This window comes from Mytilus galloprovincialis, chromosome 5 (assembly GCF_965363235.1).
Source record: "Mytilus galloprovincialis chromosome 5, xbMytGall1.hap1.1, whole genome shotgun sequence".
NCBI lineage: Eukaryota > Metazoa > Mollusca > Bivalvia > Mytilida > Mytilidae > Mytilus > Mytilus galloprovincialis.
In genome coordinates, this window is record NC_134842.1 from 34848899 (window position 1) to 34909846 (window position 60948).

General features: G+C 32.2%; 2 protein-coding genes across 3 annotated transcripts in view; one reads left to right on the plus strand and one right to left on the minus strand.

The window, feature by feature from the left end:
- LOC143075688 (uncharacterized) overlaps nt 1-6797 on the plus strand; it is a 16806-nt gene extending 10009 nt beyond the window's left edge. The window contains exons 2-9 of the mRNA XM_076251229.1: nt 1-768; nt 1338-1529; nt 1910-2110; nt 2492-2656; nt 3722-4071; nt 4755-4845; nt 5310-5392; nt 6237-6797. The exon at nt 1-768 is cut by the window's left edge and continues 5283 nt beyond it. Of these exons, the coding sequence (XP_076107344.1) occupies nt 1-768; nt 1338-1529; nt 1910-2110; nt 2492-2656; nt 3722-4071; nt 4755-4845; nt 5310-5392; nt 6237-6296 (1910 nt within the window). The 3' untranslated portion in view covers nt 6297-6797. The remainder of the gene's footprint in view (nt 769-1337; nt 1530-1909; nt 2111-2491; nt 2657-3721; nt 4072-4754; nt 4846-5309; nt 5393-6236) is intronic.
- Nucleotides 6798-18859: 12062 nt separating this feature from the next.
- On the minus strand, nt 18860-49259 carry LOC143075689 (uncharacterized). Of its 2 annotated transcripts, XM_076251230.1 has the most exons (12): nt 49125-49259; nt 47736-47823; nt 33403-33963; nt 32390-33205; nt 32049-32078; nt 27213-27404; nt 26764-26967; nt 25597-25749; nt 24901-25262; nt 23885-23975; nt 21841-21920; nt 18860-19613 (listed from the first exon to the last, which is right to left on the minus strand). In XM_076251230.1, exons 2-12 carry the CDS (start codon nt 47815-47817, stop codon nt 19575-19577), a joined length of 2610 nt encoding a protein of 869 aa, XP_076107345.1. In that variant the 5' UTR covers nt 47818-47823; nt 49125-49259; the 3' UTR covers nt 18860-19574. The 2 variants fall into 2 exon arrangements, with proteins under 2 accessions (XP_076107345.1, XP_076107346.1); XM_076251231.1 differs by lacking the exon at nt 32049-32078.
- Between the last annotated feature and the right edge of the window lie 11689 nt (nt 49260-60948).

The window sequence follows — 60948 nt, forward strand, 5'->3', positions numbered from 1 at the left end:
TATCACCATTTATTGGTGGTGAATCTCCAACGGTGCCAAAATTTGATGAACAAAATGTACAAACAGAATCAGTTAAAATAGCAGACACTATAGTACTTGATATAAAAACTACCGTATCACCATTCATTGGTAGTGAATCACCATCTGTACCAATAAAGGATGAACAAAATGTTAAAACTGAATCAGCTAAAATAGCACCAGAAAGTATATTAGTTGAGCAGAAACAGGAAGTTGTTGATTCAACGGTTACTGAACCAATACATATCAACACAGTACCACAAACTGAAGGAACTGAGAAAGCAAATATTGAACCTGTCTATACAACAATCGAAAACCCCGATTTACTTGTAAAAAACAATATACATGACAAAGCAACAGAACAACAAATGACAATTAAAGATCAGGCAGTAATTGTTACAGAGATAAAACAGACAGAAAAACAAACACTTGAACCTCGTGGCAAACAAACTATTGAAGAAACACAGAAAACTGCATTACCAGAAACATACGTCACTGATACAGGACCCGAAAAATCTCAACTTAAACGAAGACTTGAAACAACCGACGTCAGAGTGACCGCATTAAAACCTGGAAAAACATCAAGAGTAGCGACGAGGACAATGGAAACAACGAACGAACTTTCAAGGGACTTATATGACAGAAGTATGCAGATACATCAAAGACAAGAACAGATGAATAATAAATTTGACAGAAAACATAATCTAGTTGAACAGTATGAACCAGAAATGACGTCTCCAGCTTTAGAAAGTAAGTAGTTTTATTATGTGTCAGTAATTTGAATAGATACAATCTCGGATACTTTGTTACAACAAAAAGCCGAAGCATCCTTATCAAAGGTCCTATACACATATATGCGGAGTACAAACCAATGATACAACAAGCTAACTTCACTTTCAACCAAAAATACATTCAAATTCATGTCAGTTTGGAGGTCAATAACTTGAAAACCAAAATGTCAAAACAAAACCATATCAATTCGTAACTAAGGTCAAGATAAGGAATTCACTTGTCATGAACGCATGATCTTTTCAAAAACGAAATGTTAACACATTCTATGTATATGTTACAATATTTAACATGTTTAACATATGAAAAATAAGAAACATCTAAATGAAAACGAAAACACAGATCTCAAAATATTGATAAAAACAAAATAAGATTTGTTCACAAAATTTTATCATTTCAAAACACTTTTCATTATTTCAAGAGATTTCAGTGAGACCATAAATCGTTCTAATAAGCTTTTATTTAAGTCCAACATATGCATCGTAAAAACCTTATCGTCACGACAACTGTTATTTATTCTTTTATTGTAGCTTTATGTGGCAATAGCATGTTTATTGATGGAATTGGTTATGCTGAGTACCCTGGGTATTGCGATAAATTAGTTCAATGTTACCAATATCAACAAAGAGTTGTTGCTGTGCAAAGAGAATGTCCTTATGGATATTTCTGGCATCAGGACCAAGTATTATGTCGACCACCAGCAGAGGTTCCTTGTTATGATGGTAAATATTACAAGTAACAGTCAAATAGTTAAAAGTCGTGTCAAGTAACTTGTTACTATGATTAAACTTACAAATGAAAATTACACTTTAGAGATTGTTTATGACTCCAAAACTCTTTATTTGCCTTACTCAAATCGTTGAGAGCCACATATTTGGAAGCCGCGGATGTATACGTACCGAAACACTTATTGAGCTAAAAAAAATGCTATGAATGGGGTTTATGAAAGGAACAAAAATATTGTTTTAATATTATATAATATAACATCCAAACAAGTACCATTATTTATAAAAAAAAACTTTGTATAGATTTTATTTTCTGTATAAGTGGATTTAACCACTTGTTATGCCTTTGAATGTAATATGTTGTGCTTGACTTTCAGATCCATGTTTGGATATAGATATGGTACAATACAACAGAACAGGTGGATGTCGTTCTTACTTTCGCTGTGACTATGGAATATCTGTTCCTATGTGTTGCGAGAAAGGCTACCGTTATAACAACTATGGATGTGTACCAGACCCAACATGCAGGGACCCCTGTTTGACCCCTTATGATATTGAAAATAGAATGCGATTTCAAGGTTAGATTTTATTAATATTCAATAGAACAAAATGTAGCTGTTATATTTAATTCAGTTATCTCACCCTTTTCTGAAAAATAATGTACTATGCATTTTGTATTCAAGCATAACCGACTAAACACTTATTGTCGAAATGTGAATAAAACTAGTACTGTATATGTTATTTCAAGGATGACGTCCATCTTAGTATTATTAAAATCTCTTTATATGTTTTCCAAATAACTTCCAAGTGCTTCTGATGAAGTTTCTACGCCTATTTAATCAATCAGGCTTGGAACATGGGTCAATATTTTGGAAAATTGTAGCATACAATAAATGGTTTGACATACTTATTTAATTGCTATGTTTTTGTCACTGAAATAAGGCATTGTCTTCTTACAGCATGCAAGTTCTTACCTGATGAATACAATCCTCATGGTTATCTTACTTTGGAACATAATGGATTAAGAATTCGAGCTTGTCCAGAAGGAACTATATTCAGTGCAAGACAGTGTGGATGTAGAAGAGGATCAGGACCAATGCGTAATGGTAGACGTAGAATGAGAGGTTAGCATCATTAAAATTACTGTTCAATTTTTGAGGGTTTGAATTGGGTTCTCAGAATACAGAGTAATAATTAAAATTAAAAGGCAAAAAAACAATATAACAATTAAGGAAAGTAATAAAAAGAAAGAATACACAATAATGAGGTGCTAAATGTAATATAAGAAATAGAGGACATGCTCTTAAAATGAAGACATGCAGTATTGGAGGACACCGTTTCCCATCCACAATTTGATAATAATTTTAAAAAAGTTGTTCTGCTTTCTAAATACAAAAAAAACTGAATCACCATGGGGAATGCTTATTTCAAGTGTAGAGTCAGTATGGCGTAAAATATGCGTGCTAAGTAATAAGTCTAATTTATCAGTTACATTTTATTTTTGAGAATTTTACTATCGATGAAAAAAATCTATGAGTTTGACTGTCCCTTTTGGTATCTTTCGTCCCTCTTCCAAACGTGTATAAGTATATTACATGTATGTTTCATTATAAACTTTAATTTTGATTGGCTGCTAATAACCGTTTGGCACTACTATTCAATATTATTTCCGTTTAGAACACAAAAACTATGACTGCACGCGGTATTCATGACAATGTAATGCTCGACTTATCTCGATGTTGGGAAGCATGTATTAATTTAGGCAATTGCAAACGGGGAAATATTGGTCTCATATATAATACCTCAATACCTGTTGAGCTTGACTTTAGAAATTAATTATCAATATATTGTGACGTAATCAGTTGTCCATGATTTTCTATGCAAATAAGGCAGCAACCATTTGATTTTCTAGGGGGGGTGGGAGGGGGGCTATGGATTTTTTTGGAAAAAACAGTTTGTTTCCAGTTTTGGGAGAAACAATAATTTCTTTCTCATCCTGAGAAAAAAAATGTTTGTTTCAACCTCAGCTGCCACTATATGTAATGCTAAAATTGAAAGAAAATTTTTTTTTTCGACTTCTCGCCAAAGGCGGAAAAAAATTTGTCCAGAAACAACACCACCACCACCCCGAAAATCAAATGGTTGCTGCCTAAGCGTCAGTGATTCTCAAACATTAGTTTCTTATTCAGAATGTCAGCCAGATTTCTACATGAATTTCAATTACGGATTCAAGGAGTTGTCAGGTTCCAACATGGCGTTTGACGTAAACAATGTCGTCATTAATGATGGCGCTGCACAATTTAACGGAAATGGGCGCATAACTCTGTGGGGATTTATGAATAAAGAACTAGGAACTAAATTTGCCATTAGATTACGATTCAAACCAGATCCAAAGGCAACAGAAAAAGGAAATTTGATTTCAAACTGCGGCATGACGGGTATTGCAACAGTTGCAATAGGATTAGAAAATCATAGAGTGAAATTAGTAGCCAAAAGTACCAGTTTTAGTAGAAGAACTATAATCAATAGTCATTTCGATGTAAGTATCGCATAAATACATAATTAAGTACACGTGGTGTGTGCAATCGGTACCATACCATTTTCTTTCAAAAAAATACTTATTTTTTTGCATGAAATCGGATGATTTCTCTTCAATTTGTATTTGAAAGGAGCATTTATTGCTAGGGGAATATTTAGGACATTATGTACTGAAATCAAAAACCAAATATGTTTGTTTATACGTTTCTAGATTAAACACGTGTATTCCAAATGTCATAGACGGTCCTAAAGCCTTGCTATTAATGACGTTTGTGAATTTGTTTATATAAAGGGTTGAACCTGTCAACTTTTAATAACATAAGCAACACGACGGGTGCCAGATGTGGAGCAGGATATGCTAACCCTTTTGGAGCAACTGAGATCACCCCCAGTTTTTCGTAAGGGTTCGTGGATGCCTATCTCAGTTATCTATGTTGTGTTTTCTGTACTATTATTTGTTTGTTTGTCTGTTTTATTTTTAGCCATGGCGTTCTCAGTTTTTTTGTTTTCTATCTATGAAGTTTGACTGTCTCTCTGGTATCTTTCGCCACTCCTTTACACCGCATTTTATATATTGATGCCCTTTTTATGGGACTGTGTCCCTCTGTCTTCAGTTTAAAGCTTAAACACTTATATATGTATTTAGTGGTTAAGTTGTAATGCAATAATTATTTATTTTTATAGCCATACTCTTGGAATGACATCACATATGTGTATGATGGTAACAGTTTCGTTGCTGCAATAGATGGCTATAGATCTAGAAAGCCGTTGGGAGGTACGTTGATTTAGTTTGAAATCGTTTTAGTGTTGAATTGTCTTCAATTAACAGTCCAATTATGAATATGATTTACTTTTAATTTATTGGTATTTTAGTTTAGTAAGTTGGAAGACTTGAAATGATAATATGATTGAAATCAAAATATTTACAAACTGTTTATAAATATATAAAAAAAAGACTGATATTTTCAAATTAATTTGAAAAAAATATGCAAACAGAGAGTAAAAAAATGAAAAATACATAGGATCAGGTTAAATCATTGAGACTTTGGAATGATATATATACCCGGGAATGGTTCTAACTGATGACTAATTGGGTTTTGTGTCCTTGGTTTATGAATAATGGAAAATAACTTTTCTTACATGTTTAAAACTTATTCTTTTTAAATTTCGATCATTACTTGTGAAAGTGTTACTTTGTTTACGAACAAGACGTTATTTAATACCATATTTATTTTTCAGGTTTACTAGAAACAAGATCAAATGCTATTGTAATAGGTGGTTGTCCTAAACCTGGTTCGGGATACAAAGGTTTGATAGATAGTGTAAGTTGAATGTTATTTTCATCTTTATCTCTTTACAAATAGAAAGGGAATGAGTATAACAGTTTCTGCACTTAACTGTACTCAATTTACCCGACTATTGACTATTTGATTCGCCTTGAGTTGTGCCGGAATTGAACATACGGAATCAAAATCAAAGCCACAATTTTACAAGTTTTGAACGAAATGTACACGGCCAAGTTCTCAATTGGATCTAAAACGTACCCAATCTATTCTACACAATAAAATATCTTTGATTCAAAGAAGCCATGTACAGTTCCGGCTTGAAATGCATTACAAGAACAGACATATCATATCATATTCCAGTACATATTTTTATTTTAGACATTATTAATGTCTTCGATTTAAGAGCGCAAGCGATTTGAATGATTGTCATTATATAAGTTTAATTGGGGGAATAGTTTGGGAAGACAAAAAGCATAAAATGTTTACGAGCATCGGTTACGAGTTAGATTTTTACTAGCTTGGTCAATGCAGCTAACACAGTCGTATTTCTACACTAAGCACGTGACATTTTGGAGTAAGAAAAAGACGACTTCTCGAAGTCAGAAAAATGTCGTCGTATAAACTAGTACGCTACAAACTGACATGGACTTGTCGGTCATATTAAATTATATAAAAAGGAAGATGTGGTAGGATTGCCAATGAAACTAATAATAAACATAAGCATGGTTTTTGCACTGATATACATGTAAAATTTGCGTGACAGAATTATTTATAGCTATGTTTACGAAATGCATTTGTTTCTTTCTAAATTCAAAACTTTGTTATACACTGTTTTACATAACCCATGCTGAATGACCTTTGTATTAATTTTATTTTCCAGATTGAAGTATTTAGTGGTTGTATTCCAAGACATATTTACAAACCTCGTAAACAACGGTGAAATCCTTAAAACATTTTAACGGAGCTGGTTCTTTGTTAATTTATGTGATAGAATAATAGTCTTAGGACCAACAGTTGAGCAGTTTTACGTAGAATGACATTTGATTGAATTTCATACGACAAGAACGAGTGAATTTGTATTTTCTTGTTTTCTGAATTTAAGAGATTTTAACAACAACTTATTTCTGAGAAAAATTGTCCCATTCAGAATTAAGTTTAGCATTTTCGCGAGTAGTAATAGTCTGCAGGTAGATTATCATATTATCATATATGCACCTTTCGATATTTTATATTAATCACATCACTATATATGTCCACGGAAACTCTGTTTGGTGTATGCCCATCAAACATTTTACCCGGTATACTACATATATCCGAAAGACCGCACTTTATATCGTGAACAAGCAATTTTTTTTTATATTGTTATTTTTTAATTATATTGTTGTTACTTCATTCTCATTTTTTATCATTTTTATGCAAATAAAACAGTATTACATGCCTATTTTGAATTTAACATGTTTTTTATTGTTTAATTAATGTAAACTTGTGGTTTTTAATTAAAATTCCACTTGTATACATTAAAAACTCACGATATAATGTTAATCAGTGTAGAAAAGTCGACAAAATTACTTAATTTGCTGTCCCATCTTATATAGCTGTCACACAAATAACACGGTCAGAACATTTCGTCTGATGAATCTTATTTATAGAAATTGTCATTTTCTGTTTTCCGTATATAAATGTCACTTTTTTAACTCTATGAATATATCAGACACAGAATAATTTGGTGAAAATGAAATATTAAGTATTGTTTTGTTGCACACTAGTGTTTGTGTTGTTTCGTTGTTTTCCTCTTATGTGTTTCACTCGGTTTTAGTTTGTAACCTGGATATATTTTCTCCAATCGATTAATGACTTTCGAACAGCGGTATACTGCTGTTGCCTTTATTTAATAAATGCTTATAAATTGACACTGTATTGTGCTTAGTGTGCTATGTAATTCGTGAAAAAAATGTAGGAATTATTACATAGACTTTACCAATGACAAACTTTCATGAAAATAATTCATAAAAGTTCTCTATTTTTCATCACGTGATAATAACATTACTTACTTCCTGTAAAACTTTATGAAAAAAGAGACATTTTTGACTTCCCCATTGTGATTTTTCATTTCTATGTATATGTAGCAATATTCCAGCGGCGACTGCATATGGAATATTTATCTTTCAGTTGATATCCTGAGGTTGTACTCCTTAAATTTCTGAAGATTTCCTTGATAGATGGTTGCTTCTAACAAAGAAGCTATTAAACCCATAGTTACAAGTGCCATTTAGAGTACTACCTTCGACTTATTTAACGAACGCCAACACAAATTGGTTGACCATTATCAAATATCTGTTTAAACACCTCCATCCTTCCTCTTTTAATAAAATGTGATCACCGAATTAGATTAATCTCCGGATATGTACTTACATATACAACACGACGGTTGACACATGTGATCAATAAAGGCAGCAGTAGTATACCGCTGTTCAAAACTCGTAAATCTATGGACAAAAAAACAAAATCGGGGTAACAAACCAAAACTGAGGGAAACACATTAAATATATGAGGAAAACAACGACACAACATTAAAATGCAACACACACAGAAACGGACTAAGCATTAGACAAAATCCGATGAGAATAACAAATATAACATCAAAACCAAATACATGAATTTGGGATAGAAAAGAACCGTGACACGTCTTATAGTAATGTAAATTCACACTAAAATATAAGAGAAAACAAACGACACAACGGAAACACAACGTTAAAATGTTACACACACAGATCATGTCATCAAAAGATCTAATTACCTTTCCGGATCATCTGATTAAGATTATTCCTAGGAATTGGTGAGATTTGGATAGTTCAGTCTTTAACTTTCTACGTTTTGTTTTGCTTACAGTAATTTGTCGGTTGGTAGTTTTTCTTGGCATTTTAGTTGGTTTTTGACATGTGAGTTTGACTATGCTGTTGGTACCTTCCGCCTCTGTGTTGCTAGTTTTACCCAAGGTTATAGTAATTGACGTTTTTTAATGCTTGCTTTCAATTTATAAAATAAATGAAGGAAGATGTGGGGTAAAAGTTAATGAGACAACGACTCAACGACATAATTTTCAATATATATCCAGACAAACACACCTTGTCTTCAACAATAGACATGTGTCTATCCAATGTATCAACCTCTAAATTATGAAACTTATGTAAAAACAACGTCTTTTTAGATTGGCGTTTTGCATTTGCGCCGATCTGCATTTCATTTGCGCCATTTTTTTCTTTCATTTGCGCCGATTTGTCTTTCCATTTCCGTCGATTTTTATTTACAGGTATATTACAGGTAAATGACAAGAAAATGCTATTTTTATTGTGTGCAAATGTTATAAATTGTCAATCAAACGAGATAGTCATTTACCAATGTCACTAAATTTGTCATTATACTCTGTGCTCAGCCCAACATCCTGGATTTTCTTCCACCAGTTCTGAGCACGATGAAAACGACAACAATATATTCTACATTATGGAAAAGCATCCATAAACGCGTTATGCATTGCTTGTTCAAAGCCAATATGCATAATATCGTCCACAAAGGAAAGTTGTTTTTGACAGCAGAGATCGCAAATAATTTTCCACATAACTTCACAACACTGTTCATCTTTCGCTAGTAAGAGGGCGTAAATTGAAGTTATGTACATGTAGTTTCCATTTTTACATTCGTGTAAAGTATAGCAAACAGCACTTAAAATATGCATAGATAAATATTGCAGACTTATCATTGCAAAGACATTCAAGATTGAGGTGTGTAGAAAAATTAAGTATTCCTTTCTCGCGATCATTTGCACTGACCTTCCGATTTGTTTGATCTTTATTTGCTCACCTGTGTTAAACTGTAAATGCAATTAGTAGGAAATATAAAATCGGCGCAAATGAAAAAATGAAATCGGCGCAATTGAAAGAATGAACATTTCAAAAATCGGCGCAAATGTCATACGCCCATTTAGTTGAATTGTGTTTCGGGCTATGAGTAATCGTCTGACGTCAAGCAACAACTACTTTAGATAATGACATCATTTTTATTGTAGCTTTTGATACATTTTTTGCGAGAACTTGTGTGCATCAATTAATCAAGATCCGTAGATAAATAAAGGAACATATGATAAATAACCAGTACGTAATATGATTTATGGTGTAATATATAACAAAACACACACAAAATAACAAGTTATCAAATATATGAAAAATAAGGGTAAATACCTGCAAAACTGCTGCTACGACATCATGCCGCCCATGCCGTGAATGCATTTTTACTGCTTCATATACTGACTTAGGTATAGATATTGACTATCAGGGTCAGTTTGGACTAAGTCTTCTCGTTAACAGATTAGATTTCAATTTCTAAATTATGAACTCTCGTAATTTTCTACAAATATTTTGTCATGCATATAATATATGTCAATAGCTAGACCTACATTTGTTATTTAAAATATAAAGCAGTAATAATACATCCGCGGTTTTCTTTATTACATTTACCCCCCAGGGGTGACTAGGGAAACGCAATATGGTCACTTTGTCTTCTCCCGACCGTCAGTAAAACGCTTGTCACAGTGGGGCATCCGTTTGGCTGTGTGGGATGTATCAAGTTCGCAGTCTCGTCCGGTCAGAATGGGGACGTTAAATCAGATGTCTCGTGTAAAGAGAGTGCCACGCTATTTGCAAGTTAAGAACCCTGGCAACAACTCTTTGAGGGGTCCGTAGGTGACCTGTTGCAAGGCAAAATTTCTGTCCCCACCCAATATACCCTCATTTTTCAGTGGCAGTCCTAATTTCCCATACTATCATCCCGAATTGCCTCTATTATGAAAAGACCTACCCATTGTATTTATTGTGAACTTGTTCTCGTCCTGAATATGCATGAAATATTTGCCACTGGACGTTAAGCAACCAACAATCAATCAATCTTTATTAAATTTCAATGAGAATGACATTACCAACCCAGTTATAGTTGATTATTTTCGTTGAAGGACATTACATAGTGGAACATGTAGTTAAAAGCATTGTGCCAGTTTTTATTTTCACCCTTTTGTGACCTTTAAAAGTCTTTATATCAAAGTATAAATTGTTACCTCCAAATACATGCTATTTGTAACATTTAGCTCTTTTCTGAGTCTAAAAATAACTTTGGAATAAATTTATTACAGAGTATCAAAGATTTAAAAAAAAATATTTAGCAACAATCGTCCTGCTTTTTCTAGATGACTTTGAGATGAAGAATAGGAATAAAAGCGCTGTTTTCTATCTTTTTCAACTTTTATTTGCTCTGTATGTTCTGATTTTGTATCAAGGAGTGATCTCTTGCTTTTAAATATTAATCATTATGAGGTCTGCGATTTTTAGGACATTTTTCTTGGTTGTTCATTTTCAAACATACTAGTAGTAAACGACTAAAGGCAAATTATAACAATTAAAGTTTAAACAAGTTTGATGTTGCATATGTACAACACCAAACGCAGTTACGTGTCCTTATCTATTATTGGTACACTCATTTTCATCACTACGAGTTAATTATTTTGTTCAGCTGAATTAATCAATGAATGATATGCCATTGAATAAACACCGCTGAGAAAAAAAAGCAATAGTACTAATACAATGGGACACGTAGACATACAAAAGTGTATACATCTTTACTAAACGAAAGTGATTCTGTGGAAATATTTAATTTTTTTTGGGCAATGACATGTCACATTGATGTACATGGTGTCGCTCATTTTGACGTTCATACAATTCCCGCATTTTTTTTCTTTTTTTAGATTTCAAAATCGGTAAAATACCAAATCTGTTACAATACTCTAAATCCTTTTTTCTGTTCGTTTTTATTCGTTTGGTGTGTTTGAGCTTTTGAATTTGTCATTTGTTAAGGGACTTCCCGTTTTGAATTTTCCTCAGAAATCAGTATTTTTGTAATATTATCTGTCAACATTTATAAATCCAGAAAAGGAAAATTAAACTGGTGGTCGTACGATACATAATATATATATATATATATATCTGTACTATTGTTCTCAGGGGCGTAGCTAGGTATTCAGTCAACTGTAGGCACCAGGTCTGTAGGGCTGTAGTCAACTGCAGGGGGTCTGGGGGCGCTCAAGGACCCCAGTAGGTCCAGGGCAGAGCCCTGATAGGGGGTTCAGGGGCGAAGCCCCCCCCCCCCCCCCGACGGAAAATGGTTTTCAGCATTTTAGCTGCAAAATTTAATGTACAAAAATATTAAATTTACTGGTTATTTAATCATGGTAATTATAATAAACATGACTAAAAGTTCGACGAATTATGAATAATTCACCATAACATCTGACTGGTGAATTATATAACGCAACTGCAGTTATTTTACTGTAAAAGTTTTGTGAAGGCAAGAAAGTTTAACTCGGACATTACCGCAAGACATTGCAAACCTATTGTTTTGAATTGAATATGTAGCTCAATTCATTCATAAATTTGAACTTTTGTAGCTTACACTTAGTACAAAACGATCGTGCTTACAATTTAATAAATTATATGTCTAAATTTTATTCTTTTAACTGAAATGTTTCAAGTTTTCAAACTAAATTTTCCCTGGGACAGTCATTTATACATATTCCTTTCAAAGTATCTATGCTAATTTTATAATGAGATGGCCATGTAAACCAGTACTGAAATATATCACGTCATATATATAGAACATTCCTGCAAAATTTCGAAGAGTTGCGTGAACATTTCGCGAATTGTTCGAGTTTAATGTTTCGAGTTTGTTACATGGGACAACGCCAAGTGAACGTTTTTTCTGATAATCTGTGCCTTCCGAAGCCTACGAATATAATATTTTTATTCTTTCTCTATCATAATGTGAAAATTTAAGAAACAATCTTTATCTTCATATATAATTTGAAATGTTCATTTCAGCATTTCTAAGAAAATTTCCTTATCAAATATTTATTTAGCGCTATCTTTCGTGGTAGTAGCAATATCTAACGTTGCGTCAGTACAATCGGAAATATGAAAAAAAATATATTTACAATATGCATTGCCCAGCGTAGATCAGTGCTGGGAACCGTATACCTAACAATATATATGTTCCTGATCAGCGTATCTCTTCAATTAAGCAGTACACTCTGTTTGGTCTTTTCATACTTATTCCGTTCTGATTGATATATACGTTTAACTTATTTAACAGTACATTTTGTGACAATCATTTATTTAAAAAAAAAAATAGGCACATAAACACTGATATTACTATAAAATAAAACTATCCTTTTGGCAAAAAACATCAATCTTTTGATTCTTAAACCTTCACCCTAGCCACACAAACACATACACACATAGTCCATGCCTAATGCAAAAGTTCTGTTCTGTTCATACTATCGTATCAAAATTCAAGAAATTCGTGTTTCTTTATAATTTTTTTATCCTCTACTGTAAAATCCCTACCTGCTTAGATATTTGAACAATTGTGGTCATTACACGCAGATCTGAGTACTCAAAATTACTAGAAGCTAGTTGATTGATTTTTAAACATCCACTGACCAGTGTCAAATATTTATGCAAGTTAAGGACAAAAAAAAACCCAAAATTTACAATAAATACAACAGGGAGCTAGGTCCTGTCCAGGACGAAGGTCTAGAAATTTGAAAATGCCATGCATTGGAAAATGAGGGATTATTGGATAGGAGCAGAAATTTTGCCTTTCAGTAAACCAGCTACAAACTCCTCAAAGACTGGCATTCTCTCTACTACTAGGCATCGGCTTTAATGTCCCCGTTCTAACCAGACGAGACAGCGTATTTATACATCCTGGACAGCCAAATGAACGACCAACATTGGCAAGTCGGATGAAGACAAAGTGGAAAGCTAGTTGAAAACTAACAACAACTAATTAAAAACTCATGTGTCTAAGTTGAGGTTTATTCAAGTTTCTGTTGATAGAAGTGAAATGATCTGAACCAAAGTTCTAGTTTACAGTTTCTATATGAGGTAAAATCATAAAAACATTCAATTCTATCCAATATTCTATTCACTAAGACCGAGAGACTAGTGTACAGATGACATTCGATAATCAAAGAGTTTTGACAACTTCACTGGCGTTCATTTACACAGATAACGTTGTTTATTATTTAAAAAAAAAAAAAAAAAAATATTTGTGAAAAAATTATGTGTAGGCACGTGCCTAAAGTGCCTAACGGCAGCTACGCCCCTGGTTCTAACAAAAAAGTCTAACTGTAGAAAGAAGTTTGTATTTCTAACTTCGGACACAAAATTGTTGTAACTAGATATAATAATGTATTGTAACTAGTATATTTCATCTTGAAATTAAATGGTTGGTATAGACGTCGGTACGATACTATATTGAGCTAAATATAGATGGACGGAGAGTAGGAGGAATTCAGGGATGGATGGACAATGGATGGGTGGAGAGAGAGATATGTATTTTTATTTATACTTTTTCAATTGTTTTATCAATTTATGAATTTTGTGACTAGTGTGAAATACATACCCGAACAAATATTTAAAAGTAACTTACTTTTCATTTTATGAAAAGAATGTGTTTATTTAAGAAATCTATAGTTCTTTGTATTTCTAAATTCTAAATCGTGTCCCATTCAATTTGAAGTCAGTGGTTTGTTAAACTGCAAGTACAACGAACCTAGTGTTTCAATAAATCACTTGAACTCACATGTTTGGTATTTGGTACAATTTGAGTTAGAGAAAAGGATGGAGGGTTGGAATAATTCCGGAATGGATGGAAAACGGATTAATGTATGCATGGATGGAGAGAGATGTATTTTTTTCAGTTGTTTTATCAATTCATTAACTTTGTGACTAGTGTGAAATACATACTCAAACAAATCATTATAAAGAGCTTACTTTTCATTTTATGTGAGAATATGTTTATTTAAGATATATATAGTTTTTTGGTATTTCTTAATCTTGTCATATCGATTCTAAAGTCAGTGGTTTGTGAAACTGCAAGTACAACGAACCTAGTCACGTATTTAATTATTTAATTTATTACTTCTACATCATAAACTAATTTGTTATTTGTCATTGTTTTATAGATCAAAACTGTCGACCCATTATTTGATGATTAAAAACGCTATCAGAGATTTCAGTCTTATTATTTTGTATGGCAGACTCGTGTTTCGATCAATCTATTATTTCATGTCATGGTAATTACTGAACAGTACATTTATGAAAATTACCACATCAGTAATTATAGTTGTCATTACGGAAATACAAATGTGTTCCTAGAATGCATCACAAATATATATGTATAAATAGTAAAAACAAATATGTCCAGTCTTACAATGATCACAATTTTTAAACCTTTCATTTGATGTATAAATTACCAAAATATTTTTTTACATAATTCAATGTTTACACCTAGACGTAGGAACTATTTTAACTCAAGCACGTAACATTTTCGAGAATGCTCTTTTCGACAGAGCCCGATGCAGTGGTGTTACATTTCAAAGTTAAAGAATTCCGCTCATGTCGGCGCTATGAACCGCCTTAAACTTTTAGTGAGGTGAAAGTATTTTTTCTCCGTGTTTAAGGCATCAATGTGACTTTGAGATAAGGATCATCAATAAAGCTGTTGTTTCTTTGCTTTTTGTGTGTTTTTGATGTGAATGTACTGATTTTGTGTCATGGGTGGATACGTTATATCCTTTGTTTTTTCTTTTATGCCATCTCCTTTAAATCGCTTACAAAAGGAAGCAGATGACACCAAGGGGACAATCAAAACTAATACGTCGAAAAGAAATCCACAGATTCCTATGACAAGAAAAAAAGATAAACACGAAGACAGTCTGCAAAGTATATTAATGAAGAAGATTAAAAATAGATAATTCTTTTAAGATTTATATAATTTTATCAACCGATAACGACTAGAATCCCGTCCTCTTTACCATGTTCTCGGTTGGTCTACCTAAACAAAATTAACCCCCAGTTGGTACTTACATAAGCAACACGACGGTGTCCACATGTTGAGCAGGATCCCTTCCAGAGAACCTAAGAGCACCCCGGTCTTTTGTTATTGTTTATAGTTTTCAGTTTATAGTTTTTTATGTTTTGTTTTGTGGTCTAATGTTTTTTTTTCATAATCGTATATCTTTGGTTTTTTTTGTCATCACACATTTCTTGATATGTTTGGGAAACATAATCCTTGCATGATATCTTTATATGCTCTTACTTTTCTATTCATTAAAATGTCATCGAAATATTGATCTCATAAAATCAACCTTCCATGTTTCTATGTTTTTCTCTAGTCTAATTTTTCTTTGTTAACGGTTACTGATATTGATATAATAGATATAAAAAGATGAGGTATGAGTGCCAATGAAACACCTTTCCATTTAAGTCACAATTTGTAAAAAGTAAACTGTTATAGGTAAATAAAAATGTATGATGTAATTGCCCTCTAAGTAACCTTTTAATTATTTTTGATCCATTAGACTCTGTGTTATTGGCGTGTACACCCAATCTCTTTTTTTTTTTTTTTTCATTTTTATTAAAGAGACAAATGATATCAAAAGGATATTAAAACTCGTAAGCCAAACAAACTGACAACGCTGCGGCAAAAAAATAAAATAGTCTACTAGACAACAGCAGTATATAAAACACAAAATAGCTAAAAGTTGTTGTCGAACAATAGTAAAAATAAGGATGTCATGATTTTATGACCTCATCTCCGAGAAATTCTTTTCATCTACGAATACCCAGCGATGACAACAAAGTTGTTACAACAACAACTCAGCATATAAATAAAAATACGCCTTTAGAGATTACCAGTAAAAGAAGGACGAAAGATACCAAAGGGATAGTCAAACTTATAAATCTAAAATAAACTGACAACACCATGGCTAAAAATGAAAAGACTAACAGACAAACAATAGTACACATGACACAACATAGAAAACTAAAGAATAAATAACACGAACCCCACCAAAAACTAAGGATGATCTCAGGTGCTCCGGAAGGGTAAGCAGATCCTGCTCCACATGTGGCACCCGTCGTGTTGCTTATGTGATAACAAATTCGGTAAATAGTCTAATTCGGTAGGTCACATTCATAAAAGGGAAGGGAATTGTAGGTACGATGCTAGAAACATATCCGATATAATTTGTGAAACGGTAATTCCATAACGTTAAACCAACTCATGATGGCGTCCGTAAAATTTACGATGGGATGATTTCAACTTCATCATTTGGAACTCTTAGTTTATTAGCTTCCTTGTGAGCAGCAACCCTCTATCAAGAAAATCATGATAGGAAATGCAAGCATGGGAATATCGTATCAATTGGGAGATATATACTCCGTATGCAGGTGCTGCTGGAATGTTGCTACTTACAAATGGAAAGTTCACAATAGGAAAGCTGAAATCATCTCTTTTGTCGTAAAGATTTGTTTTCAACCGACCCTCATTGTCAATTTCTAGATGTAAGTCAAGATATGAGGCCGAATTAACTGTATCTGTAGTATCCTTTATCTCAATGTCAATATCTCCATATCTTTTATGTACCCGATGAGAGTGTATAACATAACACTATAAATTTATGTCATCTCAATCAGGATTATAGTTATGTCACCCTGACGGAGGTCGGGTCACATATTGTTATTGTACGATTCTTTTTCTTTTCTTTATTATTCCACACTTTTTTGTCCAGACTATTTCTCGGAATTGCATGGACCAACGATGATGGAACTTCACCATAATGTTAACCCCAATGTGCAGATGTGCAATCGGGGGTTGGCATTTCCAAGATGGCTGCCGTTGTCATGGAAACAGAAAGAATGTGAAAAATCGGAAAGTCTCTCAAATTGACTGAAACTTTGTGGAAATGTTCTTTGGCATGTGATGATCTGCCATCCATCTTCGGAATTTCCAAAATGGCCGCTGTTGTCATGGAAACAGTACAAATGTAAAAATTTTTAAAATGCTTTAAATTTCCTACAAATTCGCAGAATGATGTATTGTGAAGTAAATATGTTATTAAATGTAAAAACAAAATCGAAATGGCTGCCACTTAGTGGCAATTGGCGGACCAGGGTGACATCCGCTATTGCTTGCAATGGCAAATCTAGTTGACTTTATTTTCGTATATCCAAATTTGAGAATAACGTTACGTCATTGGTTTAATTTTTATTAAACTGACGGTTTTTTTTTTCAGTCAAAATGATATAGTAAGATGCTCGAATTTACGTTTAATGTAAAATCACAAAAATACTGAACTCCAAGGAAAACTCAAGACGGAAATCAAATGGCAAAATCAAATGATAAAACACATCAAACGAATGGATAACAACTGTCATATTGCTGACTTGGTACAGACATTTTTAAATGAAGAACCTGGTTTTATAGCGCTAAACCTGACAAACGTTCTATGAGAAACCAATTTTAAACGAAGAAAGACGCGTCTAAACTACTTTAGTCTTTCAGAAGTATTCATTATCAAAATATTAATTTGCTTCAAGTTGATTAATAGTCTGTAACCTGCACACCTGCTTTGCAATATCATTTAAAAAAAAAACGCAGACAATACAGGACAGAATACCGTTAATCAAACTCAAAGTATTCTTTTTGTTGGCATTACCAATAACACGATATAAAACGCACCCAGCTTCACCTCACAGTGAATTGAGTTTTACGCAAAATGGATTAATTTAATTTCATATCATATCAAAACAAGTAGTGTTGTTGCTTGAAAACTTTAAAATCTCAAAATATAATATATTACACAGAAAAACGAAAATTTCTGAGTTTTTATTTAAAAGCTGCTGTCACATCAATGTGAGTGTATCTTCTATAAAGACATTAAATGTAAACAGGAAGAATTGTTTTGTTTTCAGTTTTAGACACTTTCCATGCACAAGCTATAGTCAATATAGATTCGCAAACAGTTGTCTGGTAAATACTCTATTTAATTTGATAAACAAGGATTGAGCATAGGAAGACAACTGTTCAGATAAATTTAATAAATCAATAATTTCTCATGAATACATATATTGTTAAGGTATTTTGTGATTCTAGTTTTGCGCCTGGTAAAGTTAGACGATCAATCCTAAGGTCCATGAATAATTTTATACTAGTACATTTGAAAATATTTACAAAAATTTACACTAGAACATTGTGATTGGTTGAGATGATTCAATGACCTGACATTTTTTTTAGTGGTTACGAACATTGGTATTACCCATAGTCCTGTTGATTCTGAGACGGGAAATTACTCGTGCATCTAATTTGGCTCTATAAAGCGATTGCTGACAAGAACACATGAAACAATATGATGTTTAATTATATTTGCATGAATATCGTACATAATGTGAACACATTGTATCTTTTTATTATGCTCTCAATTGTTTATATCTAAAATAAAAACAGTATATTCCTTTCAGACATTGATGATAAAGCAACAATTAGAATTCTATTTATAAGTATCATTCTATCTAAAGTTGTATCAGAAACCGATTTAAAACGAAGAAAGGTACTACTCAATTTGTTCAGATGCATTCGACATAAAAAAAAATGATTTGTTTAATGTTTATTCAAATATCGGATATTTTTTACCTTTTCAGTTCCAGTGGGATGCTATAGTCACGAACAATAAATTGTTTTGCTGCTTTCAGATGAAATGTGGTATGATAAAAACCAGGGCATGATAGTCAATTGTAATTTGAATTGATGTGAAAAAAATCACAGGGATAACTGTACTGCTCCAAATAAATTCAAAAAGTTTCTAACTTCGTCGTGATTAGATGTTACCAATTCTTTCTCACAACACGCATACAAAATAAGTTCGCCGTGTTATGTTTATTAACAACAAAGCCTCAGCTTCCGAAAAAAATAAATAATCAATTTCATTAGATCAAATAAGGCGTACATATCAACAACTGTACATGCAGTAGATGCTATAATGGAGAATTCAAAATATGTCAACGATACAACAGCACGATCAGTGATTGGAAATCAGCCCAAGGCCCGAATGGGTCTTCACCACAGCGAGAAAATCCCGCACCTGGAGAAGGCTTCAGCTGGCTTAAAAATAATATATATGTATGTTTAAACAACTTATACAAAGTCCTTCGAGTGAATACTGAAAGCGCTTTCAGGTTCTTCTGTGTGAGGGATTTTTAAAAAGCAACCAACGAAAGTCAACTTATCTATAGTTATCACAGATTGTCATTTGCTAGATAAAGTAGACATTGTACTATGTAATTCCATGCGGTACACACAGATACAACTTGACCTGAAAAGATAAAGCATTTAATTAATATAAATTTATGAGTGAACCGATAATGAAAAGAAGCTGAACAGAAAAATATTGATACTATTTCCTGCCTTTAATTTATAAAAACAAGGTTTCTTATTTGGTACGTTTCGACTATATAATACTATCAGTGACACTTGAATATAAACAGTAGTTGAAAACCATTTAAAACCGAGAATTTCATTTTTTTTAGGAAGCATGTACAATGAGATTATAATTTTCTTTACATAAGCGAAAAAATTAAATAATGCTAACCTAAAAAAGATATGTTGTGCATGCGTCATGCTTTTTTCAAAATAGAATAGGTGCATGAACCTGTGACGGGAATTCACCTGGTGTTTTTTCAGCATTCAATCCTGTCTTCCTCTTTTTAATATATGTAAATTTTATTGATTTGCTATCTTATTAGGATATGTAGGTGACAGAAATGTTGCCGATATCTACAGCTTGACGTTATGAGACTGTTTTATTGATTCTCAATCCTGTTCAATGTGTATATTTTAATCATGTGTGTATAATCGAATTCTAAGAATATAAGTCCGTCATAAATTATCGTGTGTTCTTTATTTGACCCAATTATTTGCAAGCCCTAAGTGTCAAATATTTCTTTCGCCCTGCTTCTTTATTGCCTGTCAACTTTCGTGATTCGAGCGACATTGAAGAGTCTTTTGTAGTCAAATAGCGCGTTTGGCGTACATATTTATATCTTTGATTTATTTTTATGTACCACAACGTGTAGATTCAATAAATATTATCGAAAACACTTTTCTTATTAAAGACACAATATACTTGCAATCGTTTAGGACTGACAATGAACCTTTATTGTGTTGTTGAATGATAATGCCTTTTTTATGTAATGGTGAAATGATGCCCCACAGTCCTTCATTCCATATCGGATTTGGCTTTCCTTTAAGGTCTTATTTCGTCATTAAGCTTCTTAAGTATTAAAGTATTACTAGATCATTGACTTTTCATTTCAAGGTCTTTGAGTGTTTATGATGAAAGTAAATCCAGAAAAGGATCAAACGTGTCGTTGTTAATAAGTTATTTTACATGTTGGTGGACTTTTAAAAATGCATCTTATGATCTGAACAAATAAAATAATTTAGGGGTGCATTTTCCAAATGCAGCGGAATTTTGATTCAGCACTAACATTTTGTTGGTAAAATGTAGCTATTTTCCAAAAAAATATCAAAAGTGATATTCAAAACCATATTCAAATAATGATATTTAAGAACGGATCTTAAAACTGTTTTCAACATTTATGCATGGTACTTAAACGTTCCATTGTTGGATACATGTACTAATGTTTAATAAAATGTCTTCAATATTTTCATCTCATTTATAACAAAAATGTCAAAATTGAACATGCCTATCGATCAAAAGTATGAAATAGTTAATACATAAGAATAAGTCCACTTTACATCATGTTATTTGTCTTGAATATTCATGAGATAATTGCTGCTAGGCGTTAACCAACAACCAATATACTATTTACTGGCTTATTTCTCAACAACTGTCATCTAAAAAATCATGCTTAACAACCACTTATTAAAATGAAAACTAACACTGCGTTCTATTACTTGTGATTTTTGTGGCGGATGATGCTTGTGTATTAAGAGACACTTACCCTGTCGACCCCCGTATCAATTTTTTGGTTTTAGTCAATTTTATTCCCCCTTTTTTCCCCTTGATTTGTCTTTTTCGAATTGATTGACGAGATTTGAACATCGGTTAACTACTGTCATCTGTTATTTTTAGCTTTGATCAAGAAGGATATTTCATAAATGGTATTTTTCCTGCAGACACATTTTGTGGTAATTTTCTAAAAGATACTTTCATTTGAGTCAGATAATTTACGTGTTAAACGGTGTTAAAAGAAGCTTCCAAATGTGAACATATCAAATTTTTTAGGGAATCTTAAACGGAATATGAAGAGACTGTCATACAAAGAAAGAGGTTTAGCGCTATAAAACCAGGTTTAATCCCCCATTTTCTACATTTGGAAATGCCTGCACCAAGACAGGAATATGACAGTTGTTGTCCGTTCGTTTTTGATGTGTTTAGTTATTTGATTTTGCCATGTGATTAGGGACTTTTCGATTTGATTTTCTTCTTTGAGTTTTTTTGGTGATTTTACTTTTTGGTAATACGTTATTGCCTGAAAAATGTTTTCTTTGTTTAATACTGTTTTTTTTAAACTTACATCATCCATTAAACCATCGAATCCACCGAAATAATCACATGCTCCTAATATCAGTGCACTTGGTCTTTCTTCTATCACACCTGTATTAAATATATGTCTTTAAAAAGGGTTCATAGAATATTGTATTCAGTCAGGATTCTTCTTCGTCAAAATTATCTCCCCATTACGCCAGTTCATTTTCAAAATCGTAGAAATGGAAGCCATTGTAGGGATGACGCGCTGCCAATTTTGCTCTCGGAAACCGATAAATTTATCCACATTGCACCATTACGATCCTTATATGTCAGTTGTATTTTAAAAGACAAATGTATCAACTAGCTAATGAGCATCAGTTAATGTTTTTTAGTGTTTGAAGACTGTAAACCCTAGTTTTTACACACAAAAAAATTTAATTTTTCGAAGATATGCATTTTCATCATCCAACTTGAAAGACTGGCGTCAAGTACTTTCAGCCTAAAAAAATGCTATTCGAACACACCTACTCTGTTTTTGTGATTCATTAGATAGGTATTTCACTTGACCCATATATTTCATCTTGAAGTACTGTGATTTTTTTTTTATGTTATAAAGTCAACCTGTAGCTTTGATACATAAAAATAATAGAATCTGAAGCGAGACGATGTATGAAATATTCTTGTTTTGTACGATATCAAGACAAAATATTCAACTCAATTACGCCTAACATAAAAAGGTGCCCTCAATTTTCTCTTTTCGATACAATTGTTACCCATTTTTTGGAAGTTTTTCTTGAGTCACATAATGGAAGAGCAGACACGAAAATTACTAAACTAATAGATTGATATGATTTCCGTCCGTGGTAATTTAAAAAAAACCGGAGGTGATGCATTTTCTTTATCCAACTTGAAAGATACCCATGTCATCGACTTGATATCTAATTGTTCTGCTTAACTATGTACTAAATAAATTGAAAACTTATGAACTACCGAATTAGACTATTTACCGGATTTGTTATCACATAAGCAACACCCTTCCGGAGCACCTGAGATCACCCCTAGTTTTTGGTGGGGTTCGTGTTGTTAATTCTTTAGTTTTCTAAGTTGTGTCGTGTGTGCTGTTGTTTGTTTGTCTTTTTCATTTTTAGCCATGGCGTTGTCAGTTTGGTTTGGATTTATGAGTTTGACTGTCCCTTTGGTATCTTTCGTCCCTCCTTTATGCAAATGGTGTTTTTAAATAAAACACTTCGTAATTGAGAAGAAAATTGTATTTTTGTTTGTTTCTATTAACTTTTAAAACGTTTGTCACTATAGTAAACATTACATTAAGCATTTATCGCCTTCTCTAACAAAGAGCTTCGATTCTTTTGTTCTATTTCAACCGGGTTTCCGACTCTATTAGAATGTTACAAGACGCCAATAGCCTTTGTACGGAGTCACTGACTGGTAATTTAAATTGACCTTGCAAAATAATCAATACTCTTTTTTAAAATGGAATGTAAAGGATATTTTTTTAATTTATTGCTTGATTTGAATAAACGGTAAGGTCATCATCGTTTTGCATAATGTGCGGTAGGTGTCTCCTTACAATGTTGACGTCGTCATTAATTTAATATACTAATTAGTTGCAATGCATAAAAATATATATTAGAATATAGCTTATATATTAGAGTACATTAGTTTCTGATATTTTGAAAGATATTCAAATAACGTTTTGTCGGTTGTTTGAATTATTCATTTAAACGTCGCATTGCATCCAGTTTAAATGCCATGAAAATATGAGAAAATATTGTGATCTTTTAATATTATAAGCCTAAACTTGTTTTTATAACAAATAGAATTTTTATATGACTTTTTTTTCATTCTTGTATACAGCAGTTGAAAATCTATGGTTTGAATAGAAAAAACTTGGTTGAGAATAAACGCTTCTTTTTATTAACGGGACGCATTTAATTTCTTTATTTTCACATTCACCTTATGTAGTCGAAAAGAGAAAACATTTTCGACTATTTATATCCACGTTGTTTTTCTATTCGCGAAAGTCCCAAACGTTAGTTGGTTTACAGTATTGTATAATTTCATGCACATACCTCTCAGAGGGACTCTTGATGTCATACCATTTATACTTCCTGTAAGGAATTTACCATCATAAACAAAACTCAAAGTTTTCCATTCTGTGCTCTACAAAAGTGAAGACAACCCTGTTTGATAAAATTAGATATTTCAAACATATTGATTTGAAAGGCAATCTCGAAGTTTGGCAGATTTAACCAATTCCGAAATTTTCCTTTTTTTCTTTTTTCAATTATTTAGATTTTCAAATTTCTTAGTACATATAAAATCCCGCCCTACTGGTGTTTATAAAAAAAATCACAAAAATACTGAACTTAGAGGAAAATCAATTCGGAAAGTCCATAATCACATGGAAAATCAAATAGCAAAACGCATCAAAAACGAATGGACAAGAACTGTCATATTCCTGACTTGGTACATGCATTTTCAAATGTAGAAAATGGTGGATTGAACCTGGTTTTATAGAGCTAAACCTCTCACTTGTATGACAGTCGCATCAAATTTAATATTATTGATACTGATGCGTGAACAAAACAAACAGACACAATCGGTAAAAATGTCACAAATAAAGGTAAAAAGTCTTAATTCGGTAGGTCACATTCGCGAAAAGTTACCTGGATTGTAGCTACGACACAAGGAACACATACGATATCATCTTTAAAACAGATATTTCACAACGGTCAACCAACTCGTGATTGCGTCCGTTAATTTACGAAGTCATGATTTCAGCTTTCCAACGCTTCACTAATGGGAAGCTATAACCCATTTCAGAATCTTATAAATAAAGTGATTATTGATACTTTCAATAAAATCCTCTTCTTATCAACTAAGAGACTCCTTATTTATAAATGCTAAGCAGTATTGAATGAGAAACAATAAACAAATTCAAAAAAGAACATTCATTGTTGAATATTTAAATATCGTTAACAACAACAAAACAAATCTACATTAAGTACAACAAGACAGGCAATTAACTTCAATTAAAATCTTCTTTCTTGACAATCACGTGAACAAATGACATGTGGATACTCACATTATACTTTAGAATTGCCATTTTTTCTCCTGCTTTATCTGTCGTTGCTAAGAACATGGCACCTTTGTTTGGACTGATGGCTATATCAATCGATGGTCTCATTACCTCAGGGTTAAAACAATTCGATAACAAATGCATTGGTTCTGTTGTGCGTGAATGTGGGTTTTCTTTGTATTTCATTGTTACTGTAAATTGGGATCCATACGAAACACCAGAAAATCGCCATAATCGAATTTTACCACTTCCGTCGAATCGCGCAGCTCCACTTTCTATGTGAACATTTTCCGGGGTTACCGCAAGATTATTTCCCGATTTGTCATTGAATCCATCATGAAAGTCAAGAATGAGTTCAGGTCTGCAGGCTAAACGACAAAAATAAATATTTTCAAACATAAACCAACGTAAATAGTGATTCAAACTAGTTTGATGATTATTTTCGGACATCTAAAATGTATTTTAACCTGGAATAGTTATATATGTCTGACTCAAATAAAGATTTCTTTGACAGATTATTTTATGGCCACTTGGCTATTATCATGAAGTTACATTTATATTTAGGTTTTTCCGTCATTCCCGTTTGTGTCCAAAGTGCGTTTAGTTATTTTATTTCTTAGTGACAGTTTTAAAGATTTATGTGTGCTGTCTGCAGATCTTATTCATAAATTACAAAATATAATTTCGCTTCCATATACGTACATTCTCTACGGACATCATCACTTCTGTCGCAGGTGCAAAGACCAGGATTATACTGTGAGCCACGTGGACATGATCTTGTCATCATTCCTAAACCAGGAATTTCTTCGAAATAAAATCTCTCGTTGGTTTCAAATGGTGACATACGGCAACTAGCTGTAATTAAAAAAAAAAGTATATTTAGTAGTATTAATGCAAAAATTCAAAACAGGAATGATACTGGTTTTGATTTATTTTTAAAAGTGTAGTGCATATATTGAAAAAAAGAAATAGAATTGTTGAGATATTAAAGATCAATCCTAAAGCAAAATTGACGTTAGGTTGATTAAGCTATTCTTTGCATGTCACTTTGGCTTATTTAGATCCTCAAAAATTCAAGTTTTTAAACAGCAACGACTTTAATATTTTTGTATCACAATTCCTATGAAGGTTAATCCAGAAAAGCGCTCACAAGACATCAATTTTTTCTGATTTTATTGTTTCATTTGCTGATAGATCGAACATTTTAAACAATCAAATACAAACAATGTCTTGAACCGGCTACAATATTTACGATGAATAATTTTGTTCCTATTTGGTGAAAAATCATTGACTGAATTTGGGAATTTCCATCATGTTATTAGATATAAAGCTGGGGAAATATATGCCTGATCATGTGTCATAAAAATAATTCATGTAGATGTCAAGATGGAGATTCGCAGTTAATAAAACTATCCAACACAAATTTAGATTGACGGACTGATGAACTGATGGACGGAGTAAAAACTATTCAGTTTTTTAGTCAGAAGTTCTTATTTACATATTGAAAGTTATTATTTACTAATTCTTTAGTTGTGAATTTACATCAAAAGGCACTTAACAAAATGCTAAAAATCACGAACTTCATCCTTATTTGTTTACAATTTAACACTTACTCATTTTACCTGCAGCAAAACGTACTAATTGACTAATCAAGTAACCTGTTGAAATGTTTGTAAAACATTTACATTAAGACCATAAACCAAAACGCGTATAATGAAAACTTTTTGAATAACTTAAGTACGACAGGACGAACGAGCTGAAACATATGAAATTGATCTTGTTGGCAATGACATTTTTGTGTTCCTAGGTGAAGATTTGATCGACAATCGCATATGACTCATAATTAAGATTAACCTGACTTGTACCTACCAAAAGGTGATGTAAACGTAAGGTCTCCAGAATCTTCACACCAATCGTTACATCCGGGTTCTGGAATACATTCTTGTTTTTCCTCACTGAATGCAAATCCAGTGGGACAACATTTTGCCTGTGATAATCCGTTACGACATGTCCAGTGAGCTCTGCAGTTCCCTTTGTGGTCATATGAACGGACGGTAAAATCAAAACAAGGATCTGTTGATATGAATAAATTTTAAACCATTAAATACGTGTGACGTTAAGGCAAATGTAATCATTTCACATTTGGCATAGTCAATATATTCAAATCAAATTATTAAGTATTTAAGTGAAAATTTTAGATAAATCGTAATTCGATCATAATGAAAAGGGATTTTGAAGAAAAATCACTTTTCAAAATATTAAAATCAATATAGGAACATTTAAAATTTGCATTTGCTTTTCTTGAATTCTTCCTTTACCTCTCCAGCAAGACATAGATGTAGCTGGTCGGCATAGTAGAAGTCGCTGATCCCAGAACATCCGGAATGGACATCTGGCCCTCTCTACCTTTATCTGTCCGCCTTCATAAAAGCACTGTACGAATTCATTACAACTTTTAGGGTCTGCATTATAACCAACACCGTCGACATACTGACTCCCATAGCATAAATCTTTAATAACATACAAATTACTGAGTTATATCTTGTTAATCATCATCAATAATCAAATCTGGTCAAGGTGTTTCTAGATCTGTTACGAAGACTCATAGTCCGCGCATTTTTAGCAAAGTTTAAACTTTTATTGAATTGGCGCACAAGACGTCCTCTCAAAATTTTAACTAATGAAGTTATTCATGAACTTCCTTATATGAGGAACAACATAGAAAATATTTCAAATTTTTCAAAAATAATGTATAATTCAACTTAATCTTGCCCGTCAACGTGTTCAGTTTGACGACAAGAATCATTTAAAGATCATGTCACTGATTACACTGATCCATTTGAAATCGTATTTCAGTTATTTTCTCAAGGACCATACTTACATAATACATTGGTGACTAATGATCAATGTCACTTAGAGGATTTCGAATGACAATATTATGTTCATTCACAATCTTTACAATTGAGCAGTTATATAAAAACATTTGATGTTTGATGCATTTCACCGGTACTCAACACGCTCAATTGAAAGATCGACTAAAACATCTATTTAGACAGAGCTTTTTTATGCAAAAATAGGAAACTGAGATGCTTATATCCTTGCTATTGTTCATGAAAAATCTTACTTTGTAAAGAAACACAAAAAAGCAAAAAAAGTTGTTTTTGAAAGTCAACTTGACAATGACGTAAAAAAAATCGAAGTTTGAAGTATATTGACAAAGTGTGACTTCGCTTGGCGGCGACGCTTATCATGTCAAGTCATATGAATTCGCTCACTTTGTAGTTCATTCTTTAAGAGTCAGTATTTTCCCTTAATTGATATTTTTTCCGATTTATATACAAAATTTGAAGAACGGCCAACCACTGTCGCATTTATTCAAATTTATAACGAAAAAAAATCAAGCAGTTCAACTTTTTCAGTATTTTGTCATCACAAAGTATTAAAGACGTGCTTTCAATTGATGGTCAGGCATATATATTCTTTTATACGCCACACTTTTTGATAATTAAGCAAATGCAAGTTTAATGATCAAATATAAAAAAAGTCATGAAACCGATAGGGACCTGGTCCGTCTTTTTTATCAAATGTGATTTTATTATCATATACAAATCGTTTTATCAAGAAAGACAACAATTCACTGTTGACTAACATGATCTTATATTGCACTTCAATGTCTTGTTGTTCCGTTGTTTTCCTGTAATAGTTGATGTGTTTCTCTCGGTTTTAGTTTGTTACCCGGATATGTTCTCTATCAATTGATTTATGACTTTTGAACACCGGTATACTTCTTTTGAATTTATATATATATTAACGATCTATTTATTTACGCGAATTTAGAGAGTACTATAGACAAATAACGCAAATAAAATTAGTCTCGAATACGTCAACTGTTACGATTCAAATTTCTAGAGATACTATGTATCAAAATAAACAATTTTTCATCTAACAATTGTAAAATTTTGGGCTTATCTAAAACTTATGCAAACATCTAGATTAAGTAGTACATTGAAACATATCAAATTTCCTCATGACTGCATTAGGCATGTGGACAGGACATTATACGCTGTTTGTTATTAAAAGATTTATGTCGTGAAAAAACAATAAAGCTTTTGTGAATTTATGTTTACCTCTCGCAAAATTGTTTATTATTTATAATTAGCATTATTTGTCAATTGTAAAAACACTCTTTAAAGAAATAATTCTAAATAAGGTATTTTCATTTATCACAGAGGAAAAGATAGATTATATAAATGTTTTGTTTTTTTTTTTTTTATTTGAATTATCGAAATTATTAATTTTGGTATACACATGATGTAAAAATCGAGTTCTTATCACAGTCAATCATACGAAACAAATGAATGCATAAATTGTCTGGTAATGGCTTTGTAGGACGAAAAAAAAAGGGAATACTTTTATCTTGTTTATCAGGCTGTAGACAAAGCATTTCTTTTAAATGATACATATTAGCAAGACATAAACAGCAATGCTCGCATCATAGTTCACAAAAAGAAAACTTGCAAATCAGCATATAGTCAGATCATATGGTTTCGTACGTCATATCAATTCGTCCTATGCATGCTATTTCAATCAAATTGTTACGTCACAATATATTCTTGACAGTACGAAAACCTAAGAGATGAGGATATATGCGTAGTTCAATTCCAAATTTAGTAGCTCAATATGGTTAACCCTTTTCACCTGGAATGTCATACGTGAAATGCTTCACATTGTACATGACATATGTTCCAAACAACCCTTTATTAACCTCTACGGTCTCACGTACAACATAATAATGGTTGCACAATCCTCTATTGTTCTACTTTCTGTTTCTTAAGACGCATATATAGTGCCAATCCATATACTTGTTGCTCCCATTTGTTTTTATTCTACGTAGTTCAACTTACAAGAACAATATATGAAAGATTTTTAAAAAAAACACAAAAAAACAAAGTAGGTCTGTACAAATTTACCAACATCATAACATCATATCATAACAATTTCTAGACACGTTATGCTCAATATATCAAAAGGCAAATACGTTCAAATATTTATGGACGACTTGCTTTGGGTTTAAACAAATGTTATTGTCACTTTTTTTATTTTAAATTCAAGTCATTGAAACAACCGTATATGAATAATAATTGGATAACCCTGTACAAAGATTTATCATTATGTGCAGGTCTTAATTCATACGCCATTTGGCGGCAGAAATTTTATATATGCACATTGTGACCTAGGAAATATAACATTTCCAGCTTTATCTGCTAGATTGAATACATCTGGGAATTAGACATTTTAATTCCATAATAAATCAAATAAAGGCAACGGTAGTATTCTGTTGATTAAAAGTAAAAAGTTGTTTGAAAGAACACAAATCCGGGGTACAAACTAAAACTGAAGGAAACACATCAACTATAAGAGGAAAATAAAGGAACAACAGAAACACTAAAGTGGAAAAGAAAACCGCCAACATACATACATACCTGATTGACAATTCCATAAAATTACATTATAATGACAAGACAACGATGTGGAAAACGATAAAGCTGTCAAAGCAGGAGGGATACAACAGTCAACATTGTGCTATAATCTAAATCACTATAAAAAAACTCACAAAGAGATCTCGAAGACCGCAACAAAAATAATTAACAGATTAGGTCGATTCGGGACAATTTGAAGAAGCCAATTTTCTTGACTACTTCAGTGACTTTTCTTTCGTTCTTTTTGTTAACAAATTGAATTGAAGAAAGTATCATGAGATAAAAAAAAATGACCTTGAATGGGTTTTGTTTTTGTTGATGTCCCTTTTTATCCCAGGCATAGATTACCTTAGCCGTATTTGGCACAACTGTTTGAAATTTTGGATCCTCAATGCTCTTCAACTTTGTACTTGTTTGGCTTTATAAATATTTTTATATGAGCGTCACTGATGAGTCTTATGAAGACGAAACGCGGTTCTGGCGTACTAAATTATAATCCTGGTACCTTTGATAACTATTGTTCAAACAACACTTCAACTGTGTCTGTTTTTAAACACCCTTCTCTTTCAAATATTTGGCTTTGAGCGTTCCTGTTGAAGGTAATTCTAGAAAAAGCTTCCAACGCTTGAAAATCATAAGTTTTCGTTTTACTTTTTCATGTTAATTTATTAAGATTTCTGACACTAACAATTGTTCAAGTTTAAAGTTTCGAACGGTACGTGACGTCATGAACATGTTGTGTTCATTTCAAGCTGTAGTACTCGGTTCTAATTACAATCTCTCTATATTAAAACTTACAATACCATATAAGGAATATGATTATGGATTCCGGATTTACTTTTGTTCAAATAAAACGACTATCTAATTTTATTTTCAATTCTAATCTAAACAGGTATCTAGTAAGTATAAAAAAGAAGATGTGGTATGATTGCCAATGAGACAACTGTCCACAAGAGACCAAAACGACGCAGACATTAACTACTATAGGTCACCGTACGGCCTTTAACAATGAGCAAAGCCCTTTCCGCATAGTCAGCTATAAAAGGCCCCGATAAAACAATGTAAAACAATTCAAACGAGAAAACTAACGGCCTTATTTATATAAGAAAAAAAGTGAAGGTCTAGTATGCACTAATGACACGTATCTCTTCTCTGATAAAAGCACTTATGTGATTATATGCTGCAAAATATCCTTTTTAAAGTTCTAACACCTTTTGTTCCACTCTATATGACAACTATAGATAATGCCTGGTTGACTATGTTGTAAAAGCCGAAATAAAAACATTGCTATCATTATAAACGTATTTCTGGTTGAAAGTGCTGTCTCATTTAATTCAGGTCTATCTTTTAAAAAGAAATTGAAAAGATGAAAATAGCAAACCTACGAGATTTGTTTAAAATTGCAAAAGCATTGTCAAGTTAAGAGTATATAAATAGCTTTAAATAATTCAACACATGAAAAAAAAATGGAATAATTCTTAAGCTTTGAACTTATAAAATGGTCTCCAAATTATCGTTTTAGATTTGATCATTTATATAAAGCTTTTCCATTATAATATAGAGAATTATATCAACATATTTTAATCTTCTTTACTTTCGAAAATTTTAAACAAATACATGTAACCAGACATTATCTTGCATGAGTTATCAGTATAAAGCCAATATATCACTCACCCATTTGAACAGTTCCATGTGTTTTACTATCTAAAAGGGAGGCTTGTTATAGTAAGCAGTGATTAATCTATATCTAATTTAAAGTGTAAGTTGAGTGAAATGTAATAATAAATAACATTTAAAAATTCTCCTTTTAAGTTATCAATTATTGCTGTGTATGTTCAAAATATTAGGAGATATACGTAATTAGTCTGTTTATAGTTAAATGGACCCAGTTTTGATCTTAACATACAGTATGCAATCATCAGATAACAATTTTCTAGATTTAGTCAAAGTTTTAAGATTTTCTGTTATGATTCAATGTTGAAATAAAAAGGGGGAAAACCTCCATAACAACTTACGTTCTTCCTCCACTCGGTCCGGATTTACACCAGGTCTGTCCAGAAGTTGCTGTTCTACCCTTTGTTTCTGTGTCACAGGTATTGTAGTGGTTGCCATAGTCGTAGTAGTTGTTGGCACTTGTTTTCGTGTAGTAATTTGAGGTTGAGTCATTGGTCTTCTTCCGTAATCTTGATTTTGTATTCTTTCGTAATCTTTATTTGGTCTTCTTACGTAATCTTGATTTGGTTGTCTTTTGTCATCCTGATTTGTTCCTCCATTATCTTGATATACCTTTATAGGCATATTTATGCTGAACAATTTGATTGGTGCTAGTGGATTTCTATACCCTCTTGCCCAGCTGTCTGTTGCTGTATGCTGTTCAGGTGCATTTGTATACATTTGATATGATTGTGCTGTAGGGGCGATGGTGTTCCATGCAGCAGGAGTAGATTTCTGTGTTGGTAAAGTTACCCATGGGGCTTGCACTGGATTTACTGGATTGTACCAAGTCTGTTTGTTTTTTTTAGGCTCTCTGTATGATGGTTCATTAAAATTGTTTTGACTCAACCATGGTACATCATCTTGTGAAAACATTTTTTCTACTTTTGTTCCTATGATATCCCGTCCGTTTAATATGTTGGATTTTACAGATATTTTCACTTGTCCATTCATATCATTGTCCTCTTCCATGGGGTTGTGTATAACAATTCTTGCCCTCGTTGTTGTAAGTGATGTTGTTGTAGTTGCATCTGTTGTTGTAGTTGTCGGGGGTTGTGTTGTAACTGTTGTTGGCCTTTCTGTGGTAGTTGTTTGTACTGGTTGTTTAGGTTTTATTACTATCGAGAAAAAAAATAGAAAAGTTACATCGTGCCAGGAAATGTATTTTGAATAAATGTGTTTTATCTATTGGCAATAACATTTTGTTTTCTTTTTTTTTTTTGATTGTTGTTGTTTTTTCTATCACAAAAAAATGTACATTCACGTAAAAGGTTTTAGGAACATTCTACTTAAGATGAGCACACCAGAAACTTACCTGATTGATTAGGAATTGTCAGTTTCCTTACTGCTTGTAATAGTTTATCTACAGCCATATGAAATGGTTCGATATAAAAGTATTCATTCGGACTAAAAGCCATCGATTTCAGTTGCTTCTCATCTACTAGCCTCCCAACACCTACGCTGAATAAATGAATTCCAATTGATTTTAATGCCTCGCTTTCACCTTTACTGGCATCCGGGTACTTTGATCGACCATCCGTGATGATAACACCTATTTGCGTCATTTTAGAACGCCCTTCTGTAAAAAACATTCTTTCTATTCTATTTATTCCTAAGTCAATTCTACTGCCATCTTGTGGTTGTTGCAGTTGGTCAAGTTGTGTTATAAGATTATTTTTGTTCGTGGAATGAGCAAAACTAATGGTATCACCAATGTCCGAGCTTACAACAATGACACCAACACGTACTCTATCGGATCCAATGTCAGTCTGGGTAATAAAATGTTCTACTAATTTCTTTTGTTCTAAAAACTCTGCATCTGAGATGCTATCGGATCCATCTAACAGAAATATTATATCTCCTTGTTCTGTGTATCCTATAATAAGAGCAGAAAAAAGACGATAAAAAGAAATTTGATTTATCAAAAACTCATCGAGCTTTCGGTTTGATTTGTGTTTGAGATTTAATATTTTTTGCTTCTTGGAAACATCTCAGTTAAACATATATAATCGACGGACTCGTCTCAATTTTTAAATTACTTTTGAATCGCATTCGGTTGGTGCATCTGTGGTAAAAGATATTTAAATTTCAGCTGAGATCTTATGCTAACATTAAATGCCTAACCTGAATACAAATAATCGTGTGATAAGATGTTAAGTATGATGAGAGCCAAATTGATGGCATAATCCAATTAATATTTTTGTCAGCTTTTCAAAAACCATAAGTCTTCCAATAAATTATAAAGAATTTGCAGTTTTTAATGTATCTTATTGTAACTCAAAACACTTCTATAGAAAGGACTTTCCTAATTTCTGAATTAAAAGCCTAGGAGAAGAGAGTGTTTGTCCAGAGGAACATTTTTTTTGTAATTGTACTTCAGTTTGGAAACAGTAAATGCTGCAGGAGGTATTCTTCATCAAAGTTCAGCAACAATTACATCAAATTCGGTTATAAATTTAGTAAATATGTTTTGTAAACACGTAAATTGTATCCTCGTTTTTGTAGGGTTCTTTAGTTTTTAGTTTTCTTTGATCTGTTTGTGTATTGTTGATTGTAAAAGTCTATTCTTAACAGTCATATTCAAAAACATAGTTGCAAAACAAGTACGTAAGAGGACTAAGTGATTGTTAGTATCATAGTATCAATGAATCTATCTATAATTTATCTGAATTTCGAGGGGGTGTTATCTTTAATGAAATTTGCATCACTATTTCGGGAAAAACATATGTGATTGGTTTATGTGACAAATTTGTTCAACACTTCCCTAAATCAAGCATTTCTCTCATCATGTGTGCAAATAAAAACTTTTTACTAACTTAGAATATTCATTTATTTCTAACTGTTTGAATTTAAGTATATTTTATCAATTACTCGCGTCATTCTAAAATAAAAATGCACCATTGAACATGACAAACTATAATTACAATATTAACCTTGCATACAAATAAGAGATACGAGGTCAATGTTAGATTTGTCAGTTTAATGGACTTCCCCTTTTAAAGGAGTAGGTTCAGTAAGACCCCTTTTTGGCCCCAAAATATAGCAGTTTTAGAAAATTGTGAAAATGTAATCTTTAAGCTATATTTTGGAAAGTAAAATGCTTCTGCTACATAGATATGAGCTGTTTTTGACAATGCTATACACACATATCGCGTTCTAGCATCATTAAGTCATGCTAAATTACTGAAATCTTCAAAATTTTAGCATTTTGGTTAATTTTTAGACGGTTTCCGTCTTAAATGAAAGTGGCCGCATTCGTGTTCATTCATAATATTGAAATGTAAGTTGTATTTGATGATAATACAAAACATATATGAAGGTCGAGGATGAACACGGATGCGGCCACTTTCATTTTTGACAAAAACCGTCTGAAAAGTGACGTTTTTGGGCATATTTGATAGATTTTTCATATTTAAGCTTGAATCAGAGCGTTTTAATGACTAAATCAGTTAAAATCTTTCACATAAACTAATCGAATCAATTGAAATAGACACTTATGTGTTTAAAAAGTGTCCAAAAACTTTCGTTCAATGAACCTGTAATTTGAGGCCAAAATCTGCCCTTACCGGACCTACTCCTTTGTCTATGAGTTCGGTTCTTTTTAATATTTTTTTTAAATCATTCTTTTTAATAGTAATAATATGAGTGATTTCTATGAAATTTTTTAAGATTAGTCAATACAGATTTACCAATCGGCCATATTTATCCTATGATAAAAGTCTTTTATTCAAGTGCAATACAGCTTTAAAAAAAGTTCGATCAGTATTTTAGCAAGACGATCTAATGGAGATGTCATTAAATAGGGGCTTCTTGCCCTTCCGAATCATTTCATTCATATCAAAGTTTTCGTTGATCATCGATGCCAACTCTCACATTTTCTACGTAGACTTTTAAATTCGTGCAAATATCTATTTTTTGAATGTCAAAATGCCTTTCTGATTACGTCACAATTAAAGAATGACATAAGTTACGCCGACTGAACGTGTGGCAGCCAATGTATCAAATTTATATAAAATAACTCAAAATGGGTTTATAGTGATTTTTAATCTGTTATATTGTATGTCTTTTCGTCTGTTCTCTTTTGACCATGACGTTGGTTGTCTATCTTTGACTTAAAGTTTAACTTTTTCGCACTTCACAGAAAAAGAAAGGGAAGAATTTAATACTGTTATATTGTCAAATTTTGTAGATGAACCGCTGACTTTTGCCAACTGCTTTCTACATTTTGGTCTCTTGTGGTGAGTTCTGTCATTGGCTATCATACCACATCTTTTTTTTAATTCTTATGAACTCATCACAGATACTAGGATTCAACTTTTGTTCTCGAGACACGCGTTTCGCCTACAAAAGTTTAAGCGGTTAAATGAAATACGAAATTGAAGAGCATTTATATTTCTTAAGTCCATATTATTGGAAAACACCTTATCGCATTTGTCTGCAATTACTGGACATCACACCGGTTCCCGTTCAATTTTGACGTCATAATACTTGACGCCACAGTGGAAAATTTATTATTGTATGACGTCAATGGTTCAAGTGGGACAGATTTTCGGGTTAGCTGGGAATAGTGATAAGGTGTTTTGTGCTAAAATGATTTCTATTCGTTTTGAGATTTCTTCCTATTTCTGTCGCGGAAATAATTCGGTTTTCGGTTTTTATATACTATTTTACATGCCCTTTTCATTTCATCGAGATTTCACACCAAACTTGTTCGACAACTTTAGTTCAACATAAATGACGGGGAAGACCCACGCGATGTTACCAACCGAGATAATGAACCGCCAAATCAAACTGACCCAGGTAGTCATGCAGGATTTTCTCCTGAAGACGCCATTTCTTTGTTTTCCCGTCAATTAGATACCGCTTTAGTTAGACACAAGAACGAACGTTTCGCAACAATTGACTTAAAGATTGGCAATAGTTCCCTGGAAAAGAGTTCTAGTTTACCATCAATCGCTCCCAAGTTTAAATTCGAGGGCAATATAAGGCAGCACGAGTTCAATACTGCTCGTATAAATGAACTTGGAACAAGCTACTCCGCATAGCCGACAAATATGGTTGGGACGTAGTTGAAGAGTTCATGGACGACCCGTTAACCGAAAGTACAGAAGAGGCAATTAGGCTAAAGCAGGCAGAATACAGAGCGAAAATGAAGAGGAGGGACAAGTACGCAATAGCCGATCGACCCAACCTTTATTACAAGAACCCAGTCGAAGAAAAAGCTACGTCTGATTTTTTTCGTCGCCCTAGCTCAACATATTCAGAAGACTCATCTAGGAGCAGGAGTACGGCTGGTGGAAAAGGCATCTACACATTAAGCGAGTACTTTGGTGGAAAGAAAGGAGCAACCCGCTGTTTCTCTTGCAACGAGGAAGGTCATTGAGCCTATCAAAGTCCCAGGAAAGCAGGCAGATACCCCCCACCCACCCCCCCCCAGAGAAGCAGCAGCAGTGAAACAGTTAAGTACCAGATTTATAATTTACACGAGCAAAGTTATGAATATGAAAATTCACTTAAAGAAAAAACCTCATTTTATGTTGGTAGTCTTAACGAAAACTTTTCATTTTGAAAAGATATCTTAAAAGCAAACAATTTTGTTCTCAACGTAATTTCTAGCAGTTATTTAATACCTTTCTATGAAAATCCTTCATCAGTTAGATTGAGCAATACTACTTCTGCTTTTAAACATTCAGTATTCATGGAGCGTGCTATTAATAGGCTTTTAGAAACGGGGGCAGCTATTGAATGCCAAGATCACATTCCTTTTGTTATCAATCCACTAACCGTATCAGCTAACGTCTCAGGTAAAAAAAAGGTTGATCTTAGATTAAAGGCACGTCAATCAATTTATAGAAAAAAGGAAATTTAAGTTTGAGGGTGTATCGGAGGCTTTACAGTACACAATTAAAGACGGATACATGATTAAATTCATAAAGAACATCAGACATATTTAGGATTTTCCTGGAAATTTCAGAACACAACTAAATATTTTAAATTTTCAGCTCTCCCATTTGGGTTATTTACACAGCACATGTGTTTTCAAAAGTTTTACGTCCTGTCCGCAAGCATTGGCGTTCGCAGGGTCTTAGAGTTATATTATACCTTGATGATGGTTGGGGAGCAGAGTCTAATGCACAATCTTGTGAAGTTTTATCTAAAAGAGGGACGAAAGATACCAAAGGGACAGTCAAACTCATAAACCTAAAACAAACTGACAACGCCAAGGCTAAAAATGAAAAAGACAAACAAACAACAGCACACACGACACAACATAGAAAACTAAGGAATAAACAACACGAACCCCAGGGTTATCTAATATATTGCAGTTAGATCTTAAATCCGCAGGTTTTTTCGTTAACCAAGAAAAAAGTGTCAAAAATTAACTTGGCTGGGTTTGGAATGGGATTTGCATAATTCAACTTTGGATCTTCCTATAGATAATGTTTTTCGTTTTAAAAAAGACATGTATAAACTTTCCTGTAATTCGCTGTCAGCAAGACAGTTAGCCAGAATTACAGGGAAAATTATTTCTTTCATGCCTAGTTTAGGTAATATGTGTAGGATCATGAGTAGAAATATGCAGATGTTGGTTGCTACTTTTTTGGAAAGAAAGAATAATTTTAACATTAAAAGCACAACAGGAAAAAAAATAACTTTTGGTTGAATAATTGTCATACTTTACCTAGAAAAAATCTATTCCAACAAACCTATCTACCCGACAGAAAAGTGTATACAGACGCTAGCAATTATGCATGTGCTGGTTTTATAGTAGAGACAGTTCATCAAGTAGTCCATAAGATGTGGTCTAATATAGAAGCATCTAAAAGTTCGACTTATAGAGAATTAAAGGCCGTCTTTATTACTTTATCTTCTTTGGTTCAATGTTTCAACAATCGCTTAGTTAAAGTTTACACTGATAATCAGAACGTAGTAAGAATTATAAAGGCAGGCAGCATGAACTCTGAATTACAAGATATTGCAATTGACATTTTTAATTTTTGTTTAAAATTCAGCATTTCTCTAGAAGTAGAATGGATACCAAGAAATCAAAATCAAATTGCTGATATTTACATTAAAATTTTTGACTTTGATGATTGGTTTTTATCCGATTTATATTTTAATTATTTTCATAAAGCGTGGGGCTCATACACGTGTGACCTATTTGCAGACAGCAATAACCGAAAGTTGGCAAATTTCTTTTTTTCTTATTGGTGCCCCGGGCCAGTGAAGAAGACGCTTTCGCACAAAATTGGTCAGAATTTAACTGTTGGATTGTACCACCTGTAAAATTAGTTAGTAATTAATTTCACACCTGTTTACCTGTAAAGGTCAAGGCACTTTAGTCATACCGAAATGGACATCGTCAACTTTTTGGACTTTATTGTGGTCATTTAATGATTCAAGATTTAAATACTTCGTGAAAGATGAAATCGAGTACGCAAAACCAAAGAAGTTTTTTAAAGGTTCTGATATTAACAGTATTTTCGTTGCTGAGAAATTATCATTTACCATTCTCGTCTTGAGGTTAGATTTCAGAAGCTGACGGCATTTATATACTAGTAATAATTTTCCCGTGATGGGAGTTATTTTCAGTCATTGTAATAACCCGTGATGGGAGTTATTTTCAGTCATTGTAATAACCCGTGATGGGTATTAATATTCTTAACCTGTTATGGGTGTTTATAACTGAATATATTATTACTGTGATGGGATTTTGTTTACGTTCCCGTGATGGGATTTCGTTTATTTTCCCGTGCTGGGACTATATCTACTGTGATGAGATTTGTCAACTCCGTGACTGAGACCCTTCCAAGATACGATAATTGGCGCAATATAAGTCATTTTTTTTTTAATTGCTTTCTTTTCTTTTCAGGTTCGGTTTAATTTTTCTCACTGGAAGGATCTGCATTCTTTTGAAAATCCCTGTTTACGCAACCTCGCTGATAAACTACCCCGTATTGTTATGTCAAGCAAAAGTAAAAAAACTATAAAAGTTTATGATTACGCTTTTAAAAAATTTAACATTTGGTGTACAAATTATGACTTATGTGGGTTACCATCGTCAGTTGCTATAGTCTAGTCAAAATAGATGAAAAATGTGGCCAACCTCAAAAAAATTGCAACAGAATATGTTTTGGTATTTTTCAATTCTAAAAGGCTTTCTTTATAACATACTAAAAGTCTACCAAGATATCTAAGTGGGAAAATTGTTTTTTTGGGTGAAAAATAGCAAAATTTGTCAAAAAAAGTGAAAAACTGGGAAAAGCTTGTTAAACATTTATTTTAGAAGATAATCTTTTCAAACCAAAAGTTTTACAACAGTTTATACAGTCTTTATGAAATCACATATTCAAAAAAATGTTTTTATTTTATAAAAGTGAAATTTTAGGTGAAAACATCAGATTCTTGTTGGAATTTGAGAATCACAAAGCGTGAGTTGATTACAAAAACAGACAGGAAAAATATCAAAAATGGTAATAGAAGTTCATTTGATATTTTAAAAAAGACACAAACCTTTGTTTTAATAATTTCAAAATTTTACAGCAATTCTTAATAGGGTAAATTGTGTTTTGGGGTAAAATATTGCTAAATCATCCAAAAATCGTTAAAAACTGAAAAAACACCCATTTGGTGTTTTAACGCTTTTTGAATCATTCCAACATAGAAAAATGCAAATCTTAATATAATGATAGTCAGATGAAACAAAACTCATTGTAAAATAAATATGAAAATAACTGATTTTGGGTGAAAAAAGCTAAATTTGGTAAAAAATCGTCAAAAACTGGAAAAAACTGATAAAATTCATAATTTTTCAGAAAATCAATTATGATGTTGATTAAAATCAATTTATTTTTTTATATAAAAAAAGTGCAATGCTCAAATTCATAGTATTTTAACCACCTAAATATTTTAAGGGAAATATCAAAGATTTGTTGATCATACATAATGAGAGGTAAAAAGTCTAATTGACCAAAACGGATGATGACCAAAAAGAAAATGACAAAAATTGAAAATACATTACATGGAAACCTTTTTTCATAAGATTATTCCATAGTTTTCTGTATACAACAAATATCTATTCATCAGTAAAGCCAGTCTGACTCTCAGCAATGGGCACAGAATCAAAGCCATTCAAACCAAGACATTCATCCCATCCTACGTTCAACTGAAGACCATATTTTCTACAGACACATCATTTGGTGACGCACTTTTGCTGATAGTTGTATCTAATAATGTTTAGAAGTTCATCAGGTGTAGGAGGAAGTTCCATAGAAATAATTCTACTTTTTATTTCCCAACCATAGTCTATACTCTGTAGGATGTATGTCAACTTATTCTGACATAAATTTTTGGCTCTGACATTACACTCTTTGAGACTATATAAAATTGCCCTGTTTTGGTTGTTGGTGGTAAATTTTTCACCTGAACCGATGTGTTTCCAGTAATTACTCTGGATGTGGATGTTCTCCAGAGAAGAATTTGAAGTCCTTCAAGAGGAAGTTCTCCATATTAACTCGTGAGCGCTTCTTCTTCTGCTTTGATGATATCTGCTTTAATGAATCGTTATTCATGAAAACTTGACCTTGCATTTTCAGATATTCTTGATTAAGATTTTTTTTAATGCAAGTCCTTTGCCTATTCCAAAAAGCCTAGGTGTTGAGTCACAATCTGATGTAGAATGCAAAAAAGGCAACAATTCACAAAAATTCTTCCCAAGAAATTCCTTTAGTCTAGTATTTTTCCATATTTTCATTTTTTTGTTTTTGCCATTTTATCAGATTTAAAAATAACCCTTTTGCACTGCTGATAAACATGATGAATAAGTAACACATATATATCCACATAGCGGTTAGAATGGTTAGCGCAATAAAAAGATCTGCATCATCAGTTGCATTTTTACATCTAATGTCTTTATCCATAAGCTTGTCACAAAACATGTTAATAAGAGCTCGTTTGTTATGACTGTCCTTTTTAGTTATGGATAATAGATTTTTTCCCTTCATCAATACTATGTCCTTAGTAGGACAGACCGTTTTGGAATGGTCTTTCTATTCATCTGACTTTAGAACAGATATTGATGAGAAGTGTCAAATCTACTGGAGGTATAACCAAGGGCACAGGAATGGTCGAATCCCAACGAATACAATGGATACTATCTATGCCAGCTTGTGCAGACTATAACAGTACCATGCAAGATCTCAATGGTGTTGGATACTGTACTAGTGATCAACACAAATAAGATACGTGTGCAAGGATAGAACGAGACAGGGTAGACACTCTTGCGATTCTTGAGTACCTTAGTGAAAGAAATCCTTTTACTAATGATCTTTTACTTATTATGAATAATCCAGCGCTTCTTCTATGTTTTGTTTGATTGCAACCGACTACTTCGAAAGGGCATGCAAGTCAAAGTCAGCTGACGCGATATGGGTATGTGGAAGTGATTGCATACATGAAATAGATGGTGAGGGTTTTCAGCATGTCCTTGATGGTGGATGACTATTGTAACGACTTCCTTAGATGCTTGGAGGCATTGCACAAATGTATATTGATAATGTAATCAGAAAGTTCAAAGACCCTGTTATTGTTTTTGACAGTTATCAAAAACTTTCTTCAATTAAAGATATACCATTGAACACATTTGCGTAGATCAAATGGCATCATTTTGCCGAACATCAATTACATCTCTTCTACATGTTCTATGCCTTGCAAGACTAAAAAGAAACTTATCATGTCAAACAGTCATAACATGTTTATATGGAGGATTTCCTCTTGAAGGTCTAAGGACTCAACATTCTTCGCTGGAGAAAATGCACATCCAGAGTAATAACTGGAAACATCTTTTCAGTTAAAAAGTTTACCATCAACATCAGATTCAGAGCAATTTCATAGTTTCAAAGTGTAATATTAATGTATCAGTGCCAAAAATGGATGTCAGAAGAAGTTGACATAGATCCTTCAGACTATGGTTGAAAAATCAAAAGTAGATTTTTGTTATGGACTTCCTCCTGCACCTGATAAACTTCTTAACATTATTAGATACAACTGTCAGCAAAAGTGCGTCACCAAATGATGTGTCTGTAGAAAAAATGGTCTTCAGTTGAACGTAGGATGGGATGAATGTCTTGGTTTGAATGGCTTTAATTCTGTACCCATTGCTGAGAGTCAGACTGGCTTTACTGATGAATAGATATTTGTTGTATACAGAAAACTATGATATATTCCTTAAAACAATGTTTCCATGTATTTTCTTATTTACTTTTTGATCATCGAACTGTTTTGGTCAATTATAATTTTTACCTCTCATTATGCATGTTATGCATGATCAACAAATCTTTGATTTTCGCTTAAAACATCGTGTTGGTTAAAATAGTATAATTCTTTTATGATTTGCATATCTATAAATACTTGAATTGGATTGATTGGATTGGTCAATAAGAAATTTTCTCTTGGTTTACACTTCGATAAACCATGTTCCGAAACTACTTTTGTAACATTCACTGATCTATTCATGCGCGATACAATGTATGCAGGGATCCCGGGATTTTCAGCAAATTGATATGGAAAAAAAACCATAACAGTTGTTTCTATTCTAATGCATTATATAACATAAAAGAAATAATGCATTTAAGCTTTGAAAATGTATAAAATTAAGATTTGAATAAAATTCCGCGAAATTTCATGAATGTTTTGGCGAATTTACTTCACTTACGTCATAGAAATAAAAAAAAATTAAGCGAAAGACTATTTCGTTACTTGTATGCTTCAAATTCGGATAATATCTCATGAAAATGAAGTTTATTTTAGATTCTGATGCATTAATTGAACATTTATGGATTTTAGAACGTCAATAAGGCGGACATAACTCCTTAGTTAGAACATGTCAATCGCGCATTCGATGGTAAATATAGTAGCCAGTTAATCATGAAAAAAAATGTGAATTAAAAATCCCCAAAATTTGACTTAAGAATTATAAGAATTAAACACATTTTTTCAGAGGTTATTGATGTGTAAACCGGGGCTCTTACTCACAAATTTTACATAAAAGACCTTCAGACTTTCTTCAGACTTTTATTAAGTTTGTGAGTTAATCGCCCCAGTTTACACATCAATAACCTCTAGAAAAAATGTGTTCAATCCTATAATGAATTTAAGCATTGCAGTTTTTCATATAAAGACTATAAGTTGATTTTCACTAACATCTTAATTGGTTTTCTGCAAAACTATGAATTTCATCAGATTTTCCAGTTTTTGACCATTTTTTTACTAAATTTAGCTTTTTTCACCCAAAATCAGTTATTTTCATATTTTTTTTGCTATGAATTTTGTTTGATCTGATTATTAGTATAATAAGATTTGCATTTTTCTATTTTGGAATGATTTTAAAACCGTTAAAACTCCAAATAAGTGTTTTTCCAGTTTTTGACGATTTTTGGATAATTTTGCAATATTTTACCCAAAATCATCATTTACCCTATTTAAGAATTGCTGTTAAATTTTAAAATGATTAAAACAAAGGTTTGTGTCTTTTTTTAAATATCAAATGAACTTCTATTACCATTTTTGATATTTTTCCTGTCTGTTTTTGTAATCAACTCACGCTTTGTGATTCTCAAATTCCAACAAAAATCCGATGTTTTCATCTAAAATTTCACTTTCATAAAATAAAAACATTTTTTTATTTATTTCATTTCATGAACGCTGTATAAACTGTTGTAAAACTTTTGGTTTGAAAAGATTATCTTCTAAAATAAATGTTTAACAAGCTTTTCCCAGTTTTTCACTATTTTTGACAAATTTTGCTATTTTTCACCCAAAAAAATCAATTTTCCCACTCAGATATCTTGGTAGACTTTTAGTATGTTACAAAGAAAGGCTTTAAGAATTGAAAAATACCAAAACAAATTCTGTTGCAATTTTTTTGAGGTCAAATGCTATTTTGACTAGACTACTAACATTGCACTTTATTTATCATTATAAATTCAGCTGGAAGTATCTTCTTCAGTTTTACGAAATGCTTATCACGCAATTAAATGGGAGCATAAGCTTAACTTGTACAATTCAGTGTTTTCTGAAACATTTTTGCAGTTGATTTTAGAAGGAGGAACCAGAATTTTATCAAAGCCCGTTAATAAAAAAGAAACAATTACAGCTGAAATTTTACAAAACGTTTTCGATAATTATGAAGATTTGAATAACATTAAGAATTTAAGAATATGTTGTTTGATGCTGTTGGGATGCGCCGGTTGTTTTTCGTTTCAGCGAGCTTGCAAATATTAAAGCATCAAATTCAACTTTTCAGAAATCTCATCTCGAAATTATGATAGAAAGTAGTAAAACTGATGTGTATAGACAGGGTAACTTGTATTGCTAGAACCAACACGGACTTGTGTCCAGTGACAACGTTAGAGAGATTTTTAAAATTAACAAATATTTCTGTGATTTCCAGGGAATATGTTTAAATACATATTAAATAGCAATTATATTCTTAAAAAGTAAAAACAGTTATGCGTTATGCAAAATTAACAACCCTATGTCATACACTAGAGCAAGAGAGCTACTTTCAGATGCTTTGTGTCAAGCAGGTTTTGATGAAAGTTCACTAATGGCACAAAATGGCCTAACATATCAACTTTATCATAAAACACCAAAAAGATCTGAATTTGGTTCGTAAATGGGTCTATTTTAAAAGTATAAATGCTAAATATATCAGTTCTTTTCATAAGACTACAAGATATTCGCCAAAGTAAGCCCATTTTGGACATTTTGTCAAAATATGATGATTTTGTGCATTTTTCAGACCTAAAAGCTTTTGAAACACCTTGGCTGCCACCTACGATCCAGAATGTGTTGTAACCGAAAGATTCCAATTTTGATATAGATTTCATCAATATAAAAACTTTTTGGATCGTAGATGGAGGCCAAGGTAAATTATGACAAAAACAATTAAAATTATGGACAAAAAGTACCAAAATTGACCTTTTAATACAAATTATGCTCATTTAAGGGGTCATTGCTCCATAAATAGTAAAGGAAAGTGCCACATAAAATATTTTTGTCTTAGTAGTATTATCACAAGCAGTTCTATGTAACATTTGTAATTTTTTGCCCCAATGTAAAAAACATAAAAAAATCAAGGCCAATTTTAACCCTTCGTGAACCTTCTCCAAATTTGGCCTTCATAGTTTGAGAAGTGGAGGCGTGACTCAGGTAACTCATAATAGAATACCAGAAATATTATTAAAAGCACACGGTCGATGGAAGTCAGCTTTTTCAAAAGACGGTTACATAAAAGAAAATTTATATAACAGGTTATCTGTTACCAATAATTTGAATTTGTAAATTGCTATTTAAAAGTATAAATGCTAAATATATCAGTTCTTTTCATAAGACTACAAGATATTCGCCAAAGTAAGCCCATTTTGGACATTTTGTCAAAATATGATGATTTTGTGCATTTTTCAGACCTAAAAGCTTTTGAAACACCTTGGCCGCCACCTACGATCCAGAATGTGTTGTAACCAAAAGATTCCAATTTTGATATAGATTTCATCAATATACAAACTTTTTGGATCGTAGATGGAGGCCAAGGTTAATTATGACAAAAACAATTAAAATTATGGACAAAAAGTACCAAAATTGACCTTTTAATACAAATTATGCTCATTTAAGGGGTCATTGCTCCATAAATAGTAAAGGAAAGTGCCACATAAAATATTTTTGTCTTAGTAGTATTATCACAAGTAGTTCTATGTAACATTTGTAATTTTTTGCCCCAATGTAAAAAACATAAAAAAATCAAGGCCAATTTTAACCCTTCGTGAACCTTCTCCAAATTTGGCCTTCATAGTTTGAGAAGTGGAGGCGTGACTCAGGCAGCTCATAATAGAATACCAGAAATATTATTAAAAGCACACGGTCGATGGAAGTCAGCTTTTTCAAAAGACGGTTACATAAAAGAAAATTTATATAACAGGTTATCTGTTACCAATAATTTGAATTTGTAAATTGCTATTTTTGTATTTTATTTATACTAATCTACACATATTTCCCTTGTTTTGTCGAACTGTTTGGTGTGTACCTCCTGCCATATTAGTCTTTGTTGTTTCTTTATATAGAATGAGAAATAATCTATGTTCGGACGAGCATAGCGAGGTAGAACATAATTATATTTCTTTTCGTTTTGAGATTTCTTCCTATTTCTGTCGCGGAATACTGAGTAATTCGGTTTTCGGACTTTATATACTGTTTAACGCACCCTTTTCATTTCAACGAGATTCACACATCAAACTTGTTAGACAACTTTACTACATTTAGATTGTAATATTATGCTTTGTATAAATCCTAATTCTTTGTATTTTCTTTTTGTAGATATAAGTACTAACAGTTAAGATGATTATATAAATAATATAATGACGCATGATGTATGGACTTTAATATTCGATTGCAAGGTATACATGTATTGTGAAAAAATGTTATATTAAAACTGTTTGGTGTGTACCTCCTGCCATATTAGTCTTTGTTCTTTCTTTATATAGAATGAGAAATAATTTATGTTCGGGCGAGCATAGCAAGGTAGAACATAATGCTTATCTTTGTATATTGTTTTAGCAGGTATATAATATAAGATGTAAAAGATGTACATACCGTTACTATCAGCCGAAGTCGACAGTATCCGTAAACAAAAAATCATAAAAGCAACATAATGGTCGATCTTTGACTTCATCATTGTTTTCTGAAAAATATACCCAAACACATACCAATTAACGAAATGTTAATAGGGCAATGACAAAGATTACAAATAATTACAATGTAAACATAAATCGGTAATTGGAGATGCGTTCAAATTTATTAAATGTTATCATATATTAGCAATTTGATTGCTTTTTTATATGAGTTTGATTGTTTATAATTGTTATAATAAATAAATCAAATAGTACTATGAATCATCTATTAATTTTCATGGACATATTTTTCAATTGAAAGGTGAAAGGTTTTATCTTGTCATATTGTGCTTGATGACATCACAATATGATGTACAAATTACCTTACATCTTTAGTTTTGCAATTGAAAGTGTAAAACAGGCTGTCATCTTTTGTTTTAGATACCAAATTGTTGGTCTATTACAAATATTAGCTTTGGTAATGGATAGTAACTGTCTTCATTTGTCACATCGTGTATTTTAAGCGTCGTGTGTCATGAAAACCACGTGTTTAATGGCTAGTTAAATCTATGTTATACAAAAAAAGTAAAAAGACCCCCCATAAAAAACTATCATGCAATTACAGCTACTTATGAACACATATCTATTGTTCAAGACGATTTAGTTACATTTCTGCTACGTCTCTTTTGTTTTATGATTGTTTATTTCTTCTTGACCCATGCCCAGCATATTCTTAAATTTGCACGATCTTCTATTTTTTGTCGATTAATCTCTGATGTAGAGTTGTCTTATTGGGAAGCATACCACATCTTTTTGTTTTCATATCTTAAAAGGAAAGTTAGTGACTCTTTATTCATTTTATTTCTGCATGTTGTTAATATATTTTGACCTGTCCAGAGTACAAAGTTTACTCCAGGTTTTTGTTGAGGTATTTCCGTCACGTCCAGTGTAATGTTTGATTGATTTTTAATTTGTTTTTATTTTTTGTCTATTATTTTTCTTTTGCCATTGTGACGGTTGTTTTAGTTTGCCTTGGTGTGTCCTTACGTTTTTTTATGAGAAATGTAATAATATGCAACAATAATAAATGATAATAGAACGTTATAGATATATAGAGTTCAATGTGCTTCTCTTGATTTACTTACTAAAGGGACGTTCAAACCAGAACTTTTGAAAATCAGAAACTCAAGAATGTAAACTCTGTAAAAACGGTAGGGCATTATGCCAAAAGGACCCTAAAGGATTTGCCAAATCAATCTGAGGTCAACTTTGCATGAGTATTAAATGTTTATCAATATTGAATGTAACCACTTCGTCAGCATAAACGTGCCTTTTGTTTAACATGTAGTTATTAAAATATATATGCTCTTACCTTAAAGTGTATTTGCAAGTGGAGCCAGCTCCTTTTAGAAGTATTATTTTCCGTATCGGCCCGCCGATCGGAAATCGGACCAAACAAATCAATCAACGAACCGTATCATGACCAACGTCAACTGTGATAAAGTCGTCCTTACATTAAATTACATTGTATTATTTCAGGTCAAGTTAATTTGCATATGAAATTGAATAATTTGCATGTTTTTGACAGAACAACATGAAGCGTTTCTCTAATTAAATTTATTGTCTGACACGTTAGTTTTTCTTTTTTAACACAAGACAAATCACTTAAATTTTGAAGGGGAAGTACATGAGGTACCTTGAGGGAACTTAATTATATTTGTTGACGGGCAAACAAGTGGTCTTATTTTTAAATGTCGGATTTATTAAATCAAAAAGATGAAATATTTTCTCTGATGCATGTATGCAATTTCTGATACATTGAATGATATTTTTTTTTCTTTAATGAAATATTGTTCTACTATAGTATATATGATGATATAACCTTTACTTCACCTCTGAAGTAGGTGCACAAATGCATATTGCCTCAATTAAAAATATGTTTAAACAAAAACTGTAGCAGTCTATTTTTTGTTCGATATTAGTTTTACGCACTGATTTGCATGTATTTATTCCAGCAAAACCTTCAAACGTCATTTATAATTGTTTCACTTGATATTATTAATATTTACTGACGCAAAAGGAATTTCAATAGAGCATGCATTGTGATTTTTGTAATGCATTGTACTGTTAGATAGATCGGCTCGTTCAAAAAAAACATCTATTAATAAAAACATGATGAAAACGTGAACGGGGCTGTATGGGCTTAAGCAACAGGTACAGCCTCAAAAATGAAATGCAAGCTTCAAACGACCCTATGAAAAGACGATGTAAAAAATTAAAAAGGAGCATAAAGAGTTTAATCGAGTTAAGCATGGACAATCATTGGATTAATGCGATATTGGACATTGCACAGCAATACACGTCGCTGATATCATATCTATAAACAATGTTTACTCTTCTTATCTAGGGCATTGTGTGAAAATAACGAAACAATAAAATTCATTTCAACAAACTCCAGTTATCGAATCAGTGCTTCAGGCGGCATCATTTAAAAGTGAAAAAGAAGCACTCATCAACCTCATTATAATGCTCACAAACATTGATAGCTGGTTAATGAAACAACTACTACTGCAGAATATATTACGATAATTCATTGACTGTATTGTAGCATATAGAAAGACAAAAGAAAAAAAATGAAAATGATGACCCCTTCATTTCTCCATTATCCTTTTTGTATGTTTGTAGTTACTGATTAAGTAAATGGGTTTTACGTTAAAAGGTTTAAACAAATTAAACAGGATCAGTGTGAAATATGATTTCCACTTTTAGACGATTAAGAGCTAAATGAAATTGTTACAGATCGTACATTATTTTTAAGAAGTCTTTTGCTTTTTATATCTCATGAAAGTACGTACTTCCTTCCCCCCTTTCATACCTTTATAATGTCTTTATATCGTCACATTGAATATCAGTGGTGGAAAATGGAGAACTGTACAACCATCATACATTATGCATATAGCTGTTGCGAGTCAGGAGCTGTAACTCAGTGGTTGCCGTTTTTTTTTTTTTTTTGCCGTCTATTTGTTTTCTGTTGATTATTTTGTACATTAAATAAGGCTATGTCAATTGTTTTACTTTAGCCATTTCGTGGCCTTTTATAGCAGACTGTGTGGTATGGGTTTTGCTCGTTGTTGAAGGCCGTACGGTTACCTATAGTTGTTACTTTTTCTGTCAGTTTGGCCATTGAAAATAATATCATATCATCTTTTTTATATAAATTCTCTTAATTTGTTCTTTCTTGTTACTGTTGATTCTTTTGCAAATAAGTCACTTGATTCGATCACATATTCGTTGTTTCTGGCATATTTTCTTCATTCTTTTCGATTATTTCATCTTCTTCAATGGTAATGTTAATTTCAAAAATGTATTGCAAAGATGTTTTTGATGATGTGTCCTCAGTATCAACGGAGAAGATATTGGTTATTGGAGATAATTGATTGTTTGACAAAATATTTATAAAAAAAATCCAATACTTATGTAATCATTAATATCGGTGTCTTATCAAAAAGGGTGTATGGAGGGTTGCGTTCAATATCGTAGCAGATACGTAGTGTTACGTAGATTTATGATTATTGAACGAGTAGCAAGTCTATCTGCTATCAATATTTATGTAGCAGCTAGGCTAGCTACACGTTCAATAGTCATAATTCTACGTAGCCCTTTGTAGCTGCTACGATATTGAACGCAACCCTGTTAATGGGTTAATGGCCATTGTTACATTATAGTTCGTTTCTTTGTGTGTTACGTTTCGGTGTTGTGTCTCTGTTGTGTCGTAGTTCTCTTATATTTGATACGTTTCCCTCAGTTTTAGTTTGAAACCCGGATTTGATCTTTATCGATTTATGAATTTTGAACAGCGGTATACTACTGTTGCCTTTATTTAAATAACGTACATATATTTAAGATACGAAAGAAATCTCAAAATGCAGGAAATGAAGGTGTCTTTCTCTGTTTCAACTTGACTTGGCACTGGTATATTACAAATAGACTCTGTATTTAGTTGGTAAACAAAAAACAATAATCGAACATCCGGACAAAATGTGTTCAAAAGACTGTATTCTCATAACTGTTTGAAAGCATATACAATCATAAATGTAATTTTAATTATGAATGTATTTGTATTGAAACCATCCCCTACATTCTTAAAGTTTTAAAATGAACAACCCCTGACATTAAGGTCTCTACAAACGACTTAATAAGGTTACATATAAATGTCGTTAACTGGGACATATTTTAATGGCAAACTGTGGTTCATTTATGTCCATATAAAACTCAGACATCCATTTGAATGTCATAACAAGAAGATTTTGCATTTTTAACATCCACACATGTAATTCTAATGCAAGCTTGAAAGATACCAATGACAATCTGTGTTATATTAAAAGTTATTGTTTAATTATTGTCTAATTTCAAAAAATATCAAAGGAGTGTGCATGTTCTAACCTGAAAACTAGAGTAGAAAGCCCTCACATATATTGCTGTTTCCCATTGGTCGAAATAATTCGTTCATAAGTTTTCTTGTAAGTTGTATTCCCTTTTGTAACCCGCAAACTATTCAATAAATCAGATTTTAACAAGGTTTCGAAATCTGTTTAAAATTGTTTTGATAGTCCATGATCGTCCATTGGTATTTTCAGAATTTTCAAATGGTCATGTTACTAAAGCAGAAATTTGCTATAAGAAGTTCCGCAAGGATATGGTATTCGTACACGCTCTCTCATAGCCTTGCTTTTATACTTAAAAAATAAAGTTTTAAAAGTAAACAAAAAACACAAAAAGCTTAAGTGTAAATTGGGAAATTTCACAGACAAAAATGTTTTACAATGCCAATAGACATTTACTTTTTTAATCTGACACGACAAAAGATATAATATTCGTTTGAATTTAAACGCATGCTGCAATTCAGTGACTTCAATAAAAACAACAACAAACAGAAAAGAAATGTTTCATGTAGAACACAGGGATCTAAGGCTTCAATCTTTGTTTCAACGTAACCTAAAGTTGGTGTTACGAAAGTTTTCATCTCGTTATATATTTACTATTTAAACAAAAAAATATCACCCCCGTTAACCAAAAGAAAGCTTTCATTTAGACTTTTTCTTGTAACAAAAAATTACATAAAATTCATGACACATCCCATTTGCAATTTGTATTCTGTATATGTCGGCATTAAATCCATCTTAAAGTCCTAAACGTTATTGTATTAACGCCTTCTGACATTAGGATCCCAACAAATGACTCAATCATGTCATATATATAGGTAATTGGGACTTATTTTATTGACAAACTGTGGTTAATATATATTTCCCTGTAAAATGCAAAATCAATCAGTCATGACGATAAGTTTTGATATTCTTAACCTCGATCATATACATCAACCAATGTTTAAAGATACATAGTAGTATCCAAGGTTGCAATTGTTGGAAAGCACAGATTTGTTGGGGGGTGTTTTATTTGTGTTTTTTTTTTTTTTTTTTTTTTTTACGAAATTCCAATTTCAAATCTTTTATGACGGTTATGCAGGATCTATTTCGGACACTAGACTTGAACGTCCTAACACAATTTTCTATTCGCAAATGGTCAAAACAGCTTGTTGATTATCTGTAAACTTGTAAGTCCCGTTTTTATATATCACCCGCTATATAATAATTTCATTTAAAGCATTGTTAAATATCCTTTTTAAATTTATTGTTGAAATTCATTTGATTTTTTCCGGAATACATTAAGTATTTACCATTTTCTAGGATGCATGTACCAAGTCTGGAATGTGACTGTTGCTTTCCATTCTTTCTCCTATTAATAACGTCTTATGTTATACTTTATCTACTCTTTGATAAAAGATAAAGCATGATGTTATATTTTGTCAGGTTTTATAGAGGTTACCTTAGAATTAATTACATTTGTTTATATTTTTATACAAATAATGTATTATTTCTAAGGTAATTTTTCAGTACCCTTATGTTTGAATTCTTCATAAACTCTATTTTTAATTGATATCTCAAATAATTCCATCTGTTTTCCTCAAAAATATGGTACTTTTGACTTTTATATATATTGAATAATTTCAAGGGAAAAATAACTGATAAGGATTCCAGTGGTGACTACAATTGTTTCTGAAATAAGTTCAATAGGCAGGCTGAAGAACAACAATTTTCAATGTCAAAGATATAAGGTTAAGAGATAGTAAAACAAAAATATGTAAAATCTGCCATAAGAAGTCCCATGGTGTTCGTACTCAATACACATAAATGTATCATAGCTTTCTGTGTTTACATTAGAGATCAAGATTTGGGAAAGTAATAATCACAAAAAAACCAATTTAAAGTTAAGGTTGTGCAATTTCTAAAGATGTTTTACAATGTCAATAGACGGTTACTTTTTTTTAATCTGGCACAAGAACACATTATAATATGTGTTTTACTTTTAAATGAGTGCAGTGCAGGAACCTGAAAGAAAGCAAAAACAGGAAACTGTATAATTCAAAATACATGAAACTAAGGCGTCACCTTCTGTTTAAATATTACTAAAATATAACGTATTTAAAAAAAAATTACTCTATATTTACATATAAATAAGACCAGGAATATCCCATCTGGTAACAAACAAACAATCTGTCATACAGCTCCATTCTCATTACAACGGAAATTTTAAAAAAAGTATATAAACATACAACTCCATATATAGTTTGTTTTCTGCACGCATCTGTAATAAAACCATCCCCAAGTTCTTTTTAATTGTAACCACATATGACATTAGTCCCAATACATGATTTAATCAAGTCAAATATATTATTAATTAGAGCATATTTTATTGACACACTGAGACTTATTTATCTCCTTATAAACGACAGGTATCAATCCAAACATCATGTTAGAAACTGTTGGCATTCTGAATTTCCACACAGGTACATCAAGCATGTTTTGAAAATCACACACTGCAGCTGTTCCATATAATTCTATGTGTTCTTTTCATACGATCGTCACATTTGATTATGCATATATCGCATGTACTTCTTGTTCTAAGATGGAAGTAAAGGGTTCTTTTCGTACAACGTTTCCGGCTTTTTTATTTCACGTTATTTCGTGCTTTAACGTTTTATTTCTCTTTTTTTTTTTTTTTCGTGTTTGGTTCGGATTGCGTGCTTCGTATTTCCTCTTATTTAATCCGTGTTTTGTTTCGGTATTTTTTATTTTACGTGCTTGTCCTACATTTGATTGAAAATATAACGAGGAATAAATCAAAGTCAGCCCGGATATTGTATATGTATGGTTTGCAATAAAGTCAATGAAATTAATAGGAATAATATTTGTTCAGGCAAATCAGATGCAACTAACGGACTCTAAAAGGTGACCATTAAAATGACTGCAAAATCTCCAAGAACGCCTGAGTAATAACTTGTAGAACTTTTTTTCCATAATAATTACGATTTTATTCCTCGTTCTTCCATGCAACGTAGTTTTTTTTTTTTTTTTTTTGGCGATTTTTATTTCACGTGTTTCCGTGCTATGCACAATCGTTTATTTTTGCTTATTTACTTTATCTTTATAAAACATCTAGAAGTCATTTTATTTTTGTTGGTGTTGCAGTTGTGGATATTTTTTCTCTAACTTTTGTGCTATTTTCACATTTCCTGAAACGGTGTGAGAAAAATATTTCTCCTCACTAATCTGTTCTCGGCAAATGATTGGTTGTAATTTAATTGTGACGTTAATTTTTTTGTTTTCTTCTGAATTTTCTTATTGTGACGTCACGAAAAAGGCGACTATGCCTGATGACGTCACATCAAAAGTACTAAACATTCCCCAAATCTTTGAAAAGGAAGGATAGAAATCGTTACAGAAACCAATTCCACCACTGTAACTCGTGTATTACGATATTTCTCCTCTCTCAACAGTTAACAAAATCCTCGGCTTGTCTCGCGCTTTGAATATTAAAATTTAACTTTCTAGAGCGGAAAAATAATGTAATACACTTGTTGCAGTTGTGGAATTTATATTTAAGTGATTAAAATTGGTTAAATCCAACATTTTCTACAACAGGAAATGCCTACCAAATACAAAATTTTAATCCTTTTAATTACTTTACAACCACTTGGTCGATGCCACTGCTGGTGGGGTTTTTATTCCCCGGGGGTATCACCAGCCCAGTAGTCAACACTTCGGTGTTGACATGAATATCAATAATGTGGTCATTTGTTTAAATTTCCTGTTTACAAAACTTCGAATTTTGCGAAAAACTAAGGATGTTTTAATCCCAGGCATAGATTACCTTAGTCGTATTTGGCACAACTTTTTTGGAATTTTGGATCCTCAATGCTCTTCAACTTTACAATTGTTTGGCTTTATAAATATTTTGATATGAGCGTCACTGATGAGTTTTATGTAGACGAAACGCACGTCTGACGTACTGAATTATAATCCTGGTACCTTTGATAACTATTTATTTACTGTAACAAGTCATAATTATGTCAGTTGTTTTCCCTTCGATTGACGTATTTGAGCTTTTTATTTTTCCATTTGATGATATTAAGAGTGCAGTGTGTCGTCACAATTTCCATTAAAAGCATGCACAATACGAATTCATATGACGTACGAAAACATATGATCTGACTCTAAAATATAAATTTAGAGATTTTGTAAATTCACTAGTAGCCGTTTTAGTTACTTTCTGAAAAGTCTGAAATTGTTATGCATTTTGTCAAATCACTGAAAATACTGCTGTAGACTTTGTACAATTAGTAATTTTATGCTAAAACCAAACATTAAATTGACAAAAATTGGGAATGTCTGAAAGAGACAACAATCCGATCAAAGCAGAAAACCGCCGAAGTTCATCAATAGGTCTTCCTCACAGCGAGATAATCCCGCACTAGGAAGCGGTCTTCAGCAGGACTTAAGACAAAAGTATGTACTACTTCAGTGACAATGGTCGGTATACTAAACATCAAAAACATATAAATGAACTAAAATTAAAAAAAAAAACCTACAAGACTAACAAAGGCCAGAGGCTCTTGGCTTGGGACTAGCGTGAAAAATACAGTAGGGTTAAACATGTTTTGTGAGATCCCTTCCTTTTACTTCTAACCAATCTAGAATAAACTTACACACAGCAATATATATAAAAAGTCATTTCAAATGAAGTCCGATCCATGTTTCATTTTACATATTTAAGAAATGTATTTTTCAAATAAAAGGGGAAAAAATGTAAGTTGTGTTTTTTTTTAATGAAGTTACCTATTAATAATATTTAACTCCGGTTATATGTTCAGGTACAGGTACAAATATTATAAATTATAATACAAATATACTTAGTTTTGCACGATATAGTTGGCTTAAGTCAGCTGTTACATAATTGACTGACCCAAACTACGCTAGGCCCGTGTGTAGTTGTGCAAAACATTTATTTTCAGCTTCTGCAACAGGTACAGACTCAATAGGGAAAGGCAAACTTCAAAAGACCCTTTGAAAACAAAATTAAAAGGAGGCATTTAGATAACAGTAGCTTCGAATAATGCATTAACAATCATTGGATCACTGCAATATTGGACACGCGCAGCAATATATGTCGCTGTTGTCATATCTATATACAATGTTTACTTTCCTAAACAAGGGCATTGTGTGAAAATAACGAAACAATTAAATTCTATACAACAGACTTCATTTATCGAATCAGTGCTTCAGATGGCATCATTTAGAAGTAAAAGAGAAGCACTCATAAACCTCATTATAATGCTCACAAACATTGATAGCCGGTTAATGAAACAACTACTACTGCAGAACATATTACGATAATTCATTGACTGCATTGTAGCACATAAGAAGGCAGAATATCGTCATTTCAAACTACTTGTGAATACAATTGAAAATGATATGCCCCTCCCTTTTACAATTTTCATTCTTCTATGCTTGTTATAAGTCTTTTGCTTTTTATATCTCAATAAAGTACTTCCTTCTCCCCTTTTAAACCCAATAGAGTGTCGTTCTATCGTCTCATTGGACATCGGTGGTGGAAAATGGAGAACTGTGCAACCATCATACATTCTGTATATTGCTATCCCGAGTCAGGAGTCTGTAATTTAGTAGGAGAGGGTCGAAAGATACCAGAGGGACAGTCACACTCATAGATCGAGAATAAACTAACATTGCCATGCCTGAAAAATGAAAGACAAACAGACAAATACATAAGACACAGCATAGAAAACTAAAGACTAACTAACATGAACCCCATCAAAAACTGGGAGTTATCTCAGGTGCTCCGAAAGGGAATGATCCTGCTCCACATCCTGCCTCCTTTTGAGCAGCAACCCTCTATCAAGTAAGTCATGATAGAACATAAAAGCCCGGGAATATCGTAACAACTGGGAGGCATATACTCCGTATGAAGGCGCTACTGGAATGTTGCTAAAAGTTGTAGTTTATAGCTGTCGTACATAATAGGGTTTTCGCTCAGTATTCTGTACATTACATTAAGTCGTGTGAATGGTTTTACATTTGTCCTTTCGGGGCGTTTTATAGCTGTTTGTGCAGTATTGATTTTGCCCGTTCTTGAAAGTCATACGGTTACCTACAGATGCTAGTTTCTGCGTCATTTTGGTCTCATTGACAATAATACCATAACTTCTTTTTATATACATTCTCTAAATATTGTCTTTTTTATTACTTTTGATTCTTTTGCAAATAAGTGACTTGATTCATCCACATATTCGTTGTTCCTGGCATCATTTTTCTTTTCGATTATTTCATCTTCTTAAATGGTAATGTTAATTTCCAAAACATATTTTAAAGATGTTTTATAGGATGTGTCCTCAGTTTCAGCGGAGCATATATTTGTTATTGAAGATTACGAATTGTTTGACAATTTGTTTTTAAAAATATCATATACCTTCACTTCTGTTATCATCAATATCGGTGTCTTGTCATTAAAAGGTGATGTAGTTCAGTAACCTACACATATGTAAAATACGAACGAAATATAAAAATGCAGAAAATGAAGGCGTCTTTCTGACTTTGCACTGGTATATTTAGACTCTACATTTAGTTGGTAAACAAAAACAATAATCGGATATCCGGGCAAAAATGTGTTCAAAAGACTCTATTCTCATAACTGTTTGAAAGCATACACTCACAAATGTAATTCTGACTTTAATTCTGAAAGTATTGTCATTAAAACCATCCCCTACATCCTTAAAGTTTTGAAATGAGCAACCATTGACATTAAGGTCTCTACAAACGACTTAATCAGGTTATATATAAATGTAGATAACTGGGGCATATTTTAATGGTAAACTGTGGTTTTTATTTCCATATAAAACACACACATCAATCCAAACGTCATAACCAGTAGACTTTGCATTTTATAACATCCACATATATAGTCTAATGCAAGCTTGAAAGATATCAATGGCAAACTGTGTTATATTAAAAGTTATATTTCGTTATTGTCTAATTTCAAAAAAATCAAAGGAGTGTGTACAATCTAACCAGAAAACTAGAGTAGCAAGCTTAAGTCCCAACAAATTTCATTGTTTTGCAAGTTGTCGAAATAATTCGTTTAAGATAGGATTGCTTGTAAGTTATTTCATTTTGTAGCATGCAAACTATTTAATCAATTAGGTTTTACCAAAGTTTTGAATTCTATTTTGAAATTGTTTTGTTAGTCCATTTGTATGTTCAGATTTTTAAAATGATCAAATCGTTATAAAGAAGACATTTACCATTAGCAGTTTCAAAACAGATAGGATATATTCTTACGCGGAAGACAAATGTTATAGCCTAAAGCTTGCTTGTGTACAGTGCATGTTATAGACAAAGTTTTGAAAGTGAACAAACACAAAACGTTCAATGTTAAGTTTTAGTTGTGACAAAAAATGTTGTACGATGCTTGTATACGGTTATATTTTGTTATCTAATACGACTAAAAACCATGGCTTCACTGTCTTTCAATGTTACCTTAATGTGATGTATATACATTTGTCTTCTCTATATGAATTTGCTATCAAATAAAACGAAGAGTACCCCCTCCACTATCAAAGGATATCTTACATAATGCCTTTTTGTTGTAACCGAAAATTAAATAAAATTCTAGGCACAATCCCATTTGCAATTTGTATTCTGTATATATCGGCCTTAAAAGTCCTTAAATTTAAAATATTAACACCGTCTGACATTGAGATCCCAACAAATGACTCAATCATGTCATATAAATAGGTAATTGGGACATATACTTTATTGACAAACTGTAGTTCATATATTTCCCTTTAAAATGCAGACATCAATCCAAACGTCATGACGAGAGGGTTTGATATTCTTAACCTCCAACGTATACATCAACCAAGGTTTAAAGATACATCGCTATACCACCGGTCGTGACTGTTTTAACCACGTGTTCTTTCTTGATTATTGTCCTACTTCAAAACTAATATCACAGTTGTGCAGTATCTATTCAGAACACTAGAATAAGAATTCCTCACATAATATTTTGTAACACAAATGGTCGAAACATTTTGCAAGCTTGTAAGTCCCATTTGCTTTTATCATCGCAAAACATAAATTTCATTTTATGCAAGATAGAATATCCATTAAAATATTTGTTTTAGTTTTTTCCAGGATTCTTTAGGTTTTTACCCTTTTCTTGGATCCTTGTACCAAACAAAGAATTAGACAGTTGTTTTCCATTGTAACCACTGGTTGATTTAGTCCAACGCTATATTTTGTCAGGTTTTATGTACTATTTTCTTTTACAAGTTTCCTTGGAGTTCGTTATATTTGTTTATATTTTTAATATTTTCAAACAATTAAGTATTATTTCTAAAATGATTTACATTCGATTTTTAAAATCACCTCTGTTTTTTTCAAATATGTGGATTCGTTTAAATTTTGTATACATTCAATAATTACAATAGCTGATAATGATTCCAGCGGTAACTACAATTGTTTCTGGAATAGCTTCATTATGTAGGCTCGCGAACAACACTTTTAAAAGTCAAAGATACAATCTTAAAAGATATTAGAACCAAAAATAGTAATCTGCCATAGGAAGTTGTAAAAGGACGTGGTGTCCGTACGCAATTCACAAAAGTGTGTAATAACTTTTTTTTTGTTCCATAACATATCAAGATTTGATAAAGTTATAATCACAAAAAGGCGAATTTCAATTTAAGTTGTGCCATTTTTATAGATCAAAATGTTTTGCAAGGT

Excerpts from the sequence above, each read along its gene's own strand:
- LOC143075689 (XM_076251230.1), bottom strand. The coding sequence starts at position 47,817 with ATGATGAAGTCAAAGATCGACCATTATGTTGCTTTTATGATTTTTTGT. Across the intron at positions 33,964-47,735 it reads GACTTCGGCTGATAGTAACG|GATACACAGAACAAGGAGAT; the intron begins GTATGTACATCT and ends CTCTTATTATAG. Across the intron at positions 26,968-27,212 it reads ATCTATGTCTTGCTGGAGAG|ATCCTTGTTTTGATTTTACC; the intron begins GTAAAGGAAGAA and ends TCATATCAACAG.